General features: G+C 38.2%; 1 protein-coding gene and 1 long non-coding RNA gene across 3 annotated transcripts; both read right to left on the minus strand.

Annotated features, from left to right (window-relative positions):
- Positions 1–25,409: 25,409 nt before the first annotated feature.
- Positions 25,410–28,286, minus strand: LOC147503238 (uncharacterized). Its single transcript, XR_015220156.1, has 4 exons — positions 28,176–28,286; positions 26,731–28,089; positions 26,147–26,642; positions 25,410–26,075 (listed from the first exon to the last, which is right to left on the minus strand). It is a non-coding gene; the product is annotated as an uncharacterized LOC147503238 (long non-coding RNA).
- A 4,125-nt stretch (positions 28,287–32,411) lies between these two features.
- Positions 32,412–38,017, minus strand: LOC147503239 (PHD finger-like protein). Of its 2 annotated transcripts, none has more exons than XM_086607998.1 (3): positions 37,866–38,017; positions 36,288–37,430; positions 32,412–32,930 (listed from the first exon to the last, which is right to left on the minus strand). In XM_086607998.1, exon 2 carries the CDS (start codon positions 37,420–37,422, stop codon positions 36,289–36,291), a length of 1,134 nt encoding a protein of 377 aa, XP_086464124.1. In that variant the 5' UTR covers positions 37,423–37,430; positions 37,866–38,017; the 3' UTR covers positions 32,412–32,930; position 36,288. The 2 variants fall into 2 exon arrangements, with proteins under 2 accessions (XP_086464124.1, XP_086464123.1); XM_086607997.1 differs by having other exon boundaries at positions 36,288–37,529; positions 37,866–38,016.
- Positions 38,018–72,089: the final 34,072 nt, after the last annotated feature.

A 72,089-nucleotide genomic window follows, 5' to 3' on the forward strand; every position in this document is an offset into this window, starting at 1 on the left:
CATCTTGTCTAGACCTATTTGTCTATACAAATAAAATGGGAGTAAGTTAACACTAGCCCCAGTCTAATAGCGCGGTCGTCGTATAGGAATCTCTAAGGTGCATTGTCTGATGGGGCGACCGGGGTCCTTGTACTTAACAATTCCATTATTTTTCGGATAAGGTTGGGAATTGTTACATTAAAAAGCGTCTTTTGGTATATTTGTCTTACGCCTAGTAGTACCACGATTCCTTAAGAAACTTAGCATGATGTGGTAGCTTTTTAATAGCGAGGAAGGGAAGGTTTATAGTTAGATTCTTAAAAGCGTCCCTAATCTCCTCGTAATTTGTATCCCTAGTTAACATGGCTAATTTTTTGTGGAAGCGGTGGTTTACGTCTATATTTAGCAATGGTATCACTGGATGTTTAACCGTGGCTTTTCTGTTTCTTAGGTTTGTGTTATGGCTGGTACCTCTCTACGGTGGTAGGCTCTTGGTTTCTATTTGGTATCTAGTAAAATAGTAGGTGTAGGGGACTCTTGGTGGGGTAACTATAGGCATAGTTACCTTGTTATCAACCACTCTGCCCGAGCGGAGAGTGGTGATGGCATTTATCTCACCTACATTTTCATATTCATTACTAGTATTATCGGTTACCTCAAAGTGTGTGTTTGTTGTTTTAAGATTAGGTATTGCGTGACTGGCAACACACCTTTGGTTTGGGCTTTATCTTGAGCCAACTGTTGGGTTAAATTATTAGCAGTTGTAGAAATTTGTTGGTTAGATTGAGCCATGGTTTGGAAAAGTTTTTGGCTCACTTGTATGAAGGTGTCAAAGGCGATCGGTTGTGTGGGTGTAATAGTCCGCGGGTGGTGTATTTGGAACTATTTCCGTGAATTATTTATTGGTGGATTTTGATAATTATTATTTACGGAGCGATACCTCTATTAGCATTATAATTATTATAATTACCTTGACCTTGTGCTTGACCTTGTCGAGGTTGCACTTGGTTGTTATAATTATTAAAATTACCACGACCACAATCCTTGTCGTAGTGGAGCTTGGTTAAAAGTGTCGTTGGCCTAACATATTGATTATTGTACCGCTTGAGGTGGGACTTGTTGGTTATTTCTCCAACCGGAGTTGGGATTTTGTCTCAGGGGCGTTAGGTTCACTATTAATGGAACAAGCATGTTCATAGGCTATAGGGACGATTAAAGTCGGGATGCTTTCGGGGACTCAATGAAACTACATGGGTTTGAATTTACATTCATGGCGAGGGGATAGGCTTTTTGTTGTACTGAAATGGCCTCTACCTTTTAGTGAGTGATTCGATTAGAGTTTTAAGCTCGAATCGTGTTTAATTTCAAACATACCGCGGCCTTAAGCATTGAAGAAGAACTAGCGGAGCGGGAGTAATCGTCACTACCCCCAATTATTATTTAAAGCTTAGTTTGGTCCTCTAAAAATTTATAAGCCTCAGAGGCTCCTTTGCTTAAGAAACTACCCCATTCATTATGTCAAGGACTTCTTTATGGTGGTGTAGAAGTCCTTTGAAAAGGCTCGAACTAACGTGTCTTAAGCTAAGTTATGGTGTGGACACTCTATAAGCAGATCGGTGAAGCGATTCCAAGCCTCTGAAAATGATTCATGAGGATTTTGTCGAAAGAAATGAATCTTGGAAAGCATCTCATCCGTCTTTAGGGGTGGGTAAAATGTTCCATAAACAATTTGAACAAGTTTAGCCCACGAGTCCACAGAATTAAGCGCTTTGGGCAGTTAACCAAGGAGCCGCCTTATCGGCTAAGGTGAAAGGGAATACCCCTTAATTTAATTTGTTCCGTACCAACCGTAGGATGGTGGAATGTTGTTAGGACTTGTTCAATCTACGCATGTCTTTGATAAGGTTTTCATGGTCTAAACCATGAAAAGCGGGTAACAAATTAAAATATTTGGAGGGATTAGAAATCCCATTTGGGTCTGCTAGAGCGATGCAAGATTTGGGGCTATCGCTCAAGGCTTTGTAGAAGTCGAGAGAGAGTCTCTCTTTCTTCCCCATTATATCGGTGTGGTGTGTGTGAAATAGTAGTTAGAGGTGTAGTGGGTGGTATACTAGATAGATTTGCTTGTTGATGTTGTTGTGTATTTCGTTAGGTGTTTTGTTGGTCGGACCTTAATCTCATGCAAGACTAAGTCGAACTTAACTAAACATGCAACACTCCAAACAATTCGATATACTAGTATAAACCTCTAACGAGGAGATGCGAGGTGTGGAAGAAAGGAATGCGATTGCGTCCTTGCTTTCGCTTATGAATAGCGTCTTGTTTACGCTTGTTCGGTGTATAGAGCAGGTTAGAACACTGAAAAATATGAAAGATCAAAGTTGAATCAAAGCTGGCCGAAATCCAAAAATTTTTAACCGCATTTCAAGGCTCGAAAGTAATTTTCAGATTACGGTGTTTTTAAGAATGGTCGCGCTCCAAATGGGGCGGTCGTTTCGATTAATAGTCGAGGTCCGGTGTTTGGAGCTGGTCGGCGCTTGGTATGGCGGGCGCTGGTAGACGAAATTCCAAGTAACTTAGCTGGTCGCGCTCAAGGAGAAGAAGCCGGTGATTTTTGGCCCCGAATTTTTTTCAACTCTGAAATGGACAACCACAGTATGAAACAAACAAGGGTGGGTGGGTTTAATGGGACTTAAAAATGACTACTTCTACAAGGAAAACAATGCTAAAGTGTAACTAAGATGGCGGCAGCGATTAAACCCATTTGATAAAAGTAAAATGAATAGTCTACCTACTAAAATGAGCGATGAATTCAAAGCGTAAGTAAACTAAAACTAATCTTTTACACTCTAATATCAAAGCTTCTACTCTGAAATTAATTGCACTAAGTGGAGTAAAGAAGTTCGTTCCACTCTAGTTCCCCTAAGCATGGATTGTTTTCTAAGTCTAAGAAATCGGTCTTAAAGTCAATGAGAGCTTTAAGAAGGGGAATTAGACTACGATGCAACTACCTTACCTAAATGCAACTAGTTCTTCGACTAATTATCCGACATTTCTAAAGGGAATAATTACCATTGATTGATGTTAAGGAGTTAGAGGGGATTGATTCCACCTTTAATCAACTTAATCCACTAGCTTTTCGAATCCCTAATTGGTCCTAGGTTGATCTTGGAATCTTGGAACTTTAAAACTTAGTTTTAAGTAATCCGAAATTTACTCAATTAACCAAGATAATGAAATCTAAATTAATGACTAAAATGAAATAAGGACGGAAAGGAAGAAATTAATCTAGAATTGGAAATCGAAATTGTTCTTCCTAATCCCTAATAAGTTCTAACATGGCATTTCTACCAATTAATAATTAGCATGTGGGCTTGGTGCCAGCGATTAAACCCATTCTCATGGTTCCTAAACGACCTTTCTACCGTGTGAGTCCAAAGATATGGCATTGCAAAGGCCGAAAGGCATTCGCCTATATGTAAATGTACCAAATGGACACATGAGCGTGGTATTTTCTTGAATAATTCTATGTCGGAGACCAAGTGGAAGATGAAGGGAATCGCGATATACGATATCAACTGAAAATAATTTTACTATGGTAAACTCGCAAAAAAATAGGATCAACCTTTGTTTTGCATGACTATGACTAGCTGAAAATAACCTGAATAACCATCAAGAAATGAAACTTATAATATGCATGACCGCTAAAGCGTTTGCTTCATTAAGCATTTGATCGATGAATGGAAGTGGAAAGTGATCCTTACGAGTGAGGGCATTAAGTTTGCGATAGTCAATGTATATTTGCCATTTCACTGGGATACGAGCGGAAATGCATTCATCTTTATCATTTCACACAACTGTAATGCCGATTTCTTGGGAACAACGTGTATTGACTCACCCAAACACTATCGAGATAGGGTAAAATAATACCCGATCGTAAGTAATTTTAAAACTTCCTCTCGTACCATATCTTTCATGGTAGGGTTTAGTCGGTTTTTAAGGGTTCACGCGACATCTTAGCATTTTCTTCAAGGTGTATGCGATGGGTGCACACAGTAGGTTCAATGCCTTTAATGTCATCGAGGGACCATCCAATAGCAGAACAATGTTGTTGAATGACATTAATTAAACGAGCTTCCTGATCGTCAGTCAATGTTGAAGAAATGATAACTGGGTGGCGACCATTTGGATCAAGCTGTACGTATTTTAATTCCGAAGGAAGAGGTTTTAAATCAGGGGTGGGCAGAGTGGGTATTAAAGATTCTAGAGGAAAGTCATCATCCATGCAGTAAACAAATTGATATTCATCCAAGTTACTGGACATCACAGTCGTAGGGTCAAATAATGGTATTGACTCTAATAACTCATTTACTTCCTGTGTATAATCATCGTCCTCAAACTCGGATTCGCTAAAGGAAAGAAATTGGTACACTTCATCTTCCTCGGAAAAGAGATTGTTAAATACTCTTGCGTAATCTTTGTCAACCCATTGACCTCACCATCAATGTCAGGCTCTGGGATTTGTTTCATCAACTTGAACACATTCACCTCGATCGATAGATTTCCGAAGGACATGGTCATTGAACCATCCCTACAGTTAATAAGAGCATTAGCAGTTGCTAGGAACGGACATCCTAAGATGATAGGAATGGAATCACATGCAACTTCTGTATCCAAAATAACAAAGTCTACAGGATAGAAAAAGTCTTAGACTTTTACGAGGACGTTTTCCACAATTCCTTTTGGATACTTTATGGAACGATCGGCTAACTGTAGAGTCATGGTGGTAGGTTTGAGCTCATGAAGACCTAGTTGTTTAAATAAGTAATATGGAAGTAAGTTCACACTAGCTCCTAGGTCTAGAAGCGCAGTAGCCGTATATTTGTCACCTAAGGTACATGGAATTGTTGGTCTACCAGGGTCCTTGTATTTGACTATACCATTGTGTTCGGTGATGGATGGAAACTATTCAGTGAGAAACACTTGTTGAGAAACATTAGTTCTCCTTTTTGTGGTGCACATATCTTTCAGAAATTTTGCATGTTTTGGTAATAGTTTAAAGGCATCGAGAAAAGGTAAGTTGATTGTCAAATTTTTAAAAGTCTCTCGAATTTTAGCAAAATTCTCATTAGGTTTATTCTTTGCCAAGCGTGCAGGAAACGGTGCCTTAGGGCTGAATTTGGCAAAGGGGTCTACTTGCTTGTTTCCTACATTCGGAGTTGTTGACTTTGTTGGATCTGGGGAATCCTCCGTAGGTTCATTATTAGAAATAGATTCATTGGAACCTTCGGATTCCTTTGGTTGATTATCCGCATCGTGATTTGATTGTCTACCGTTTTTCCAGATCGTAGAGTAGTGATTGCATGCACCTCACCTTGGTTGGGGGTGCTTGTACCAGGTGCATTGGTGAGTTCAAAGGCCATGTTTGCTGGTTTAGGGTTTGGAACTGCTTGTTCAGGAAACACACCTTTCTGACTCTTTTCTTGCGCCAATTGTTGAAGTGATTGTTGGATAGATGTTAAAATTTGAGACTGTTGGTTCATGTAAGCCAAGAAAGTCTCGTTTGTCCTATCCATAACGGGTGGCGCAGGTTGTGCAATAGGTAGTAGTTCTCGACTATTGCTTAGAAGTTGCTGATTATAGTTGGTATCTGGATTAGCTGGAACAAGGCTGCAGTTGGTTTGATAATTAGCATTGGAATTATTTTGAAATTGACCTTGTTGATATTGTTGATTATTTCCTTGGCGGTATGGAATAAAATTGTTGGTAGGTCGAACAGGTGGATTAGCGAAACCTGGAGGAGCCCCCATTTGTTGGTTATTTTTGCAAAGTTTAAATTCGGATGTTGTCTCCACGGTGCATTGGGAATGTTGAATGCACATGCCTCTTCGATTGTTGAGAAGGGGAGGCATATAACAAAGGACAATAAACATCGGGATGGTCGATCGAGACAAAGAACACATGGGGATGTGTCAACGTTCATGACCCGTTTTTGGAAGTTGATCGTTTACTTGAACTGCAAGGGCATCTACTTTTTAGTTAGGATTCTATCAAATTTTTAATTCGGGATCGGGTTTTACCTCAAAAATAGATGTAGCCTTTGTAACAGTGTCCTTTGATGACCTAGACGACTCAGTGTTACCCCAGTGTGTACCTTTTTCACTTGTTTTTCAAGAAAAGTATAAGCTTCAGTAGCTCCTTTGTCCATGAAGCAACCTCCGTTCATTATATCAAGAGTTTCTTTTTGATGATCAGACAGACCATTAAAGAATGAATGAACAAGGACAGCTTTGTCTTGTTGGTGGTGAGGACATTCTAACAGAAGATCAGTGAAACGACTCCATGCTTCCGTAAAGGATTCATGAGGATTTTGACGAAAGAATTGAATTTTTTGAAGCATTTCAGTTGTTTTCTTCTGAGTGTAAAATTGAAGCATGAAAGCTTGAACTAATTTATTCCATGTGTCTATGGATTGTGGCTGTTGTCCTGCTAGCCAAATTGACACTTTCACCGCTAAAGTGAATGGAAAGAACCGAAGCAAGAGTTGTTCCTTAGAGACTGCTGGATGGTGAAATATTGTGGCCACTTGTTGCAGCCTACGAAGATGATTGTAAGGTTTTTCGTGATCCAAACCATGATATATAGGTAACAAACTAAAAATGTTTGGCGGGATACAAAAATCACCGACAATGTCCTCAAGTTTGATGCAGGAAGAAGGTCCTTCCTGTAATGCAGTATAGAAGTCCAACAGGGGCTTCTCAACTGGTGGAGGATCGTCGGCCATAACGACAGAAGTTAATGGCGACGAAGGATTGTGATGAAGGTAATTAACAGAAGAAGAACAATTTTTAGGTGAGAACTTACGTAATTGCTTATCATATTTTTTTCGACGATAGGTATGTTCAATTTCTTTAGTGGAACCAGACCTTAATCTCATGCAAGCATAAAATTAGATCTAATTTACAGAAGGAATTTAGTAGTACTCGAATTTTATTATTATCTTTAAGCATTAGAGTTGAATCAACGTAGGCCTAAGCTGCTGCTAACATAGCAGTGAAGCTAGGAATACGTGTGCATAAACCAACAGCCAGGTCACAAGAGAGATATGAGGGAGGTTTTCCATGCAAGCACGGTTCTAATTAAGTAACTTCAATCTTTCAAGTTTCCTAGACACCGTTGGAATATGATTAAGATTTATGGAATTAAAATTTATGCAAAGTCGGTATTAATTTTATTTTTTTTTTATTTTTTTTTTTTTTATTTTTTTTTTAAGATTTATGCAAGGGTGAAAATACAAACATGCAAATACGATCTACTCATACAATACTAGGTGCAGTAGCATGTGAAGATACTCTACTCATACGTATAGCTATACGAATAGGCAAGCTTGTGTTATCGATAAATACTTCCATACGTACAGGCAAATATACATCAGTAATACGTATATATACACTAATTTGTAAATCGATATTACGTAAACGTATATCAACAGTAACAAGCAAATTTGAATCACTCATACGTATCTAAATACATTAGCATGCGAATATAGTATACGTACGCAGATAAATACGACAAAACTAAAATACGACTCTTGTATTGCATAATAATTCGATTTCGACAATACTCATTGAGATTGCGAGTGTCCTATAGAGAGCAGCTTTACCCCGTAGGGTTTAGAAACAACTTATCCAACTCAGATTTTAACCCTCATTGGAATGTTCTCCTCTTTCTTGACAAAATCGACTTATTAGACAATACCGTGTACGTATACGTAGAGCAATACTAAACATGCAATAATAGACACTTATACATATAAGTATAGATAACCATGCAAAATAGTACCATTGTTATGTACATATACATTAATATGCAATTCATACCCACTTAATCGCATATAAATATTTACGGGCGTATTAACATGATTCATGCATATTTCTAGCCTAAGACGTAAATAATAATCCATAAACTAATTTATAATAACTACGTACATGGCATTCATGCAACAAAATAAATAAAAAAAACAGTAAAACTTTGGAACCTGTAGCTTCCCGCTAGTCCGCCAAAAAAAATGAAACAGACGTTTCAAATCGTCGACGTGATTAATCCCAATAGAATAGTCGAATTTTCAGTTACAGGTCCAGAGAGTGAGGCCTGGATATGGATCAAGATAGATCAGGGGATGCTGGAGGTAAATTATGAGCACCAACAAAACAAATACACCCGGACGGTTAAAACTCGATGGCGTGTGTCAATACCCGCACGTGTCAATGATGTCACAATGAGTTCAACTTTTCACAGCACCCTTAGAATTGCCAGAAGTGTACTTTCCCAGTCCTAACTTTCGGTACCTGGAAGTACAGAAAAATAAATTTTTAGACAGGTCAGTTCGTTTGGTTTTCGACGACGAAGAAATAAGAAAAAAAAAATGGAAAAATAGGAAAAACAAGGGAGGATGAGAGGGGTGTTTCCCCTTGGAGTAAAGTCCAATCCGTAGCACTCGTCCTATGCCTTTAGAACAGCAGCGGCGCCATTTTGATATCCACTTTTACTATGTTAGAGATTGTCTCTTCTAATTTTGACAAAAGTGCAATTTCAAAGTTTCCTTATTCACAAAATTTCGTGTTCATATAGTTGGAGTAAAGATTCAATCTAACCTAAAGTCTAGGACAACTACAACTTGGTTTTTACTCTTAGGGAACTAGTGAGTAAGTTTAAATACTAATACTAGGTTTCTTTTCTACACAAACATAAAAAAATTAAGTTTCAAGTGAATGCAACTAAACACAATACGATTTACTAAAAGAAAATATGGAGAGTTAATCCTCCTCATGTGAAGTTAACTTTTGTTGTTGATTTTAATAAGTTTATTTTATTCTTCCTAGAACTCATAGACAAGTCTAATAGAAGAAAACTTGATCCCTAACATGTATGGCTCATCTCTAAGCTCATACATGCTAGCAAGTGGAATCAAAGCAATGACTTATCTCTAAGCTCATCACTTTGATCCCTAACTAGACACTACATCAACTATCATTTTGGGATAGGGTGTAGGTCTAGTTGTTCTTCCTAAACAACCCACCAAACCAACAACAAAGATTTTTCCCTCACATGAGTTTGATTAACTCCCCAAAGGGAAGTTAGCTCATGATCCCTGGGATGAAGGATTACAAGTTAGAAAGTATAAAAAGAGAGAGAAAAAAAGGAAAAAGAAGACTAATTATCTAACTCACTTGCTTTTGATTTATTTTCAACTAGAAGAAAACCAAAGTTTCCTCCATTAAAACTATACAAGCTTTTCTTATCAAAACAAAACTAAATAATAAAAATGGCTAAGGAACTAAACAAGGAAAAGAAGTCAAGTGAGTAAATGGAGTGTCCCCCCCCCCCCCCTTGTTTTGTTTTCTTCTCCATATGAAAGACATCTCATTTCCTCCCATGTGAAACATCAAACCACATTTACTTCATTTTTATCCACCACATTAAAACAAAGTGACACTTTGCCTTTTTTTTCACTATTAACACCTAATCTAATTAATTACATGCAAGGTGTCAACTTTGCACCAATAATTTGTCATTTTTGTCTTGACATGCTCTATGATGGATGACTCATCCAATCTTGTGGGCCCGCATAGTGGGTCCTATGTGTAGTCCATGCGAGTCCTGGGTCTTTGGGCAATTTTACAACTTCCCACCTATCGTGTAGAGTTCATGCCATACGATTATGCAGCGAAAGCAGCTCACTTGTCGATTTGAATCTGGTTCAAGAGGTAGGAGCTCTGGAAGTTTGATGCTTCTGTGCGGATTTGGAAGAATTCATATATATGTCGTTCCTCGTGCTTTATCGCAGGTTTAAACCATATTTCCATGTTTACTGCAAATACCTACAAAAGTATGAAAACATATTTATTTCATGATTATTAAATACATAGTTAACCAAATTTATATGTCTCAACGGGGTTTCATAATACTCTTTTGGGTGCTTATCACATATCCCACTTCTAGCTTTCCTCTCTTTGATAGAATTAAAGAAGTAAGATGTACATTTTTCTCCACCTAACATCCACTCATCAGTGCATTGTTGTTTCATGTCATATTCCTCATCCTTAGCAATTTCTGTATGCTTAGCAAGTGCCACTCTCTCCTTCTCACACAAAAAAGGGTCATGAAGATTACTTTGAAGTTGCACTTGAGCATCAAGTAGCACTTGTTTAGCAATCTCAACTTGCACATGTAAATCTGAGAAATTAGCCCGAGCCCACGGCTTGATCTTTTTCTTCAAAAGTTTCAGTTTTTCTATCAACACATACATAGGATTAGAGTAGATGTTGGTATTCCAGGTTTGATAGAGCATAGACTAGAACTCAGGTTTATCTACCCAAAAATTCTTGAATCTAAATGGAGAAGGCTTCTTGGAATAATTAGTCCACCACAAGAGCATGGGAGAGTGGTCAGATACTCCACGTGGAAGAAACTCTACCTGTGAGGTAGTGTAGGACCCAACCCACAAGCTATTGACAAGACACCTATCAATTTTAGTCATCACCTTGTTCTTGCCATTAGCTTTATTACTCCATGTATATTGAAACCCAGAGTACTTGAGATCATCTAACCCAGCTTGTTGTAAACAATCAACAAAATCAACCACTTCATTAAGATGCATGGGGACTCTTCCTACCCTCTCGTGAGCAAATCGGATATTATTGAAGTCAGCAGCAACACACCAAGGTAAGTGGGATGAGTTAGCAATAGAGATAATATCTCTCCAAAGGTTTATTCTTTCGCTCCTAGCATTACTTGCATAGACAGTGGTTAGGAGAAAAAAATCCGTGCCAGGTAGAAAGGAAACCTTGCAATGGATCAGTTGATCAATAGCTTTGAGTAATTGCGTACTTATCAAATTTGGATCCCAACATAACCATATACACCCTGAAGGATCCTTATTGTAATTATCATAAAACTCCTAGTTTGGGCAACACAAGCTTCTAATACTATGGAATTTGTGTTGTCGCACCTTCGTTTCTAAAAATACAAATCTTCTTTTCAATTCTCAACTTATTGATTTCCTTTGCTCGACAGATGTCATTAGTTCCCCTGACATTCCAAATACTGATTGGAGCTATCATCATTAATATAGTTTTTTGTTTTTTGACCCTTTAGGTCTACCTCTCTTCTTCTTCCTAGACTGTCCATCAATGTTATCCCCTTTCCGCATAGTCTTGTTACCTTATGGAGAAGCTTGTTCAACACTGTTCAGTAGGACAAGTAACCTAGCATTTGGGACTTGAAACTCCACCATCTTATGTAGGACAACTTGATCATGAAAATACTCAGTTTCCTGTATAGAGATCTCATCTTCAGAAGTTACCTTATCAGTAACATGCTCTCGTTCATCAAAAGTGGCAATATTATGTGACAGAAGAGCCACCTGAATAGGATCCACTAGCGTAGGTTGTTCCTAAAACAACACAATTTCATTCTTGCTCTCCAGTAAATCCAGTTCATTAAGAATCTCAAATCTTGACCCAGTGGTTTCTAAAGCATTATTTCTACTGTAGACAACCACTTGGTGGTCATCATTTTGCTCTTCATCTTCAATGTCTAGTTATACATCATCTGTATATGTTCCTTCACTGTGCTCATTCTCATTTGTTTGTTTAGAAATAGCTATATTGTCTAGAATAGGCACACCATTGACATCTCTGACACTACTTGTTCCAGCACCTTCAGTTGACTGTGTGTTAGCTATGTGTGTTTTCTGGACCCAAATTCTCCTTGTAGTGTCTTCACCAATAATCATAGGTGACTGTATTGTTTCCTCTATCAACTCCAAATTCTCTTCGAGTGACTGCATTTATCCTCTGTTGAACTATACTAGCTTCAGCTCCATTTATAGTTACAGGCACTATGGTTGTCCTTTGTACAGAATGTTGTTGTAGGTTACTCGAGCACCTCTCCATTGAATGCTCAAAAATGTTATAGGTTGCACACATTTTGGGTAACCATGGATATTCAAAAGAAATTCTTCTGACATCCCCCGGACTCAATTTGACGTCAAAGAAGTCAGGCACTTTCTCCCTAGCCTTGATATGGACACATACTCTGGCATAATCAAGACGTTTCCTTTCTTATGTTTCACGATCTTGCCTAACAGGTTCTCCAACCTTAATTACTTGCCAGAAATCCAAGTCTTTCGTCCATCCATAACACTTTTGGCACATTGATAAGTTTCACCCAAATTGGTATGGAGCTCAAAGATTTCTTCTGTATCTCCACTCATTGAGTCCATGGACCAATTATAAAACATCTACCTCTAATGAAAGTAGAACCCTCATTAAGAACTGCTTGCCTGTCCTCTTCATTATCGAATTTGAAGTAGAATAGCTCACGATCAGCTATCATCTCAAAGGGACCTTTATTTTTCCATTTTTGTTTCAACACAGATTCCACATAATGATATGAAAGTCTATGTTCAATGAAAAACCCAACAAAATATTCTCTCCAAACAGTCTCACCTCTCATAATAAGGTCTAACGGCACCTTAGTTACACCTTCCACTTCATGGTGAGTGAACTATCGCAAAGAAAAACTAACAAAGGAATCTCGTTTCTGAAAGAATGGAGAATTCCATGAATTTTGTTCAGACACCAAAGGAGCAAAAGGTAGGGTGCCTTCTGGAGGGAGAGGGGTGGAAGTTGAGCATGAATTGCTCGAGTTGCAAGCTAGAGCACTTGGGACAGAAGCCATAAATGGTGAAGTCTAGAAAATTAAGATGGAAGCATTACCTAAACAGGAAAGAAAGGGAGGGAAGAAGCGGATAAGAGGCTCTTACCTACCGAAAATTGCCAAACATAGTAATATATTGGCACACCAGAACGATAGTCAAGATAAGGTTAAGTCACACCTGGTCGCCCTATAAGAGTCCCCATGCATAGGTTGGTTTGTCCATCTTCATGAAATCAAATATGAGCATACGACATAAGACCTGTGTTATTGAGTATTAATTTGCACAATTGTTTACTTCATATATATTTTGCGCATCTTCTACAATCTTATAATATGCATATTGCATCCTTTTAATGATTGTGAAATTTTATAACACACATTGCTTCGTTTATGGAAGTTTAATATTTAGTGTTATATATAGTTGTTCCTTATCAATTAAGACCACATACATGAAAATGTATACCTACTGTTGTATGCACTAAAAAATATCTGACCTTGAACAGGGGTGTCTTAGTATTAGTTAAAGCCACCAGATAAAGTTGTGATTGTTCAACTTGAAAAACAAAACACAAAGACACAAGTCACTAACTATAACTCGATGAAAAAAAAAAAGCGAAGGAAAGGAAAAAAAATCACTATATCTTGATCTACACTTTTTACCTTCATAGACTTGAATGAAAATGCATAAATCTGTCCATGATAATCTTTAGTAGTAGGAATGCTTATCTATCCAACCAATCATAGACATTGTCAAAGGTATATCTGTTATTTTTCTTCTTTTTTCCCCTTAAATCTATTATTTCAATGCATTTGTTTTCATGTTGCATTTTGAAAAAGTTAGATCAAACAAAAGTATATCAACTGAGTGTCAGAACTAAAAGAGGGTTTTAGTTAAACATCATGTAGAGCTATTAACTCGGACTCGCCCTTCTACTCCTTGATACTCTGATTTTCTACGCAACAACACCTCAATATATTTGCTGAGATTCCCATAAATGATCATTATAGAAATTCTCTTAAAATGATAAATTAAGTTGGTAAGGGAATACAAGTATTTGCTTAAATTAATTTGTTAATATTTTCAAAAAAGATAATTAAAAAATCCTTTTAAAATGATATATCAAGTCAGTGAGGGTGTACAAGTAGTATTTTCTTAAAGTAATTGCTACCCTATATCTATTGCTTAATTATAGATACTTTCTTAATGGTTGTTTTCTTTTTTTTTGCAATTTTCTCAAACTTATAGACACATGCAAGTGTTCGGGGGTTTCATAATTTTATGGCTTACTTCAGAATTGATAGGTGTTTGAGTTCTAAATTTTGGCATTCAATAAGTGTAGACTGTGTATGACAACAGCTTAGTTTTGTTGAATTTCTAGAATAGATAATTGACCAACTCTGAGTCATAGAAAACATAGAAGACCATGAACAATTCCAAGTTGGCTCTTTAATGAATGGATGGTACAATGTTGACCAACACTCAAAGAGTACTCTAAGATCAACTTTAAGGTTTTTGTTATCTCAAAATCATTTGTTTGCTTGATTGTTTTCTTTTTGTTGAATATTTGCTCAAATGGTGTTTTCTGATGTCAATATTTTGTTGATGTTTAGATTGGGGGTATATATATTGATTTTCATAAACGTTGACTAGCTAAAGGATCAAAGCTGCCAATTGCTTAATGATAAGGTAATTATTGATTTTTTTTTTTATCCCACCAATTGTATGTGGTTTTAGGTGCATTTGTGTTTAGTTTTTTTGAGCATTAGTGTATTTCTTTTTCGGTGTTATTTATCAGTTTGACTGCTATACGATGTACCAGTGGGCACTCCCCATAGTTTTTAGCAATTCTTAAGATCCTCTACCCTATTTTTTTAGGGGTTTAATGACTCTCAATTAAGGGTCTTTCTATTCGTATCCAAATCTCAAAATAACTCTGTGCATCGCCATCTTTACATTTCTATTAGGCACATATAACTTTTACAGTGGGTTGGCAATAAACATATATGGATTATAATTCCTCCATTTTATGTAAATTTCGATCTTCTGCAACTTCAATTTGTAGGAAAGTAATACAAAGACTGGACGAAGAAATCATTTTAAGAGCCGGTATATATTGAGAAAAACCACCATGGTACGTTTCGCAAAATCTTATTGTTAACATTTGAATAGGTCAAGATTCATATGTTTATTTGATTTTGATTTAATTCGTGGTGTTGTTTTTGCAGTTGGATTTAAGAATAGGGGAATTAAATTTTGATGAATTACCGCTTCCAGCGTTGTTAAAAATATATACCATGGCATCTAATTCCACTTTCGATAAGGTAGTGACATTGTATTATTTTATTATTTTGTTAGTTTTTTATTTTTTTAGGATTTGGGGTCTAGCTTAAATTTTAGGGATTGTGTTTTGTAGGAAATGTTGAAAATTGGTGTGGATATGATAAATAAACTTGGGTTGTTTTCTGCTAATGAGACTCAGAAGAAATTGCTACCACTCATCTCAAGTATATCATGGTAATTAATAATTTATTTAGTACTCTTCAGTTTGCAAGAGTGTGGTTTTGTTTGTAATATTCATTTATATGTAGAGTTGAATGAAATACTCAAGTTCGATTGTTTTGCATAATTTTAGTGTAATTATATAGAAATTTTAGTAACATTTTTTCAACTGATGAAACCCAATTTAGAAATGATGAGGTCAAAGGCATGGGTTATAGAACATTTAATGTTACTCTAATTTCTATTTGGTCCTCTACGGCTACTCCGTTAATTCACTTGAAGTGTTACCTGGGACTTTTACCAATTTAGAGGAATTTCAATACCTGTTTCATACAGTCCCTACTAGAAGTTGGATTTATGGTGAGTTGGAAGAAATTTATGTACGAGCAAATAGTCGTTTATAGCACTATCGTAGCCAAATAAAATACAATTTTTTGAGGTTGTAGGTTGCACTCTTCAAGTTGTTTATAATGTCTTCTTTAGGCACAATTATCATGTCCCACTATGATGAAAGAGATGTTCCAGCATCTCGAGTTGGACCCTGGAGTGGCCTTGCTTGGGAATAATAATGGGGATAGCCTTAATGAGATGGAAACTCCCAAAACTTTTTCATGGGAAAAACCCACGAAAAATCCTTTGTTAAGTTCACCTCCATTCTATACAACCATCTTTTGATGATATTGAATATCTTTGTCTTTATTATTCTCATATGCTGGCTTTGAACACTCGAGACATACACAATAGTTCTCTTTTTTATTTTATTTTTTAAATAAGGGAAAAATGAACTCTTCAATTACCCAGCCTAGATTAAAACCGATTGCGGCTTCTCATTTGTGAAAATATCATTTTAATGTCGAATCTGAGTATAAGTGGAAGCAAAAAATAGGTATAATTAATTGCTTTCTTTATTGGGTTTTCTTTCCATGTCTTTGTTTAATCAATTTTGATGCATAAGCTCTACTAGCTACATATAAGATTTCAACAAAATTTTGTTTTGTGCTTAATTTTATTTGACGATATGAGTATTCTGAGGTTAAATACTAAAAAATGAGTATTCTAAGGTTGTTTCTCTTTTGTAGTTTTTTGGAATAAGGGAAAAACAAACTTAGATTGAATCCTTAAATTAAAACCAATTGTGGCTTCTCATATATGAAAATCTCATTTTAATATGTCGTTTACAAGTATAAGTGGAAGCAAAGAGGTATAATTAATTGTTTTCTTTAGTGGGTCCAAACATTGCAGTTATTGGGGTTAGAAGCAGCAAGTGTTACAAGGAAATGTCAGTGGAGCTCTTTCGTGTCAGTCTACATTGATGACCAACAACGCAAATTTTTACTTTTTAATGGATTTTGCTCAGCGCTCTATGTTTGTAACTTTGTTTAATAGTCATAACAAATTATTGGCATTGTGAACTTTGATCAATTAATTTACTGTATGAGTTTCAATATAGTTTGGAAGTAAGATTTTTGATACATAATAATAAAATGAAAAAAAATTATATAAAAATTGTTCCCATTCGTTGAACGGGTCCAAAAATCTAGTAAGTATATATACACAATCTTAGGAAAAACAACCTAATAAATAATAACTTATCACCCTGCCAGGCTACCACATGGTAATGACTTTAGTGACATAATTGATCACCGACTTCTTACATTATGGTAATTGATATAATGTACCACATTCTTTTTTCTAAGATAATGTACCCTATTGTATTCTCTTAATTTTGTATTATTTGAAAGATATATTATACTTTCTACATGCAGTCGTGCCTAGGGCTATCAATATGTCGGTTTGGGTCGACTTCTGAAAAATCCAAATTTGAACCGATAAGAAAAATGAGAATCCAAAACCGAACCGAACCGATAATATTATATTTCATCCGAAACTTAACCAAACCAACCCTAACCGAAAACTATAAAATCAATTAAATCCTAAATTAAATCGATTATTTTTAGCCATACAATTGATAAACATATACAAAATTAATCATAAATATTACTAAAATATCATCTTATCGGTTCAGTAGAAGGCAAACCCGAAACCAAACCAATATCTTATTAGTTCGGTTCGGTTTCAGATTGGTAGAGGGCAAATAAAATTATCAAAACCCAAACAATTTTTTATCAGTTTAGTTCGGATCAGTTATCGGGTTATCGAAATCCATTGACAGCCCTAGTCGTGCCCTTGGACTAGTATATACCCAAAAACAAATAGCTACAAATATGATAAAATTTTGGGGTCGCGAGAAATTGATCCTCATATCTCGCAATGGGGCCTAGGACATTGCGGTATATCTTCGAGTTCAAATCCCTTTCAATTGATATAAAGAAGTTATGAGCTACATTCCCATGTTCGCAAATTAAATACTACTAGTTTTGAGCACCCACGTGTCCATACCACAATTCATTGTCAAACAAAACCAAAAAGCGGAGCGAAAGAGTAAGTAGAGTTTGACTTTAACAAAAAAAACTAAAAAATATATATATTTTTGTTGTTTTGTGCGTGCGAACGGTATTTTCCACGGCTCACTCGCCTACGCCTTATTACAATGATGAAGAATAGATAGTTTGTCAAACAAAACCAAAAAATGAAGCGAGAGAGTACGTAGAGTTTGACTTTAACAAAATAATCTAAAATAAAAAATATTTTTGTCGTTTTGTGCGTGCGAACGGTATTTTCCACCGCCCATTCGGCTCACTCGCCTACGCCTCATTGTAAGGGAGTAATATTCTCATTGAGGAATATTAAGCACGCGTTAGGCATAAGCAGAGATCGTAACGAACTCATGTCATCGACCTCCAAGATCGATTCGTGAGCAGCTCGCTTCATGTAGGTAGTGCACTTCAGCTCGCTCAAAGATACCTCAAAGCGAATGAACAACCTAAAGCAAAACGCTTCCAATAAGGACACCGTCCCTTATCCAGATGTAATCATTACCAGAGCCTTACCTGTACTTCCAATCACCGTGATATATGAACCACTACACCCACTCCCAATCATCACACAATTCCTACCAAAACCAACCTAGCACACACTCATAATCTCTACCCTACATATGTACATGTCAGTGCACGTGTCTCATGGATCAACACCTCTTTATGCCTATAAATGCCACCTACATGAACTACGTGAGACCTGATTCTTCTCTCCCCCCAGAATCAAGAGAAGATCGTGAGGCGGTTAAACGACTTCAAAGAACGAACTTCGGTCTAAACCCTTTCCCACATCCAATTCCAATTCCATTCTCCTTCCTCCCTCGTATGTGAAGGAAACTAAAACGCTCCTTTACATTGGCACCATCTGTGGTCTCGATTACTTGAGAAACCACTTTCACACAAATCAAAAATCAAAAACCAAAAACCAAAAACCAAAAATCTCAAGCCCACGAAGCATGGCAAGCCTCGAAGCTAAAGTTCAAAGCCTCGCAAACCAGCTAAGTTTAACGAATGAGAGCATTTCCTTGCTCAGGCAGGAAAATGCTGCTCTACGTGCACAAGTAGACGCATAACAACAACCAGTTGGGAACGTCGCTGAGAATGGCATCAATGAAGTTAATCAACAGATTAACGAACTGTCGCAAAGGATCGGCCAGAGTGCAGTAAGAAAAGACGTAACCCAGATCGTTCATAAAATACTCAAGACGTACCGTGCATCCCCGTTCACTACTGAGATACTCAGTAAACCCTCTCCTCAAGATTTCATTCAACCTCGTTTTCCGATGTATGATGGTAGCATGTGTCCTGGTAAACACGTGGCTCGCTATATTCAAAGCCTGACACTATATAGTGCACCAAAGTTCGATCACCTCCACTGTCGTTTGTTTCCCGCCAATCTCAAAGATGGCGCACTTGATTGGTTTTTCTCATTCGAGCCAGATTCGATAAAGACCTTCGAGAAACTCACCGATTCATTTGCTAGTCAGTACGTCCATAAAAAGTGTAAGAAAGCTGATTTTGATTCGCTGTTCCAGCTCTCACTTGGCGAAGACGAAACAATTTGTGAATTTCTAGGTCGGTTCAAAGCCGAACTACTGTGCATGGGAACAGGTCTAAAAGAGTCTTTCGCCACCCTGGCATTCTCCAATGCCTGTCGTGTGCGCAACACGGCACTCGCCAGATCGCTGATGAAAGAACTCCCCGAGACTTTATCTGAGCTATACGCTCAAGTCGACAAGTATATTAAGCTGTAGGAAGGCCTGAAGCGCCAAGGCCTACCATAAGAAGAAGAGGTCGCAGCAATATCCGACGACCCCCCAGCTTCTAAAAAGTGACCCCGACAGCAAGAACGGAAGTCGGGAAATAGAATGAACAATGACCGTGGGTTCGCTGTTCTCACACGATCTCCCAGTTACATACTGGAGAAGATCAAGAAAGCTACCTATTACCGACCTACTGTATGACAACCAGAAGATTGATCTGGCAGGCCTTATTATGCCTTTCACCGAGCCAAATGTCATGAGACCGATGCGTGCTGGGGGCTAAAGCATTACCTTCAGGACCTCATCGAAGCAAGACATATCAAGCAGTACACTAACATTGCTAATGGCGATCTGCGCCATAAGCTCATGGCTCGCAGAGTGCGCAGTCGATCTCCACCTCGCCATGAACGTCACAATGTCCAAACTCGCTCCCGTAGCAGGAGATGATCAAGCGATCGCTCCCGCCACGAGCGTCGTCGGCATTCGTCAGACCGAGACAATGATAGAACCATTCACATGATAACGTTTCCAGATGATTCAGTAACATCGTCTAGAGAGAAAAGATGACGTGTTGGCGCCCTTCAAGAAGTTTACCATTTTTCTTCCCAGGCCGCACCTGCCCCACGCAGTTCCGGTCGTAGTTCAGGTGATATCACTTTTACGGAGGCCGACCTCAACAAGGTTTGCCTCCCACACAATGACGCACTTGTAGTCCACATCAAAATCAGCAACTGGATAGTCAAGCGCGTCTTGATAGATCTCGGTAGTTCATGTGACATTTTGTTCTACCATACTATTCAAGAGATGAATTTGCCCAAGTCGGTCCTCATAGACCCCATCGCTCCTCTCTACGGGTTCAACGGCTCCAGAGCCGACCCAATCGGTGACATCATACTCCCAGTTTTGGTGGGATCTAGAGAGGACAAAGTCAACTTCAATACGCGCTTCAGCGTCCTTGACATCAAGTCGTCCTACAATGCTATTCTAGGACGGCGTTGGATTCATCAAATGCAAGCTATACCATCAATGTTGCATCAAGTTCTCCACTTCCCAGGCCCAAGGGGCATGATGGAGCTTCGAAGCAATCAGCTCGAGGCTTATCATTGTAATCAAATCCTCTCAGCGAACAAGACCGCCGACCTACCTACCCATACAAGGAACGAGCCTACCAGCTACACAATGGCCAAAGACCTGGTCGCTGAGGTCAGAGCCAAAGCACCAACGCAAAACACTGGGGGCTCCAGCAAGAAGGTATATTCGTCTGTTCAAACCCCAGAAGTCACTCAAGCTGTTGTTGCTCCACCAGTCAAGACCTCAGAAATAACTCCCGTAGTTGTTGCTCTACCAGCCACAACCCCAGAAGTCACTCCGTCATTTGTTGCTCCGCTCATCAAAACTCCAAAGGTCGCACCATCATGGGTCACACAACCAAAACTGATTCCAGAGATCACTCCAGCCCCTGTTGTCATGACCACAGAGGCCACATCAGCCCATGTTGTCGTCGCCACAGAGGTTGCTCCAGCTCCTGCTGCCAATTCCACTCTCCCTCAGGTCGACAAAGCATCTCCAAAGATCAGTCCACTTGAGGATGCATCAACGTCAAAGGCAGCATCTTAACATGCAAACAGAGAGCGAGTGAACCTAGGAACAGAAGATGACCCTAAGTTCGTATACGTAGGGGCTAACTTATACCCTACACTCAAGGCTCAACTTGTAAACTTTTAGCAATGAATAAAGATGCTTTCGCTTGGTCATACATCGATGTACCGGGTATAGATCTTAATGTTGCATGTCATAGACTAAATCTAAATCCTAATGCTAAGCCAGCTCGTCAGCGACCTAGAAGGTTATCTCTGAGGTTTCAGAAAGCAATCAATGATGAGGTCGACAAACTCAAGCAAGTCAGTTTCATCAGGAAAGTCGATTATCCAGACTAGATCGCTAACATAGTAACAGTTCCAAAAACGAATGGCACAGTTCGTCTTTGCGTCGACTTTACCAATGTTAGCCAAGAAACACCTAAAGATAGCTTCCCTTTGCCTAGAATTGACCGACTCGTGGACCAGACCTATGGCCATGAGCTCCTGTCCTTTATGGATGCATACAGTGGATACAATCAAATCCCACTCACTGAAGAAGACCAGGAGAAAACATCATTTATCACTGAACAAGGAATTTACTGCTACAGCGTCCTCCCGTTCGGCCTCAAGAACGCTAAAGCGACTTATCAACGGCGGGTCACTGACATGTTCCAAGACATGTTAGGGGATACCATGGAAGTCTATATCGACTACATGGTCGTCAAAAGCAAGAAAGTAGGTGACCACCTCACTCACCTTGAGCAAGCGTTCTCCAGGTTACGCCGAACTCGAATGAAGCTGAATCTGAAAAAGTGCCTTTTTGGATCGTCCACCGGGAAGTTCCTAGGGTACCAAGTATCACAGCGTGGGATCGAGGCTAACCCAGATCAAATCCGAGCATTCTTGGACATGCCCGACCCTCAAACAAAGAAGCAAATACAAAAGTTATCAAGAATGGTGGCAGCACTAAACCGATTTATATCTAGGGCGTCAAACAAATGCCTACCATTCTTGCAACTTCTTAAAAACGGTGAGCAGTTCTCGTGGAACGATCAATGCCACCAAGCGTTCTCCACCCTCATAGAGTACCTGACTACACCTCCCATCCTGGCAAAACCAATAGATGGCGAAACGTTGGGGCTATATCTAGCAATATCAGACTTTGACATCAACTCGGTTCTCTTCAAAGAGGAAAACAACTCAGAGAAGCCGATCTATTTTACAAGTAAGACGCTCACGCCAGCTGAAAAGAATTACTCTTACATCGAAAGAGCAGTACTAGCATTGTTATATTCCGCACGAAAGTTTAGACCTTACTTTCAAGCTCATCCAATCAAAGTACTCACCGACCTCCTATTGAAGAAAATCCTTCACAAGGAGAACAAGACAACTCGCAAGGCAGTATGGGCCGAAGAGCTCGGGGAGCACCACATCGAGTTCGTCCCACGTACCTCACAGAAAGGACAAGTCGTTACAGATTTTCTAGCAGATTTCCCTGTCGACGACCTAAATTGGGAACCAGAAACTGATATTCCACCCACAAAGAGGAATGACAAGACCGTCTAGTCTCTCTTTGTAGATGGATTATTCAATCCTGGAAGAAGTGGAATCAGAGTTGTCCTCGTATCGCCAAATGGAACAATGATGGAGAAATCAGTTCCCATCGACTTCATGACCTCCAACAACGAAGCGGAGTACGAGGCGTTAATTATGGGGCTCCGCATGGCACTGCAACTCGGTGTACAAGAACTCCAAGTCTTTAGTGACTCGCAACTGGTCGTTCGCTAGGTTGCTAAAGAGTACACTACCCACGAAGGTAACCTTTCTAAGTACCTTCAAGTTGTTTATCAGTTGCTTCCGACTTTCAAGAAAGCCACCATACATCACTTTTTGCGTGACGAGAACCGTCACGCAGACAGTTTTGCGTACTTGGCTACTCAAACACTGAGTTGTGCCCCTCGACAATTACTCATCGAGGTAGTTGACAGACCTGTTTACCAAGTGGAACACGTCTTAGAAATCAGCGACCGATGCCCACTCTCTGAAAATCAGATGAGTCAAACTTGGATGCAGCCCATTACAGAGTACATCCAACACGGTACGCTCCTAGAAGAGTGTACCAAATCCCCACAAATCCCATATCAAGCGCGCTGTTACTGCTTAGTCAATAACAAGTTGTTTAGAAAATCCGCTTGCAGCCCTCACTTGAGGTGCATAAGCCCAAAACAAGGTCAATTGATTTTTACTGAGATTCATGAGGGAGAATGTGGAAACCATGCGGGAGGTCGCTCTTTGGCTCACAAAGCGAACTCCCAGGGATACTTTTGGCCTCGAATGCAGATCGACACCAAAACATATGTACTCAAATACGTCAAATGTTAGACCTTCGGCCACAACATCATACAACCAGCTCGTGAATTGATTAACATTGCGAGCCCTTGGCCATTTCACATGTGGGGCATAGACATCATGGGACCATTCAATCCCACAAAAGAGTACCGGTTTTTGCTTTGTCTTAGTCGCAACTGATTACTTCACTAAGTGGATCGAAGCAATTCCTTTAGCTGATGTCAAAGAATCACACATCAGAAACTTCATCTGGACTCATATCATTACCAGATTCGGCTTGCCACATACATTGGTGATGGATAATGGTTCCCAATTCAAGGGAAAAACAGTCAAAGAGTTTCTGGCCAAGTAAAAGATCGTTCATGCATTCTCCACTCCTCAGTACGCTCAAAGCAATGGCCAAACAGAGGCTAACAACAAAGCAATCTTAGAAAATCTGAAGAAAAAGATTGAAAAGAACAAAAGCCAATGGCCAAATCAATTAGAAAACATATTGTGGGCTCAACGCACCACAGCTCGCTCCAGCATAGGCGAATCACCATTCTCCCTATGCTATGGCACAGAAGCCATTATCCCCACCAAGCTGACAGTCACTACGACTCGATCAGAACTCGTTGAGTCTGGATACAATGACTCCGTCCTAGCACGAGAGGTCGATTTGCTAGAAGAACGGCGCGACTTAGCCGCCTTCAGAGTGGCATCTTATCAACAAACTCCAAAGAAGTCCTACAACAAGCGAGTACACCCTTGATCTTTTCAACCCGGTGATCTAGTTCTAAAAAAGACTCAAGATGACTCCAAACTAGCACCAACATGGGAAGGATCGTACATAGTGGAACGAGCCATCGGCAATGGAGCATACTGGATCAAGACCCAAGAAGGAAAATTATTGCCACGCCCTTAGAACACTTACTTGTTAAAGAAGTTTTATCAATAAAACCACATTGTTGTATATTCCATGTTTTCATTTACTGTAAATTCAAGTTTAGTTTACTTATGTTTTGTTATTACAATCTACTTCATCGCCAAGTCACGCAATTCACACCGCAAGCACCACCAGTACACATGCACTGTCGACACTTTCTAAGGTTTCAACGTTCTCAGGGAGCAATACGCATTCATAAGCTAACACGCTCTCCGTGAAGAAGCACGCTCTCTTGAGCTAACAGGCTCCAACGCCTCTCCAATTCTCACTAGTTGAGGACCTATACTTCTAGGATCAACTCAGTGAGAATGCTCTCAGGGAGCAATACGCTTTCATAAGCTAACACGCTCTCCGTGAGCAGCACGCTCTCTCGAGCTAACAGGCTCCTGAGCCTCTCCAATTCTCACTAGTTGAGGACCTATACTTCTAGGATCAACTCGGTGAGAACGCTCTCAGTGAGCAGTATGCTTTCATAAGCTAACACGCTCTCCGTGAGCAGCACGCTCTCTTGAGCTAACAGGCTCCCGAGCCTCTCCAATTCTCACTAGTTGAGGACCTATATACTTCTAGGATCAACTCGGTGAGAACGCTCTCAGGGAGAAATACGCTTTTATAAGCTAACATGCTCTCCGTGAGCAGCACGCTCTCTTGAGCTAACAGGTTCCCGAGCCTCTCTAATTCTCACTAGTTGAGGACCTATACTTCTAGGATCAACTCAGTGAGTAGTACGCTTTCATAAGCTAACACGCTCTCTGTGAGCCGCACGCTCTCTTGAGCTAACAGGCTCCCGAGCCTCTCCAATTCTTACAAGTTGAGGACCTATACTTCTAGGATCAACTCAGTAAGAACGCTCTCTTGAGCTAACAGGCTCCAGTGCCTCTCCAATTCTAACTAGTTGAGGGCCTATACTTCTAGGATCAACTCAACAAGAACGCTCTCAGCGAGCCTTACTCCATAGTAAGCTAGCACGTTCACCTAAATTACCAGGGTTCACAGCCTATACGATTCTTACACGTGGGCAACTTACATATAAACACTTTAGCCACAAGCAATCAAAAATCAAGCAAAAACATGTATTCCATACACATTCATCAATAGTACTGCCCGGCCAACGCCAGGAAACCAGTTCATGAATCCACCGATCTGCTCATGAATTCATCAATGGGTCTACCCAGGAAATCCATATCGGTATTAGTACAAGTTAGCAAAATATCGAACTGCCACTTTCATAGAAAGCAGTTCACTGTGTCTCAGTACCAAAAAGGCGAACTGATCAGGCAAGCTTGAGAACTCAGCTCTATTGTTTAACTCTCATACAGAGAGGAGAACAGACAAAATACTCACAAAATTTCAACATTTACAAAGACAAGTCCAGAAATAACCATCAAGGAGCAGTAACAACATGTTTATCCTTGGGGCAGCACTGGTCGAGGGAGTGTGCCTTGCAGCTCTCAGCACCACGCGCATACCCATACCCTGATCCCCACCATCACACGCCTTTTTCAACTGGAAATACTTCTCATCTAGTTCGGCATATTGGATACAGGCCACGTCGTAAGCATTTTGCGCCTTGTGCGCAACCCCCTGACATTGTTTGGCATACTCCGTAACTTCAGCCAGCTTCCCCTGCAGATCTTTCATTGCGTTCACCAATACAAAATTCTCATCAACAGCATCTTGGTACCTTTTGGTCATTACCTCCAGTTTCTTCTTGTCAACACCCCATGCAGCTCGCATTATTCCTAACTAGCCTTGAGCGTTGACATCAGTGCCAGAACGTTGCACAGCGTTCTTCAGTCTGTCGTACCCCACAAGAAACTGCAAGTACAATACCAAAATTAGAGTCGCCCAGGAAACAAAAAGAAAAACATAACAGATGAAAAGTTCACCAAAAAGTAGCCATGTCCATGGTCCCCAGCAGCGTCTCCATATCTTCGTCTTCAAGCTCAGCCTTATCACCATCCAACACGATCCATTTCAGAAGACTGGTTGTTATAGGTGCTGAGTGGAAGCTGTAGTTAGAACGTTTCACAGCACGCTTCTTCCCCGTCTTCCCCACATAGAAGAATTCGCTTCCCACATCCCCAAGACGGTGGGGCGAACTCTCACTAGCGACGTGGTGGCCTTGACTCTAGTCACTACGCTCCTCAGCAGCCAGATCGGCCTCATCCATCTGCCGAGGAGACCTGAATACAATGCCACCAGTCGAGTAACCTGAACTCCTGGGTCGCTTATTGCCCTTAGCTTCTGAAGCAACAGCTTTTCTCTTGCCACGATCACCATTCTGATGAGGGTGGAACTCCATTTCTTCCATTATAAGGGGGGAGGTTTCCCTCAAGCTCCCTTCACCCTTAGTATATTTTTGGCACCTGGCCATAATGAAATCTACAAGCAAGGCTAACATTAAGCAAGTTAGCAACCAAGACACAGGTTTCTATTCAAAAGGTATAGCCAAATATGGAAACAAACATACCTGAGTAAGTAGCAAAGAAAATGACGCACAACGGTTTGGAGAAGAGGAAATGCTGCAAGAAGAATAACAAATGCCTTTGGTCTTCTAGGAACAGTTCTACTTATTCTCAAATAACGTATCTTCCCTAGGCACGCCATAATTGCATCGAGACACCTAACAGCCATCATTTCATATTTCTAACTGTCCATATTCCTACACGTGTCACGCACGTGCAGAAATACATCAACTCTCCAGAATAAAGACCACGGCATACGTCCTACTATATCCGTAGTTCGTATAAAGTCAATAACTCTCGTTACATGCGACCTACAACGCTAAGGACAAATTAAGGATAGGACGCTCACTCAAGACCACAGGTTACTTAAACTCATCTACTTTTACAAGGAATCGTCTACGCAACCACACCGATATAGCAATATCGTCACTCATACATTCAACCATGCAAGAGGTAAACAAAACAAAGAAGCAAACAGCAAAAATAGCATATAAGCAAAAAGATGAACTGGTCGGGCAAACCCATATCACAGTTCGCATATTAGTCGAGCTGCTGAGTCTACTCAGGAAATCCAACTCGGCTAACCACCATTCATCATCATATTGGCACCCCAGACCAATACGGGGTACCAGATCGTTCAGTAGGTTAACAAACAGAAACAAGAAAAACGAACTGCCCAAGTTACCCTGGGAAACCAGCTCTATTATATCACAAATTACAAACATCAACATCAGCAATATACTTTCACGACTCGCCAGCCCCAAGTAGAACAGCCAAATTTACAGCCGCCAACGAGTCCTCAACTTCGGCATCCCTCCCCTCAATCACAACTGACACACCATCCACATCTAAGTTCACAAATACATCTAACATAACAGCATCAGTTCGAGGTTCAGCAACCTCTTGAGCAATGACCGAAGAAGTAAGAGCATCACTTGCATCTCCCTGTACCTGTACCACTGAGGTACGGAGAGCCCCGCATTCATACTCCTCTTTTAAAGCTTTATAATCGGCTTCCAGCTTAACAAAATCAGCATCCAAAATGTCATAAGCTTTAGTAGTGTCCTGAGCAACGCCCTTGCAATGTATGGCGTAGTCATTCAACCTACCAATTTCTATAGTAGCAGCATTAACGTTCTCTTCAGCCGCCTGTAGTTTCAGCTTCAGTTCGTCCACCTCAGTGTCCTTCAACAGCTTCGCCAACTTAAGCTCTTGGTACTCCTTCTTCACCACTTCAAGTTCACGGCGATCTATGCCATACGCATCCTAAACCCCCTTCAGCTCGTCTTTCAACTTCACCACAGTCTCTCTATCTGACTCAGCGAACTGGAAAATCCCTTCAGCTTCTGAAATCCACTCACAAGCTGCCATCGCACACATACAACAGCAATCAGTTCGCAGTAGTTCTCATAAACGAACAAGCAAGCCAAATCTGTACAGTTTAACTTACCAGACGTTGCGCAATTTCCATCCGCTTCAGGTTATCAGTTAGCCCCTTGGCATCCAGCTCCTTACGGTTGCCATCCAGAGCTATATGTTCAAGCAAGCAGGCCGATACCTTTTCGACTGGAAGGCGACATCGATTCGTTTCACGATCCATTTGCACCCACCCGGTCGTCCAAGTACACCATTGTCGACTCCAAGTCATCAGCAGTAATAGTCGACTTCCCACTAGCCTTACTTGGACCCTTCGCCTTCGCTAGCGAGGTATGCTCTCGTAACACAGGAGACGAGCTCGGTCTAGCTCCAAAGGTGGCCAAGTTCATAACCTGTTCCGGTCTCAACTGAGCACTAGCTGCGAGTGGCTTTACCGTCAGCTCGACCACCACCAGAACTGCCCCCCGTACTGGAACTCTCCCCAATCGCATGCTTCGCAGCTTTGGCAGCCTTTGCAGCATCCTGCTCCGACGTGTCTTCTTTCCTCTTTGCCGAACTGCTCCACGCGCGAGGGTTGAAGACCACCCTCTCCAGCTCCACAGTCGCGTCAATCGACCCCCTTCAGGTCGCCAGCCCGACCCACCAGCTCCCGCACCTCCGGAGGGTCGTCTAGAACCACTGCGACCCGGTTCCTATCTTCCCTGGTGACCAAATCGCTTGTTTGTTTCTCCATCACCCCTTCACTAGCTTGACCCCGAGCCCTTTTCTTTTGAGCTCTTCTTTTCTCCCTGATCGCTAGACCTCCTTTTTCTACAAAAAAATGAGCTACTTTCGGCAATTTCGCTTGTTTCTGAACTCGAGTTAACCGTGCGAACCTCTCTATCTCCTGCCGATTAGGTCGTGTGTTTTTACAGCGAACTCTGCAAGCAGAACAAAAACACAGATCACTAATATAACAATAACTCACCCATTAAAACAACATGAGAATGACACTCCCATCCACCGGAGATATTGCAAATCCTAGTTTGCAACCTACATCCGTTAGCACAGTAGTTGCCAATTAGCAGCAACGGCCTCTTTGTCCAGGCCTCGTTGCTCACACCGTCCATCACACTGGAACGCGTCATCATAGTTTGCAAGCTAAAATTGAAATTACCAGATCGCCTTACGACGAAGTGCTTAGTAATATCAGATACCCTTATGTGGTATCACCACTCGTATTCAGTAGATCGAACACCTTGAATAGCCGCCAAGTGTTACCAACAAACTGACAAGGGGATTTCCAACAATGAGCTACAAAGTCACAAATCAGCTTCGAGAACAGTATTTGGATATGCACTCTCAGCTGACCCTCACAGATTATTACCCCACCGTTCAGCCGGGTTATATTTCTCACTCCACACATTTTCACTCGAGCCTGGTTCGTATATCTCCAGGTCGGGTATATCTATCCCATAAGGTGCCCTCAATTCGGGAACGCACTCGCTGCAAGCCGATCCATCGGCCCTGGGGGCAACCAGGCGAGGGCGCCCCCTCATCACGACTGACGTGCTAGCCCAAACACCACCGAGCCGGATCGTTATACCACCCCTCATCTTCCTAACTTCAACCTCACCATACTCAGAACGACTTTCAAGACTCACCGACTTTTCGATATCCTCCTCATATTCACCACAACTTAAAGATACTTCCTGAACCTCTTCCGATCGTGTATCGTCAAAGTCAGACATTTTTGCGTTTTCTTCTTATCAAATACCCAAACCTAAGCAACAAAACCTGACACCGACCTACTTATTAGACACACAACACTTGCCCAAGCAGAAAGAAAACTAAAAATGGAAAAGCAGCGGTAGCGAAAGCACTCACCTGAGAAACCCTAGCCTGCGGTTTTGCTGAAAAAGAAAACATAAAATAGCTTTTCAGTACCCCCAAATTTAATTTTGTGCAACCACCCGTTCAGTTCCCAAGAAGTTATGATTACAACCTACGCCCTAACCCGCACACGTGTCTCAAGGACTTGTCTTTTCAAGATTCCAGAAAATGTGGCAACACGTTTCCCTGCCAACTGCCATGATTCTGTCACGTGCCAACCACGTGCCAACCTCCACCTCACATCAAGTCGTTATACAACACGACTTGACCTTTACGGTGCGGCAGTCAGTTCCGTTCACACCAGCCCGCTCTTCCACTCATGCTTAACACGTACTGTCGTTTTCTCTCAGCAGATCGCTTCAATGTACAACACAATCTACTGAGAGGGGGCTATGTAAGGGAGTAATATTCTCATTGAGGAATATTAAGCACGCGTTAAGCATAAGCAGAGATCGTAGCGAACTCATGTCATCGACCTCCAAGATCGATTCGTGAGCAGCTCGCTTCATGTAGGTGGTGCACTTCAGCTCGCTCAAAGATACCTCAAAGTGAATGAACGACCTAAATCAGAACGCTTCGAATAAGGACACCGTCCCTTATCTAGATGTAATCATTACCAGAGTCTTACCTGTACTTCCAACCACCGTGATATATGAACCACTAAACCCACTCCCAATCATCACACAATTCCTACCAAAACCAACCTAACACACACTTATAATCTCCACCCTACATATGTACATGTCAGTGCATGTGTCTCATGGATCAACACCTTTTTATGCCTATAAATACCACCTACATGAACTACGTGAGACCTGATTCTTCTCTCCCCCCAGAATCAAGAGAAGATACGTAGACAGTTCGCTCAGCAATGAACTCAGTCTAAACCCTTTCCCACATCCAATTCCAATTCCATTCTCTTTTCTCCCTCGTATGTGAAGGAAACTAAAACGCTCCTTTACACTCATTACAATGTTTTCCAAACTTTTAACCCCGGGCCCATATTGGCGCCCCGCGTACATACTTCATGAGCTCGGACTGTCCACTTCAAGAACTGGGAAGTTGAAAAACTAAACGAGCCAGCTGAGGATCCAAGTCCAACGCGTATACTTTGCATTTATAGTTGGCCTTGCTCTGGGCTGGCCCTTGCAAAGAGCAAGAATCAGTTTGAAACAGTTGAGCGTGATGATCTCAAGCTCGTACTAAAACATAATATGCCATGTACTTTTGAGAAATTTTAAAAATAAATTGTCATAGCTTTACAAAAAACAGAAAATTACATTGTTTTTTTTTTTTGCTGGGTAAACGATAGAAGATTGGGCTTTTCAAAAATGGGGTGAGAAAATCACATTGTTGGTACTTAGTAGTACTTGGTAGCAAATGAAGAGCTAATGGAGTAATGGAGGACAGAGCACATTAAGTGTGTTGTCGTGTTGAGATGCATCATGTTCTCTAGGAAGCTCGAAGTATTCAATCTGAAGAATGTTTTTGTAAAGGATGTCAATCGTTAGATTGCTGCCTGATCTGGTAATGATCTTGAGAAGAACGTTGCGTCCAGTACTCCGTTCCATGGTGGTGACTTCTTCGAGTGTTCTTTTTGGCTTTTTTGCAATGCTTTTGCTGTGAGCCTGCGACAGACGTGTGAGGCAGTTTATGTGGAAGTCATCAAGAGTGTTCAGAAGAAGGATCGTAGTTTAGGCAAGAATGCAAGATCACTAAGTACGTGGTCTATTTCTATCTCAAAATGATTGTCTTATTTTTTTATAGTATTCCGCTATTGCCTGCTCAGCAGCTCAAAGTAAATCTCTCCTCTCACTGATTCACGCAAGTCTACCCCCTGCAGCCTCCACATCAAAGACTTCTTTCTGATCTATCGCTGCTTTTGCACCACTAAACTTTCTACAACTTCAAAAGGTCCCAACAAGTTCCTTACAGAAGCGAAAACATAAACAACATTTTCTACAATGGAAGTAATCTAGACGTTCAAATTGTTGGAAGATTGTAGCCAATACAGCTCAGTAAGAACAGTTTTGGATCCTCCTGCATTTAGCAAGATTGTGTGGGCTTCACTAATATAAAAGATGGGCAAATACCTGGCTGTCGAACTGAACAGATTGGCTTGTAATGGGCTGGGAACCTGGTTGTCTGATAGTTAATCAGGACACTGGGTGGCCTCATTACCATCTCACATGTCCTTTCAAGGTGGATCTAAGAGCTTTTTGTCTGCGTTGTGCCGTTGTACCAAACATGTCCAAAAATTGTTGAATAAGGCTAAATGGCAGAACTATCGAATGTCTTAGAGAAGAAAATCTACTGCGTCCAATACCCAACTAAAATTTAAGCAATCAGCTGTCAACACACACACAAGCGCATATGAGTTAACTAATTTCTCAATAACATGAAATCAGTAATAATGTCATAAAGAAGAAATGCCATCAAACTTAAACACCATTGTGCATCTCTATAACAGTATAAGCTATCACTGTAATGTCAAAAACAATCAAATTAAGATTACTATTTATAAAAGCTTATGATTTCAAAAATAAGCATACGGTTTTTATGTCCTTTGGATGAGACAACTCATTTATTTAATGCAATACATCTAACCTTTACAGGGTAAGGAACTATAACTTGTATCTTTCACCAATAAAAATGGTGCCTCAGACTGCAAATGGCAGATAATGAGATAACTGCAAGATCCGCTCCCATATGCCTGTCCTGATTGGAGAAAATCACTGCGGTGACCATGATACAGGCACTTGAATCTTAGAAGACAAGCACTCTTCTCATCTCACTGCCGTCTGCTCGTAATCAGATGGTGGTGAAGCTCAAACATAGTTAACATTCAACAGGGAGAAGCAAACACTTGGTACAAAGTGTACAGTCCAACAATTTTACACAAAGAACTGGACTTGCCCGATTGCCAGCCAAGGTATTTCCTACTTTGGCACTGAGACTGCGGATTCCAGCAAAGAAAATATGTAAGCAAGGGAATATAACATTTTAAACCAATAATGATAATAATAGCAACAATCCTGCTGATATGATGATAGTGAGCAAGCCAACTGTTTACAACAAATATATTAATGAAATATTTAATCTGCTGGAAAATAGCAGTGAATGACATTCTCAACACAGGTGTTGTTCCAACTGATTATAGCAGCTTTGAAAAGAAAAAATACACGTCAAATTAAATGTGAGAATATCTGTTCGAACAAAGTTTTTGGGGATTGAAAGGAGTGTCTGAAAGAGTAAGAGATGAAGGTCAAATACGGTGGAAGGATCTCAAACAGAAAAGGCCATCCATGATTCATATCTTGATAACAAATAAAGAGTTCAATGATATAAACTTGTTGGCCTAGTCGTTCTTAGTTTGCTAATACAGAAGAGAACTATTAGTGTAGAGTAATTCGGCATTCAAACTTTTGTAATAGGAATTCAACTGCGCAAGGGAAAGAAACACATAACGCCACGAACATTTCACAAGTATAATATGAAATTCCACTTGATCATGGAAACAAATACTTTCTTCAAGATAACAATGACTGTATATCTTTCTTTTTCCCTTTTAAAGTACTTTCATAACAAACTCTTTCAGGCGAATTATTCAGTTCAAGCAAAGTCTGTTTGATGATTGGGTACTTTACTTCAAATGGACTACAGGACTACATGTTTGCTACATCCAATGAAGAATAAGTTTTAATGTGATCCTTAAGATGAACAATTTATTTCCATATGTAGGGCATTTCCTATTATGATGAAATTATGCATTTCATAAATGTTCCATAAATTTAGGCAATGGAAATAATGAGCAGTAAAGAGCTAACTAATGAGGACTTTGGAGATCAAAGAGGTTTTGCGCAAGATATAAAACATGATACACAATAAACTCGGCTTTGCCCAAAATCCAGAGCGTGCATGCGTATAAATGTATTGATATCCTTTTATATCAGTGAATTGTTACTTCTTTTGTTCATAGTGCTTAGTACACATAACTTATTTGAAGTGTTTCATTATTGATATACAACTATTGCGACTTTTTTTACCTATAACCGATAACCAGATCCCTTTGTAATTATATCACACTGGTTCCTGTTTTATTTGTAGCAAATTGATTTGAAACCATTTTAATCTCTCCAAAATTAAAGATAAAAGCTGTTCCCATTTATCTATTTAGTTTAATTGATTCGACAAGCTCTCGACATAAATCAGGACCGGATAGGTGATCATCCATAGATTACCCCAAAAGAATGGACGATCCATCAGAAATTCAACTAAAGGATACGACACACTGCATTTTTTTTATTCATCTAGATGGTTGCACATAGAACTCCAAATTAGTAGATGAATTATAAGCTTCCTTTCTGGGAGTAGTATGGTCACCTCACTCAAAAACTAGCTACTCCAATCCATATATTGCTCTCAGGGATTAACAACAAACATTCTAACTAAACAACGTCCTCATCTAGATCATAGCAGTCCACTACCTTAGTGTCCCAAAATCAGCATGTATCGAACATTGCAACCAAACGTTATCCCATAGCAATAATCCTATAAAAAGTTTCGTTCTTATAACTCAATCATCTATTCCTAAACTTGAGAATTATAACTAAAAACAAATATGGAAGAATTCATTCTTAGTGAAAGTTTTATCCAGTGAAACTATATTGAATCCGCAGTCACTATCAGCCTCATTCAGTGGATCCTAGGACAAACTCCACATATTCAGTAGTGTTTCTTGGATTGGAAAGTTCCACACCACTTATACATCTTGAATGCCAAATCTAATGGACACCCATCTAATAGAATTTCTAAGGGGTTTCTTTTGACCCTACCATAGTACTTTATTTCACCCTTCCTTGGTACTACTTCGTTTTCAATAACCTTTTGTTTTTGAATGCTAACATAATACTGGACCCTTCAAATAAAGTTTCCCCAGATAGGCAACTTTCATCATTACCTAAGCCAATACGAGGCAGACTTGCTTCTTGCATGATTTTTTTATGTGGAGTTGTGTTATGAAATGATATGTAACTGGAATGATACCCAACCTAGCTTGACACATTCTGCTCGTTTGAGTTTCAATTAGATATAACCACTTCCAAAAGCTAAATCTACGTTGGAACAGCATATCATGTCTAGAATAGACATCATCTGGGACCGCAGTTTGTTGCACGCTTGTCCTAATTATTTGTAAAACTCGTTATCATTATCAATAAAATTTTCACTTGTTTAAAAAAAAAAAAAAAAAAAAAAAAAAAAAAAAAACAACGAAAAAAAGAGTGTCGACACTTCCAGCCCACTTTCTTCTTTCAGGTCAAACAAACTCAACTACCACGAAAAATCTGCATACTTTCTTCTTATTCTTTTTTTTTTTCTTTTGTTATGTTTTTTTTGCTCAGTAATGTGAAGATAAATCTCGCAATTAAAATGTAAAATACATTTTCCACTATTCCTTAACAAAATTATCAACTGATTATACATTAATTAAAACTCAGTAATCATCATCATCAGTTGTACATATTGCAACTCAGAATATACCAAAAAAATCAAGTATAGAACCAACCAGGCTACAATAGTAATGATGGTTTGTTCCATATCCATATCTAGACAATTCTACAACCGGCTTGCTTAAACACCTTCTATTCTTTTGTCCAAAACTTCCATTTCAATGTAACACAAAACTTTATGGACAATTATTTGGAGGCGTCATATTGTGTGTTATTTATAGGCTTAAATCTGTTCTGACTGCTGTTCTACAATAAGATGAATGCCTTCAATCTGATATCAATGGTATCATCCATATCGGTTTTGGTCTTCCTATTGCTCTTTTTTCCTAACTTATACAGAATAATAACAAACCATATCCAGTAACAACCTATTAGGGCTTTCTAAAAGTGCATTAACGTCTAAGTTGTCTGGTTCCTACTTACTGGCCTTGGAAATTAGACTACATACAATCGTACATGCATGATCTTACATCATTCCAATAACAAGGGAGCTACCACAAAGCATTCAGTAAAGAAGATAACAAAGAAGATGTAAAACATTTCTTTGTACAACAACAACCGAGGGATAAAATTGCATTGCTGAATGTATACATATGTAAATACAACCATCAATAGCACATATTCCATGAATGTAGATAATACAAAGCATCATGACTGAATCCGGTGCACAGAGTACAGTGATTAAGAGAAGTGATTAAAGTATGCACCATCCTAATTTGGTTAATTCACGATAATCTATTCTTCAATAACAGTAAGGCAAAAGAGAATTATTATATTTAAAGACGTGAAGTGGAAAGTCTTACCTCACTTGTCAACTTCCACCATAGCAGACCCAGAAGTTACTGTAGGATTTGAACATAACGAGTGCAAGATATTACTTCCAGCATAGCATTTAGGTGAACTGAACTCTTTGCACTGCCTTGCTGATACAGCCTCCTGTGACAATTCACCTTCAATGGAGGGTTCCAAAGTTAACAAGGAACTATCTGTAGTATTGGATTTACCCTTAGGCTCTTTCACGGATTTAAGTCCTCCAGATTTTGGTTTGTCTTTGGAACATTCACGATCTCTGACAGTGCATAAACTCAACGACAACTTTTTTTGCTTAATTCTTCCTCTTTTTCTGGCAGTTGATATACTGTCCTCTAAGACTTGTTCCGTTGAGTGATTATTAGCTTCTGCCTCCACATTAGCATATAAAGAATCCTTCTCTAAACAGTCAGTTTTAGTACCCTTTGAAGCTTTTTCATCCAGTTCAGTCCTGTTTTCACCCCTGCCCTTCTTGCCTGCATTACCATTTCTATCACATGAAGAAGCCACCTTTCCTTCCAATGGAACTTCTCCATTAGAAGCCACAGTGCTATCAAAAATAAGCCGCTTCCTACGTTTCCTATGACTGCGAACCTTTGAATCAGGACTTGTACCAACTTTTGAAATTCTAGGGGAGCTATTCATAACACGGTGCAATCTACGTGCCAATTCTTCGTCCGTTTCACTTTTCTCAACCCGTTTGCGCTTTTTGTACAACACCTCAACAGGGACATGTTTCTTTGTTTTGTTTTTCCCCAAACTTCTCTGCTTTCGAGATTTCTTTCCAGAATAAGCAGCAACTAATTCCAAAGCACTCTTGGCAGCAGCCACAGCCTTGGCAGCAACTGCTGCCTTTTCTTCTGCTGCAACCCTAGCTGCAGCTGCAACTTTAACTGCATCTAGAGCTGCTGATCTAGAAGCTTCCACAATCTCCTCTGTCAATAGGTTTGAGCCATTACAATTACTGCTCATTAACTCACGAAGTCGGATACCAATTTCACTCGAAACTGAAGAAAGTGGTGATGCAGAAGGCGAAGGAGAATCGCCATTCTGCTTTTTCAAACCAGCAAGAAGCCGTTTTCTAGGAGGTAAACGAGCATCAGCATCCAAATTATTAACCTCCTCCATTTCAAACCCTAACGACACTAAAAACCAATCAAAAACTTGCAATCCAAATCATAAATCCACTCCTCTTTTATACCAATTCACAAATCCAAACTCCAAATTCTCAAAATCTACACCACACAGAAAAAAAAAAAAACAAAATTTCACAAAACAACAACAACTAAAAACCAAAATCCAATCTTTCAAAACCCTAAACCAACAAATCCATCATTCCAATTCAAAAACCACGTAATTCAAACACAACAACATTGAAAAACAACAAAATAAACTCAATTTCAATTACCCAATCTCAAATTTTAACATTTCCAATAGACTACATCGTTAATTACACAAACCCAACAAAATTCCCAGTTCAATTGTCATAAAAACTCATAAATCTGATTGATCCAGCTGAAAAAACTCAACTTTATTAGTGTAATACAGATTGAAAAAGGAATTGAAATTACCTGACCTATTTAATTGAAATTGAGATCGAATTAGGTCGAGCTCAAAATTAGGGTTTTGAAAGAGAGAAGAAGAAAAAAGAGGATTGGTTTGTTTTTGGTTTGTTTTGAACACCGGTTGGAAATGAGAAAATGAGTTTGTGTGCGTAATGTGTGTTGTTGTTAACTTGTTATTACGTTACTTGTTTTCACTTTTATTTTTATTTTTATTTTTATTTTTATTTTTATTTATTATGTCATAAAAATTAGAGAATTTGATTGGTTCTGATTCTGAACAATAACTAACACACGCAGTGATGCGAATCTTTACTATAGTCAGTAAGTATTGGGGTAAAAACCACAGAAGACGAGTGAGTGATGACAGTACATCTAGAGGGGCATATGGAAGTCATAATCTTTCGCAACCAAACTATATGTCTATATCAAAACGTGAAGCACGAACAAAATGAATAAAATGAGAGACATTTCACAATGGGCAGATTCAGGATTTTCAATCAAGCTGGGATGCCAGTACTGTTTTTAAGGAGCCAGCTATTGCCAAGGCCTAAAACATAATGTGAGCAAATTACCCTCAAAGGCTACCTTAGCACCACTGTCTCCTTCCTCAAATAAACCTCTTACTTGTTCCTCTTGCATGCCATCACTGTCCAAAAATACGAGATATGGATGCGGAGTGCCACGTGTTAATCATGATGGCAAAGTCCAAAGTTTCAAGTTACATACCGTTGTAAGTAGGAGTGTAAAAAAAAACCGTTGACCCATCATCCGGTAGGGTACCCGGTCTTCACCCGCCATCCAAACCCGCACCGACCCAAAAACAGATCTGCCCCGCCACCGTTTTTATGCAGTCGGGCTATGGGTGTAGGTTCTATACTCAAACCCGACCCGTCAAACCGCCCGACCTGCACCGTGTCAAAAGCCGTTGACCCAATCCCATTGACCCGTATAATTTCAAAACTCTAACTCTAATATTTTTGTATTTTGTTTATATTTTCTTTTAACTTTTGTAGAAATTTGGGAGATATGAACACAAACTTATGAGTTCAACATCAATTTCAAATATTCAAATTTGAACATTGGGCAAATATCAAAAGTTCAAATTCAACTTTCGAATTTTGGAGAAGATGAATCATTCATCCTTGTATTAATTTCGAATTATTTTAGTTTATATTTTATTGTTTTATACCATAGATCCTCGCTCTCATTTTCATTTTATCATGCTATGGAAAATAATCAATTTACAAATAAATCATGATAAAGAAGTTTCAAATTTGCAGATATGGTTTTGGATCCAAGTTCAAGTTTTTTTTATTTTTGTTTATTTTTTTCTCTATATTATGAATTGGAAATATATTACTTGCAGAATTAGAAAGTTTTTTTTAGGTGAAATTGGGATAAAATGATAATTTCCATCCGACCCGAATGACCCGCCCAAAACCCGCCCCATAAGCTGACCCAACAGGGCGGGTGATAGTACTAAGACATGACACTTCAACCCGCCCCGTCGGAGACCACTGGATTTGTATCCCCTAGACCCGCCCCGCCCCACCCCATTACTATTTGACCCGTGGTTGATCCGACCCTCCCCGTATTACACCCCTAGTTGTAAGTAAAGCACAGGTAGAAGTTTAATGAACATCAAGAGCTTCATTATATTCTGATTGTCTGATTATCTAATGGTAGATTATGATTAACTGGCATTATTATTTTGAACATGGCCCATCCAAGAAGTGTTTCATGAATTATGGTCGGTGATTGGCTAAAGTTATAATCATGCAAGACCTGTCCTCTTTTAGGAAACACTTATCCCAACCAACTTACTAACCCATGAGCTATACTACCATTAGCCAAAAACAACCTGATAAAGTACCCAAAACTGTGGTTTAAGTCATTTAACAATATTTTATATAGGCCAATTATGTAATTAATAATGTTGAATAATAATTGTTTTTATGTTTTACAGGTTTCCGCATTTAAATGGTAAAATTTCAACAAAACCAATATTTTAGTATAGAAATGTGTTGCTTGGAGATGAAGCTCTCTCACTTGGTCCAAAAGAAGCCTAATAAAAGTTAGAAGTCAAAGAGAAGCCCACAAGCCCATTAGGGTTTTGGCCCAAAAAGGATTCTTTAACTCTACACATATATGAGTGTAGAGATTCTCCACTAACATTATAATGCATCTCTTATGTTTTAGTTTCTAGGGCTAGCCTCCATGGCTAGCAGCAAACATTAATGAAATTATAAATTTTCTCTTTTACTTTTATTATTCTTTTTAGTTTATCTCATGTTAATATTCCAATGAACACAGGCTAAATCACTCCATTGGTGGAGTGATGATGAAACCTAAGTGAGGAAAGTTTGTTGTTTTATCATATTCTTCATTCAAAAAGGTTTAACAATTTTAACTTTAAGTGTTGTTATAGAGATATAAAACACTAGAATTAAGCTAGGAGTTAGTATATATGCTTAATTGGAGATGATTAACTGTAGTTTATTTCTCCTGCTAGTTAGACTTATCATAGAGATATGTAAGACTAACTAGAGATCAATTAAAATCAATGAAAACTTGAATTTAACACAAACCCAAATCACTAGGTGGATTATCACTCCCCATTCTTTTCTCATTTACTTTTTAGTTTTGGTTCAATAGTATAAGTTAGTATAGAAAAACCATCAAAACAATATCTTCTCTTCTCCCCCTCAATTTCTTCTTTCTTCCCCAAATTCTCTTCTCTCCTCTTGTTTTGATAAAACTTTCAACTTGTTTTAAAGTGACGACAGCCCAAACCTACTAAACACATCAATTACAACATTCTCCTCATTTTAAGTTGGAAGAATTAGAAGATACATTCCACATTTTAAGGTTGGAAGAATTAGAAGGTACATTCCACATTTTAAGTTGGAAGAATTAGAAGATACATTCCATATTTTAAGTTGGAAGAATTAGAAGGTACATTACTTTGAGGAATTATAAGTAAATAACACTAAATAGTCCTGCTCTGAGAGGTTCATACACTTATAAATAAGCCATCAATTTGCTGTAAAAACTACGCATTTCCCACATTACTTACAAGGTAGTAACACTATGAAACTTTATGGTTTTGATTTATCTAAAATATCGTTTTATTTCGACACGTGCTAAAATTTCACCCGCATGCATATAGAGATCTTGAACTTCATTCAATTGGATAAGGTGGTGATCGGTTCTGACTTACAAGACACCTTCCTCGCTGCACCGAGGCGGTTATACCAGCAACATATGAATCCCAGAGGAGCAAAGAATCGAGCTAGCTGAGGAATAGATATGATAGACAAGGCAATAGGTTGGATCCCTAGAAGGTGGAGTAGGCTCAAGGCAGTGAAATGGAAAGATTCTCTCTCATTTCATCAATTTTCCACCAAAAAAAAAAAAAAAAAAAAAAAAGATGAGTGATATAAGCTTGGAGAACACTACTTAGAGTTTTGAACTCTCTAAATTAATGTAAAAGCAATCAAGATTCCTTGCTCACGATCTTCGTTTCGTAGAGTTTGAATAAGGATTGAACTAACCTAAAGCTTAGAACAACTAAAAATTAGATGTTACAATAAAGGGAAATTAAGGAGTAAGGATATAATATAAATGTTAGATTTTTCCTTCCTATACAAACATTAATAATGAAAACATTAACAATGAAAACATGCACTTAATAACGAAATGGAAATTTGAAAGAGAAATTGGAGAGTTAATCCTCCTCATGTGAAACTATCATTAGTGTTAATTTGAAATAGGTTTTGATTCTTCCTAGACTCATAGACAAGTCCCTAACGGAAAAATAGATTTGATCCCTAGCATGCATGGCTCACTAAAAGAGCTCATACATGCTAGTAGCAAGTGAAACCAAACAATGACTTATCTCTAAGCTCATTGCTTGATTTCTAACTAAACTCTACACCAACTACCATTTTGGGGTAGGATGTAGAGTTAGTTGTTCTTCCTAAACCTACCAAACCAACAATTGGTTTACCCTCACATGAGTTAGACTAACTCCCCAAAAGGGAAGTTAGCTCATGATCATTGGGACAAAGACTTATGAACTAATAAAAACACCAAAGAGAAAGAGAGAGAGAGAGAAGAAATATCCACAACCAAACTCACTTCTATATTTTCTAGAAGAACAAGTGTTCCTCCATTAAAACTATTACAAGCTTTTTAATAAAAACCAAAACTAACTTCTCATTTTCACTAAGGAACTAAAATAATGTCATGTGAGGAAAATAAGTCAAGGGAGTAAATGGAGTGTCCCCACATTTGTCTAATTTCTTCTCCATTTGAGAGAAATCTCATTTCCTCCCACGTGAATTATCAAACCACATTGATTCATTTTTATCTACCACATTAAAACAAAATGACACCTTGCCTTTTTTTTCACTATTAACACCTAATCTAATTTATTACATGCAAGGTGTCAACTTTGCACCAATAATTTGTTATCTTTGTCTTGACATGCTCCATGATTGATGACTCATCCAATCTTGTGACCCAAGATAGTGGGTCCATGTGCGATCGAGTTGGCGATCCGTATTTTGGGCGCTTTTTACAACTTCCCGCTTATCGTAGAGTTCATCATACGATTGTCCGAGCAGCTCTCTTGTCGATTCGAGTCCCGGTTCGAGAGGTAGGAGCTTTGGAAGTTTGATGCTTCTACGTGGATTTGGAAGAATTCATATATACTGGTTCCTCGTGCTTTTATTGCGAGGTTTAACCAATATTTCCATGTTTCTTGCAAATACCTGCAAAAGTATGAAAACATATTTATTTCATGATTATTAAACACATAATGAACCAAATTTATATGTCTCAATGGGGTTTCATAATACACTTTTGGGTGCTTATCAATGAGCCAGCGATTCTATCCATCATTATATGGAAGGGTGGCACTATGATAATTCCCACAAATGCTCCGAATGTCTAAATGCTTGGGGTAGTCTATCAAGACTTGACGCCCACTTCTAGTACCCTACGCTCTTAACCAATCACTACAAACCACGTGTCCAATATCATATTAATCATATCAAAAGTCTAGTATACGATCTAGAGCTACTCCAAGAGGGATAGATCGAGCACACGACCTAAACATATGAAGACATACTCACAGACCTATGGGTATCTACCCTAGTTCAACCATAATTAAATGCTCATTAATGGCATAAGGAACCGAACCAATCTCAACTGACAGACAGCTCAAAGGCCAAGCTTATCAAATGACAATAATCATTAAAGGAAAGTAGAGCAAGAGTTCAATAGGTCATTACTTTGTAGCGACTTCATACAGAAAATGAAGAGACAATCCTACAACTATAAAGGGGAAGTAGGAACTACGATTGGTTTGATTCGAGCCTGGCAAAAAGGACTCGATACGTAGGCAACTCTTCTCCAAAGGAAGAGTGCAGCCACTTTCTCATTATCACGACCTAAATTTATATGTAAAGTTTTACTCCTCTACATTAGCGCCGTCTGCCAGTTTGATTTCTTGAAGAATCAGAACTTTCCAACTTAATTATTCAAGTCCACGAAGCATGGTGGTTGTCACTTGCAACAACCAAAAAAGTCGCACAGAATGGAACTATCGTATTTCTATGTGGAGCTTACTATCGTATTTCCATGTGGAGCTTTCATTGGGCTCATTATCTATTACCAAGATAAGTATTTTCAATTTTGTTTGCTTTACTTTGAAGTGGTCTACTAATCTGTAGCATTAACTCATGAAGAACTAGAAAACAAACCACCTACAACATAGTCAAAATTATAATAATGTTAGATATCCTCTGTTAAGTTTATGATGGTAACTCTTAGGTTGTTACACCCTCTTATTCTGATTCACATGTTCTTTTATTATGAATTAATAAAAGATCTATTACTCTAGCAGGATAGTTACCATTAAGATTATATGGGAGTCCCCTCATATAGTCAATTATATAGATTTAATAGATAGAGTAATAACTCTTGGGCTCATATTTCAGCTGTTTCAAAGTTGCATGTGTTAAGCATAGTATTTAATTTCTTTCTGTTGATGACTCAAAGTCTGCAACCTTATCAGCTCATAAGGTGGATCTTAAGCGACCTGATCAGCTACATTTTGTACATGACGCCAAAGACAATATGAGTATAACTAATACATTTGCATTAATCGTCTGATGCATGTGCTACAATAATTCTCTTTACTCTATAAATTCATTGTGTTATATTGATCATTGGAGATATTCCACTTATTATTGGACCAAGTTTCAATTCACAGCTTGAGTCTTAATCGACCTCACAAACCGGTCATGCTTTATTTGCTACACTTGATCGACATCATCAAAATAGACCTCACCCTGATCTGCGAACTACAACAATCAGTGAACCCCTTTTCAAAAAAATCTTATCATATGTTCATCGACAATGACATTACATTTTCCTATGCCTTTGCAGGCGCTCAATATCTTTATGCAAATTCTATTACCACGATGTTTCAATACTCAGAATGCCATAATAATATCTAGATACTAATGATCTTTTTTTTGGCACCGATCGATCTATTACAGAAGCTAACAAACGTTTCTTTAGAGCTTGACATTCCTGAAAAAGTTTAGTTAAGACATGTACATGACAAAGCCAGCCGCCAATTAGTGACTACTATTGCTTTTACATGGTGTAGCTAAACTGTTACAGGTCGATTACAATCCAATTTGGGTGCTACATCACTTCTGAGGACCATGCATTCAATATTTAGGTAAGGTTTTTAGTGACCTATTCAACAACATGCCAAATCCCGATTCTTGAGTTTCGAATGAAATGACCAAGAGACCAGACAACTATGTCCTGTCTTGATAAATTAGCTACTATCAATGTCATCCAAGTTCAGGGAGAGACCTTTGAAGTAATTACAACGTTCTCCACTCAAAGTTGAATTGATCGACTTAGTTTATTACCAGTCCTTTATGATTCCTTTCACAATTACGGTGACTCGACACGAGCTTAAATGTGATACAAATCAAATCTTGGCGACTTGACAAATACCTGCAGACTAAATTTGTGATGTCTATCCAACACCAACGATATGAAATTTGTTTAAATTCAACGTTAAGATGACATGGCATCTAAATAACATAATAGGACGCATCACTCAGGCGCACATAGATAACATAACCAGTTGCCTCAACTCAATACTCTATAAGTTGACCTTAGTGTTAAATTCTTTTTGTGCATTACACGCCATTACAGACGTACTATTTTCCACAGACCAAGACGTAACAGAGGTTGTTTCCACTACAAACTGGAGCTAGCTACAACATCTCTGAACAGGGGATAACTAAAGCCATCTAGCCATGTCCAGTCCAGATCAATACAACATACATCTCCAAAATTATTACAATTGATATTGACGTGTAATAACTAGTTGGTACTAACTCCTTGGTGCTAGCTCATTTTTTTACAGGTCAATCAAGATCCAAAACTGGGGTTAGATATAGTCACTCCAATTCAAGGCTAATAACAATAGTGACTCCCCCAAAAGGCTAGCTATCAACCATAGTGATGCCCCCAAAAGGCTAGCTATCAACCAATCAGCTTGATGCCTTGCTAAAGATTAAGTTTGATCTATGAACTGCGATGTCAGATTGCAATCAAGGATGCTCGATTGGAATCAACCATAGTGATGCCCCCAAAAGGCTAGCTATCAACAATAACACCCCCAAAAGACGTACAAATTGACTTAACGCCTATGGAAGAGTTAAGTCCGATTCAACTAAAATTGCCACTCAAAGGCTAATTATCAATCAAATTCAATCAAAGGTGCCCCCAAAAGGCCCACAAATCAACTTAGCGCCTATACAAGGGTAAGTTCGATTTAATTATAATTACTACTCAAAGACTAATTATCAATCAAATCCAATCTACGTACTACGATCTAGGAGCACTGACGTTAGCACTTTTATGTTTTTTTTATGAAATTGGCCTTTCACAACCTACTACGTACTAAAACTTACAATTTCCTTACTCACGTGTACTCGTCTGTATGTTTAGAGTAAGGGTTTCGTTCCAACCTTAAGACAAGAATGATATCACAATTGAAATCATATCACCTTAGAGAACTACGTGAGAAGGATTTTTAATTAGGTATTTTGAAGATTTCTTTTTCCTAACGATTATTTACTACACAAGTTATCTAAAATTTGCAAGTTGCTTCTTAAATAAGTAGAGAGAGAAAGATAAGGAGAGGGTTAACCTACTCATGCAAAGATTAGCTATATAAGATTTTAGGGAGTAAAATCACCCCATCTCTAATCAGTCTCGGGTTCATAGACAAACCCGAAACTGATTCGAGTATCGATCCCTAGTAAGATGCACTCATCTCTAAGTCCATCTTGCTAGCATGAGGAGTTGTCGAGATATTTCATCTCTGAAATGTCTCTTCAACTCTTGGTTTCATTTCACGCCACCTGGAAAAAGATAAAAATCTGGATTCTCTAGGACCCGCACGCGCGATTGATCCCAGTGTCAATGGGTCGCGTGCACTAGCTTTTCTAAAGCTCCAGGCTCAAAAATTTGTCGGTCTCAGTCATTTTGTAACTAGGTGTCAAAGAAAACCTAAGCCTCTAAGTAGTGATTCTAGATCCCTAAAACGTGCACTGATCCTCACATGAGCATTATTAACCCTCCCCTTGGGAGGGTTTTAGCTCATGATCCTAGGAAAGATATGTTGGATGTATGTTGAATTAAAGAAGAAGAAGAAGAATAATGCAAAAAGATGAATTTTTAAGCTAGAAAGTAAGAAATTTTATTTAGAAAACTAAAGTGGCTACCATTAGCACTATTACACTAAACTAAAACTTACTTAGAAAAATAATAACATGCATCCAAAATGGAATGAATGGAGTCCAAAAATCAATACAAATTAGCCCATTTCAAGAGCTTTCTTTCCTTTCACCCACGTGAATCAATTCCCACCATTAATCACATTAAATTCTATCTTATCTCCTAATCAAAACAAATTGACACATTGCATTTTTTTTACACAATTAGCACCTAAAATCTAGTCAACTTAATAAATGTCATGCAAGGTGTTCCGGCCCCCACAAATGTGACCCAATAAAAGCCCGATTCAATACAAATTCACACTCAGAGCCCACGCTTAGAGCCCATACTCAGAGCTTATCTATAATAAAGCCCATGTTTAGAGCCCAAAAAGCTCACGCTCAGACCCCATGCTCAGAGCTTATCTATAATAAAGCCCATGCTCAAAGCCCAAAAAGCCCACGCTCAGAGCCCATGCTCAAAGCTTATCTATAATAAATCCCATGCTCATGCTCATAGCCCATACTCAGAGCCCATGCTCAAAGCCTACATACCTACACGTAAAATTAATATCAATTGCCCACATGTTTTGTGAGTCAAATAACTTCCACAACTTCGTCCACAATCAAGATACACTACCATCAACTTCATATCGTGCGACAATTCTCCCATGTTTTGCGAGTCAAACAACTTCCACAACTTTGTCCACATTCAAGATTCACTTCCATCAACTTCATATCATGTTACAGTTCTCCCGCCAGTTCTCCAACTTCGTCCCACAATTGGAATATTGGAGAACGAGAAAGTAACTATCACCAATCCTACCTATAAAATCCAACCTTCGTCATTCTCTAGAACTATGCAATCGAGACTTGATCCCAAGCAATATCTTTGGGTATGTAGGCAACTTCAAAATCGAAGTCCAATCTCCACTCTCCCCAACAACCATCTCCTTCGCAATCTCCTCCGAAAAAGATCACTTCCAACCTAACTGGTGTGCTTAGGCAAATCTTATCGAAACATATTTGGCGATGTCTGTGCTCCTACCCTCAACCACAAAACAAAAGTTACGTCAATGGCTTCTCGAAAAATAAACAACGGTGAAAGTTTCCCTCTTACCGCACAAGTTCAGCACTCACCTTCTGCTGGGAATTCACTTTCCAAGTCCGATGGTCCTCTGCCATCTACAACTGAGAGAGTGGGTATTCATGTATTTGATCCATCAACTCAGGTCGACCATCATCTCTGACAATTGGAGAGCAAGAATAAACATCTGAAGAAACAGCTGCGTCAACTTCTCGAAGATGATTCAGGGTCCACGACAAAAAGTGTTTAGGATCATTTGAACTCTGAAGCATCTCTGTTAAAGACTCCAAGTACAAACTCCCGCACCAAGAGAAACCGTGCGAGTCGCTTACAAAAGGCTTCGCGTAAAGAAATTGTGCAACGCCGAAAGCCAACACTTTCCAGTGTAATTGTAAACGAATTCACAAACTCCTCTGCCGACCTTGATGCCGACCACCATGTGAGGGATCGCCAACTCACAAAAGATCTCATGAAGAAAATAGGTTTAGCCGATTCGAACCATACTAAAGGAGATCGGCAAAATATCCATATAGGTCAGCAAGCTAGACTACCCAACCAATGAAAAACCAATAAAGTTCCTACCCCAAACTCTAGGATGGGTAGGCAAGCCACTGCAAGTCCTCGTCGCAATAGCAGTATGCACCGATCTCGACAGCAGCACTATTCACCAAGCAGTTTCAGTTCATAACCTAATCGTTTAAGTTGTAGTCCCAATCCAAGAGCTCATTGTCGGCCAAAGTATGTTGACAATGGTAGCCATGGAGATGGAGACTCACTTGCAACAGGTCAAGAAAATGGTTGTGATAGTCCAACACTCCGTCTGTATTCTCCCAATGTTCACCATAGGAGACGAAGGAACCGATCTCCACTACTGGCTTAGTCACCTTCACCTGCATGGACGGGTCGACGAGAACTCACTCCACTTCCTCCAAAAAAATCTTGGCCAAAACATTTATAGTTCGGTCGTGACCACCGTCGAGAGAATGTTCCATTTTCTGAACGACATCTCCATAAGATGATACTGAAGGCTGTTAATGATAAGGAGTCACGAGAAAACAATATTCGAAATCTCGCTATAGAAAGTGGTATTGATTCTCCCTTCTCTCTCCGAATCCAAACAACCATTCATCACAAGGACTTCAAGTAGCCAAAATTCGAGAAGTATGATGAGATTGATGGAGATCCTTTGATGCATCTTGTTAATTACAAAAACAAAATGATCTTATGGACTTTCGATGATGCTCTTCTTTGTAAGTTATTCCCATCCACACTCATTGGAATTGAGTCGATGAGATGGTTTAACATGCTTTCACAAATATCCATCCATAATTTTACTGATCTTGCTTACAAGTTTGCCGAGCATTTTCATCACAACTGGAAAGAACAAAAAAATATTGATTATCTATTTAGTATTAAACAACAAAAAAATGAAAAACTCAGTAAGTTTGTTGTGAGATTTCGGAAAGCGGCTGTTGAAATTCCAAATGCATATGATATTCTTGTCATTTATGCTTTCAAGGAAGGCATTAATTATGATAGGGACAGCGTTGACAACTCTATAGTAAAAGACGTCCCAACAACTCGTTATGAACTTTTTGCTCGAACTCAACAGTTTATTCGAGTTGAAGATGATGCATCGGCATGACTTCACAGAGATAGGGATCGAATAAGCAAGCCGCAGGAACAGAGTCAAAAACTGAAGTTTCAACAAACAATCGATCAAAAGTCCAAGAGTGAAGTAGGCCACAACAATGGAATGTCAAAGAACAAAAGAAACTTCCCGAGTTAAAGCTTACCACCCTCAACGAGAAGTATGCTATTATCTATGAGAAGATTAAGGGAAAGAATATCTTATCTCTACCTTTTCCTCTTTTCGAAGATACCAAGGCTACACGTGACAAATCACTGTGGTGCAAATTCCACGATGATTTTGGTCATGAAACTGAACAATGCCAACCTCTAAGGGGTAGAATCCAAGGTTTGATCGAGAAGGGTATGCTCTAGGATTACGTGCTGGGTAAAATGAAACAAGCTTTAGTCATGACCGCACACAATGTAATCAAAGTCGGTCATGCCAGAGTTGATTCAATGTGTAACACCCAGCGCAAGAATTTCAATCACTCTAAGATCACTGATCTCAGTCACCACTATGTTTATAGTGGATATTATTTTCTCCACGGTATGGGTACTGAGAATTATGAGGAAGAACCTCTCTGTTGGATTGACAATGATCTGATAGGAGTGCACCATCCTTATTATGATGTTGTTGTAATACATGATCGATACAGGTAGTTCGGCAAGTGTGATCTATAAGCGTTGTTACAAAGAACTCAATCTCCCCGAGAAAATGATAGTTTTCGATCCAAACCCTATAATTAGCTTCGATGGGACAGCAGCAAAATCAATTGGTAAATGCTCTATTTCGGTGACATTAATGAACAAGGAAGTTATAATTGATTTTCTTCTCTTGGATTGTAACTCCTCCTACAATGTCATTCTGGGAAGAGATTGGATCCACTCAATGGGAGCTGTCGTTTCTACATTCCATCAGGCTATCAAGTTCTGGTGTGATGGTATGGTATGCAAAGTTTGAAGTGATCAGATAGCAGCTTTGAAGTGCCATGAGTCTGTACTCGAAGATTATAAAGATTCGGAAGTCAAGGGCAACACTATCCTAAATGTCGATGGGATAAAATAGCAATTACAGAATTCCATTGGCCGGGTAAACGCTTATGGAGCAGATTTAGGTGCCCCGACCATCGACGGGCTCCTCAAAGTACATATCGGGAATAAGGAAGAAGAAACCACTTTTATTTCTGCGGAAATTCCAAAGAAGGAACAAGATGAACTCATTGAGCTTTTGAAGAAAAATTGTATAATGTTTGTGTGGGCGGTTGAACAAATACCTGGAATTGATCCTTCACTTGCATGTCACAAGCTAGATATCGACAAAACACAAAAGCCAGTGTGTCAGAAGCCTCGCCGAATGGCTCCCGATCGAAAGCTCAAAGTGAAAGAAGAGATCGACAAACTTCTAAATGTTAATTTTATTAGGCCTGTACTATATCCGAAATGGATATCCAATGTAGTAGCAGTCCCTAAGAAAAATGGGAAACTTAGAATCTGTGTTGATTTTACTGATGTCAATAAAAAATGTCCTATTCACCCGTACCCCTTGCCTCGTATTTCTGAAATGGTTTATGCCACTTTAGGGTTTAAACGAATTTCTTTTATGGATGCTTCAATGGGATTTTATCAAATTGCATTAGCCAAAGATGAACAAGAACTTACAACTTTCATAACAGACCAAGGCTTATTTTGCTATAAGGTAATGTTTTTCGGTCTAAAAAATGCAACGACAACATATCAGAAATTCATAAATACATAATTTTCAGACTTCTTAGGCAAGTTTATGGAAGCTTATATTGATGATATGGTCATCAAGTTGCATGAAGAATTTTCACACCTTCATCACTTGCAAAAAAAAATTGATCGGCTAGTGCATTTTCAAATGTGTCTAAATCCATCAAAATGCGCATTTGGGTTAGCATCGGGTGAATTTCTTGGATATCTTATGACCAAACGAGGCATTGAAGCTAATCCTGATCAAATCTATGTAATTACCGAAATGCCCTTGCCATAAACCAAGAAGCAAATCCAACAACTTACGGGTAGGATAGCCATTTTGGGTAGATTTATCTCAAAATGTTCAGGTCGGCTCCACCCCTTTTTTCAAGTCATTAAGGGATCCCCACAATGGACAGATGAGTGTGATGTAGCTTTTTAGAAAATGAAAGAATACCTAGTACAGCCACCAATTCTTACTAGTCCGACCACCGGACAAATAATTGGCATCTATTTGGCAGCATCATAAATTGTTATGAGTGTCGTCTTATTCATTGATGATGAAAATGAACAACCAATTTTCTTCATAAGTAAGACCTTTACAGCTCCAGAAACAAGGTATTCACAGATTGAGAAAATAGCTCTCTCACTTGTCCATAGTGCACGAAGATTGAAGCTTTATTTCTAAGGGCGTATCATCAATGTCTACACTGAATACCCCTTGAGAAAAGTTCTTCGAAATGCTGATTCGAGCCGATTAGCAAAATGGGAAACATATTTAAGTGCCTACAAAATTATCTACAAAGCCTGATCATCTGAGAAAGGCCACGCAATGGCATCACTTATGGCCGATTTTCCTGTCGATGACATACCGACCATGGAAGAGCAGTTTGAGGAACCTCCTCCTAATCCACAAGGATCGGGCGATCCATCCACAAGTGTGCACCCTTCTTTATGGATTCTACACACGGACAGTTCCAAGAACAAATCAGGTTCAGGCCTTGGTTGTGTTTTGATCCGACCTGATGGTAAGAAAATTGAAAAATCTGTTTACCTTGGATTTTGTGCATCAAACAATGAAGCTGAATATGAAGCGGTTCTTTATGCAATGAGAACAACACTTGACCTGGGGGCGACAAAGATCGAGTTATTCACTGACTCAAAGCTTCTTGCAAATCAATTTGGCGGATCTTTTGTTGCTCGAAATGATAGGATGGCTGCATATGTCCAAAAAATGCATGAGTTATCCATTCATTTCAAATCCATTGCAGTTCACCAGCGCTCTCACAATGATAATCGTTACGCTGATGCCTTAGCCTATCTCTCTGAAAAAAAAATCTATATTGATTTCCAACCTTTTCCAAGCATAAATGTTATAGAAGAACATGTTCAAAACTTATATATTGTTTATCTATGCTATTTCCAAACAACATCTCGAAATTTCGAATTCAGGCAAGTAAAAGCCGTAACAACAAGGAAAAGAAAGATAGAAGAGCTAGCTCAATCGGCCGGCACAAGTTCAGAATCTCACTCAGAGAAAGCAGCTCAAGAAGATTTAGCCGACCATCAAGATTTAGCCGATTATCATTTTGAGAGTGATTCTCCACTCACACATGATGCCGACCAAAGCAATGTTGATATGGAAGATGAGTCCCACGAAGCAGATAATTCTCTAGAAGTACCACATTTGGATCTCCAATCTATCGATGGTGATTCTTCACCAGATGATTGGAGACCTATTTATTTAGAATTTCTGCAACATGGAACTCTACCTGAGGATACGTCACTTTCCTACAAAATTAAGAGAGATGCCTAGAAATTTTTCATAATTCCAAATTCTAAAGGCAAGCTCCTACTTTATAGGAAGGCAAACAATTTCAGTCCTCTTCTTAGATGTCTTTCCAAATATCAAGGTCATCTAGTTCTCGAAGAGATACACTCTGGATTTTGTGGAAACCATTTTGGGGGACGTAGTCTTGCACATAAAGCCATGACTCAAGGATACTGGTGGCCTAGCATGCAAAGACACTCAACGGAATTTGCCCAAAAATGCAAACCATGTCAAAAACATGCAAATATGGGCAAACTTCCAGCAACGGAACTCCACCCAATTCTAAGCCCTTGGCTTTTTGCGAAATGGGGATTGGATATTATAGGACCCCTACCAAAGGCTCCTGGAAGTGTACGATTCTTATTGGTTGCGACTGATTATTTCACTAAATAGGTAGAAGCTCAACCGCTTGTCAACATCTCAGCAACAGATGTACGGCATTTCTTATGGAAAGACATTGTTTGTCGCTTTGGAATTCCATCTAACATCGTCTATGATAATGGTAAACAATTTGATGCGGAAGAAATTCACAAATTTTGCGCCTCACTAAAAATTCAGCATAATTTCTCCGCACCATATTATCCACAAGCAAATGGACAAGTAGAAGCAACCAATAAGATGATTCTCTCGACTTTGAATAAGAAGCTTCATGAAGCAAAAGGAAATTGGGTTAAAGAGTTTCCAGCAGTGCTTTGGGCTTATCACACCACTCCAAAGCATTCTACCAATCTTTCCCCTTTCAACCTAGCTTATGGCATGGATGTTGTCCTCCCGACAAAATTAATTGCACCAACTACAAGGACAGAAGCAGTACAAACTGGAAACAATGATGCTGCTCTAACTTTGGTGGTAGACTCGATTGATAAAACTCGAGAAGAAGCTTTACAATGTCTAATAAAATATCAAGCAGACATGAAACACAAGTATGATAGAAAGCTTTGCCTCAAGAATTTTGAACCAGAAGATTGGGTACTTAGCCGAAAACAGAAGCTCATTGAATTAGGGAAGTTGTCAGAGAATTGGGAAGGACCATTCATCATTGATAGGCCAGCATCTAAAGCGTCTTATTTCCTTCGTCAAATCACTGGTGAAAAATTTGCCAAACCATGGAATGCTTTTCATTTGAAAAAGTTTTATCGTTGAATATTTGTTTTTCATTCTTTGTAATCATTTCATAATTCAATAAAATTTGATCCATCTTTCATTTTAACTAGAGATCAGATATCCCAAATTTTATTATCATTACACTACGGGTACGGCGTTACCTCAACTTTCAATATATAATAATTACAATATGGGGGCGTCACCTCAACTTTCATTATCATTACACTACGGGGGCGGCGACACCCCAAATTTCATTATGTTATATTTACACTATGGGGGCGGCGACACCCTAAATTTCATTATGTTATTTTTACACTATGGGGGCAGTGTCACCCCAACTTTCATTATATTATCTTTACATTATGGGGGCAGCGTCACCCCAACTTTCAATATATAATCATTATAATTTGGGGGCATCACCTCAACGTTCATTATCATTACACTATGGGGGCAGCGACACTCCAAATTTCATTATGTTATCATTACACTATGGGGGCAGCGTCACCCCAACTTTTAATATATAATCGTTACAATTTGGGGGCATCACCTCAACTTTCATTATCATTACACTATGGGAGCACCGTCACCCCAACTTTCAATATATAATCGTTACTGATAAGTGCCCAAATATGTTTATTTTTATATATTATTACAAGGCCTTATCAATCTTCTTTTATGCATAATTTCCAATTTTCACGTAAAATCATGCATTTTTATTATTTCATTGCAAAGTACTCATTTTCATGAGTCCAATGATATATTTGCATGTTTTGTGTGCAATTTATTATGCCACTCTAATGTGACATTGGTATATATATATTTGATTAAGTTAATTTGCAATTGCAGGCCCAAGCCCAAACATTAGAATAGACGACCCAAACTATTAAGTGACTTAATGAGGTAGCGGTTAAGAATTGATTAAGAATATTGGATCAGATATTGTTCGGGAATATTCTCGGTATCTTTAATTTACACCAATTCCTATTCATAAGATCATATCTTTATATTATTTCCCAAGTCAACTTTCCTTGTTTCCATTTTCTACTCATCCAAATCATTTCCAAGCCATTATATTTCCACCAAATATTTTTTCCTTCCTTTTTCATACGAAAATCTTCCTACCTAAATATTTTTTTTATATATTTCCCTTCCATTATCATTAATTCTCAATATTTCCCATTCCATAAACACCATGATATCATTGGAAAGAATACAAATTGAAGATCAATGACAAGCCCGAATTGGAAAGCTTCTGCAAGAGTTTATGCAAGAGAATATTTTGCTTGGTGTCTAAATATTTTGCTACCATTTTCAATTGTTTTGAGAAGAAAAGTTTCCTATTGTTAGCACATTGTGAGCCTATAAATAAAGGCCTTTGGGGAGGATTCAAAACATTCACCATTCTCCATTCTCTCCACTTTTCATTCACTCCTTAGTTCAATTCATTTTTAGATTTATTAGTAGAGATAGAAGTTTTTAGAAGAATTCATTGTAGAAGAAGAAGTTCACATAAGTTATTTCATTATGAATAGAATTTATATAGCTTCTTTATTCTACATGTCTCTAGCTTAATTTCTTTTCTAAGATTTCAAGATGTAGTCAATATAATGATTGTTCATTTTTCTTAACCTCATTCATTATTGTTTTGCATGTCAAATAATTTTATTTCCAATTACGAGAGTACACCTTTAGTTTTAAATGCTTAATTAATATCTTTCATTACGTGTACTTAATTTGACACATTATACTTAGGTTGAGTCATTTGATAGTGTGTACTTATTTTTGCCATGCAATAGTTAGATTTAATTTATTGAAGGTTCAAAAGGTGAGAAATTAAAGTTTATATATATTACGTTAATATTGATGTCTAAAGATAGATTCTCCGAATTAAATGCATCTAACCATGGTTTAATTTGAGTTATATAAAATGAATGAAATTGTGAAAGTTGTACATGAATTATATAGATGAAACCTTGAAATCCTAGTCTTTAATCATAATCGTTTAAGTACAAATTATTTTTCTCGTTTTATTTTCATTAGTTAGAAATTTCACTTAAAAAGAAATATTAAATTATTATTGTTCTAGTTGGTAAGTCATTTTTAAATAGAGTATAAATTAAATTAGTCTCTGTGGATACGACCCTACTTAGCGCTATACTATTCATTGAATATTAAGTAAGAAATTAATCTGTTGATTTCAAGTGCGATTTACGACAACATTGGGATTAACCAATCATTTGCACTCGATCAGTTACAATTTGGGGGTGTCACTTCAACTTTCATTATCATTACACTATGGGGCCGCGACACCCCAAATTTCATTATGTTATCATTACACTTTGGGGGCGACGACATCCCAAATTTCATTATGTTATCATTACACTTTGGGGGCGGCGACACCCCAAATTTCATTATGTTATCATTACACTTTGGGGGCAACGACACCCCAAAATTCATTACGTTATCATTATATTTTAGGGGCAGCGACACCCCAGATTTAATTACATTATCAATACATTATGGGGGCAACGACACCCTAATTACATTATCCTTAATTCTTATATCTATTTTTCCGACCTACCTTAAGGCCAAATTTCCCAACTCTTATATATTTTTGACCGACCCTTTATATTTCGATCTATTCTGATTACCAATATAATAAAAAAAACAAATAAAATCCAAATGTCATGAGACCGTGCAAAAATAAACATAATCGAGAAAGAAAAAATTGTAACCTAACCTCACATCATCCTAACAATAAAAAACAAAAACTTTACTCAAGAAGTTGTAGCATAATACTATCCTCCACTGGAACTGGAACACCTTTTAGATCCGACGGTGATACATCTTCCAACTTCCTATAACACATAGTATAATAATCTAACAGCTATTGTAATTTTACCCGTTTCTCAGAATATCTCGATTTCCAAAGTCCAACACTTGCCAATGTTTCACGCAACAATGCCCCAGATTTCTTAGTTTCAACTGCATGCTTCTCAATCATATCATCCTTCTCTTCACACTCAACCCTAAAATATTCCACCTTTTCATGATATTCATCTAACTCCTTCTTCAAAAATGCATTCTCTTCCAATAGTACCTTGTAGTCTCCTCTAATCCCCTCAACAACGCAAACTCGTTTAGCTAATTTCAATTTCTCACATTTTATTATCTCAACTTCATCACTTAAAACTTTCTGCTCTCTAAGAACAACAATTTCTTGATTCTGTTTAGACAATTCAGCTTTCATGATATTCATTTTCATCTCATAGTCGTGCAAAACTACTTCATTTCTCATAAGTACCTCTCATATGTTATTCTCCTGAAAGATTAGCTCTCTCTCTTTCCAAATATTTCTCAATCTCGTATATTCACTAGTTTTAATCTTATAATTTTCTTTTGCTTCTAAGATTTCTTTAACACAATCCCTAAGCTTCGACGCCTAAGAAAATAAAAAATAATGTGTTACTATAATTTTTTAGCAACCAAATAAATGAAATTCAAAACACACACACACACACACACACACTTACCTCTGCAAGCTTTGAATTCAACATATTAACGGCTTTTACAAAATCTACACTTCGTTAATAATCCAAACACAATAACTCTGGATCTGAAATATTAGACAAAATAATTTAAAATAATAATATATAATAATAACTAAATACAACAAAAAATAAATATTCAGCATCTAACCTTCAATTGTCAAGCCTTGCACGTCTGGAGTGATGAGCACAGGCGTTGCAGAACTGCCGCTCATCCCTGGCTGCAATGAGCCAACAATGGTGTTGGTGCTGACCACAATTAACAGTTCTGTCGACACACCAACATTGGTGCCATCAGCAAAAGTCGACTCTTCAGCATTGGTGCCAACAATAGTAGACACTTCAGAATTTGTACCAGCAATCGTTGACACTTCTGTTGACACACCTACATCAGTGTTAACAGTAGAAGTCGGCAATCCAGCATTAGTGCAAACAACAGTTGACACACAACTTGACACAACAGCAATGGTGCCATCGGCAGAAGTTGTTACACCGGCATTGGTGTCAACAACAGGTATTGGAACTCTGAAACTACTTCCACTAAAAGGAGTTGGCACTCCAAAATTGATCCTGACAACAGAAGTTGAACCCATTGTATCTCCACCATAGTCAACTTTTTCCATCTACATTAACAAAATAACCATTAAACAATCAATAACGAACATAAATCTAAATCACGAAAACAAGATCAACACTCACATCAAGTTCAGATATACTGTTAGTCATCGCTTCCCTACTGATATCATCGTCATCATCAATATCATGCATATCAGTAGTTTTTTCTGCAGGAAGACAAAAAACCTGTCATAATGAAATGTCATTCCAAAACATATTAAAGTTATTACATATATGATATTTTAAAATAAATATTATATACATACCATTTCTCAATCCTCAATCCCTTCCTTAATTTTACTTGAGTTATCCCCAATTTTCTTTTTCCTCTTTTTTGGACGTACGCTTCTTTTCTTCTTTCTAATATTTTCTTGTCTACTATCCTCAGAGTCATCTCCTTCTACTTCTTCGTCATCTTCACTACTATCATCTACAATAAGATTTTTTCTCTTCTTTGAGCCACAATAAGGTGCTAATTCCCTAGGCTCATTAAGCAGTCCAGTTTCTATATCATGAAAATAATCTACAATATCGTCTGGAAACGATAAATCATAGACATCTGCATTATGACTAAACAAACTAACAATATTTTTTTTAATTTTCTCACTGCTAAAGATTATATATTTGGAAACTTCAGAATATCCCCTATAAAAAAGAACAAGATAATCAAAATATCATGCTAATTAATTGAAATAATATTTATAAGAATATTGAGGTAACATCCTTACCTGATATATTGTTAGGATAATCAATATTTTCGAACCTCCAATTACCTTTGATCTTAAAACCATATAATTTCGCATTCTTGTAGTTCGAAGGCATCCCATAAAACCGATAATTCTGGTTGTAATGGTTATGATATCCCAACACATAACTTTTAAAAGAAGCCTTGTTTTGCCGCATAGGCTTCATTAACTCAAACAAAAGGTATGACGACATACTCCTTTGATAAACCTTACAAATTCTCGCTACATGGGTAAAGATAGCCCAATAGCCAGGAGATAATTGTAAATGATGTAATCTCCATCGAGCTAATAACTCGGAAACTGATTTCCAAAATGGAACACTACAACCAAGCCAAAAATATGTGAAAACAATAAAATTATTTCATCCTTTTCACAATTTTGGTTGATATCGCTACCAACATACTCAATAGATACATCATCACCAATATCATACTTTGCTCTCAAACTATCTACTTCAATACCCTTCGCCACCCTATTCATATTAAAATCTCCTTTATCACCCCATCTCCTATTCAAGTTATAATTCCTCTCCACTAAACAAATATTTTCAATACTGTCAAAAACTAAACAAAATAAAAATCTAACCTTTTCACAAACCTCGATTCAATTGATCAAACTCGCAAGCACGTAATCACCTTGTTAAGCACTAGAATCTCCAATGTACTAATCTTTTTTCTTAGAAAGACAATAAAACACAAATAAGACTGATAAGAAACAAATCTCTTTTTGTACTGGTTTATATAGTTTCGCTTCGTCAAAGTGTTTTACAAAAGATAAAACTCTTATAAAGCAACTTGACAAAAATATCAAATTTTCACCGCTATATCAGATTACTGTATCTACACAACTATATCATATTTTTGGAATCGGATTTTCGTTGTCGTCAGATTTTGGATTGCTATCTACACTGCTTTATTGAAGGCTGGGTTGCATCTTACTTGATATGAGAATATATATGTTAGCTTGGTGAATTCATATGGGTCGACAGTTTCTCTTCCTACTACAGTTCAGGCAGCTGTTCTTCTAGCAATTGGGAATTGTTTTCCCCCCATTGACAAGGTTGAAATAGTTGGCGCGAACCATAACTGGTCCTCATGCAAAAAATCTTAGCCTAAATCACACTATCTTATTTGGTATAGTCAAGCAGGTGCGGCTCTCTTCTGATATGCAACACTCCCTTAATAGTAGGTCACCTAGTCCAGCTCATCTACCTCATCCAAGTCACCGATTGATAGAAAATAGGTTAGTCAATCAATTTATAGCAGCTCGAAGAAGTGTCAATCAAGTTGATAGGTAGAAACCTTTTGGTTTTTGCCGATCCTGTGAGGTTGCTGATCCTTTGAGATTGCCGCTGAATGAGTTGCTAGTCCTGTTAATTGCCGATGTATGCCACTGAATGAGTTGCCAATCCTTCAAATTGTCGCACTTGCCGATAATCCTTTGATTGCCGATCCTATGAATTGCAATTGTTCATTCGTTGAACTGCCGATGCCGCTCCTTTGATTTGCCGGTCATTTTAATTGTCGATCCATAAGCCATATCATCATTCTCAAATTAAACGTAGTTTATTGAAGAAGAAGACATTTTATCAGCAAGAGTATGGAATGAATCAAAGAACTTATCATATTTGTCGTCCGCCACATAATAACTTACATATTTATTATGTTTATGAAATGAGCGGGCTATAACTTTTGAGGAAGGATCTTAGTTTATTAGCAACTAAGATAGCCGTCTGCCATATTCAATGTTGAGCTTATCATATTTGTCGAATTGAATTGCCGCTGGCCCGTTTTGAGGGATGTGCACTTGTATCCACCGCTACACAACCATCTAAACCAGTGGGACATATGATTGCCTCTCAAAAGTTTCAATTTGGTCAAGTTTTCCGTCGTCCAGTTTGCTCACATCCTGTAAGGTATGATCAACAACAAATTTCGAATGTTGTGGTTCCAAAGAATATAATACCAGACCCCCACCAGAGCCAAATATTGAATGCACTTCAAATGGACAGAAATGCATGTGGAATTCCACAAAATATGCAACCACATCAGTTGATGCAGCATAAGTAAATCAAGGTCTCAGATGCATGTCAAGTACATTAAAATTGATTACCCAATGCAAGGTATTGCAACCCATGGTATTATAAGTTCATTACCACTTGATGCATGCCCAGTGTTATGATCCACTTTCAATTCAAATATTTGTGGCTGGTGTGGCTTCTGCCTACCCAGAGCAAGAACACTAGTTGTTTGGAGAGCAGCGGTCTTTGTTGGTGGAGGAAATTACTGGTATGGTAAACAAGAAGGGGTTCATTTGATGCTGAAGTTAGCTATTTGGGATCTGATGCTGTAGAACCAAATTACTGTGATTAACTGAACATGGACTACATCGTCCAATTTTCTGTCTTCAATTCTGAAATCATTTTTGTACAGGACGTACTACAAGTACAATGTGATCAATTAGACTGACCTACCTCAATTTAACAAAACACTATCCGTTTACTATTTTACCAATCAATATAACAGTTTACAAACCTCCAAAAAAAATTTACTTCTTTGCCACATAAGCTTTGCCCATGTAACAAAGAGAGGGCGATATTCCGGCCCCCACAAATGTCGCCCATTAAAAGCCCAATTCAATACAAACTCACACTCAGAGCCCACGCTCAGAGCCCATGCTCAGAGCCTAAAAAGCCTACGCTCAGAGCCCATGCTCAGAGCTTATCTATAATAAAGCCTATTCTCATAGCCCAAAAATTCCACACTTAGAGCCCATGCTCAAAGCCTATATACCTACACGTAAAATCAATATCAATTGCCCACATATTTTGCGAGTTAAATAACTTCCACAACTTCGTCCACAACTTCCACAACTTCGTCTACAATCAAGATTCACTCCCATCAACTTCATATCGTGTGACAGTTCTCCCATATTTTGCGAGTCAAACAACTTCCACAACTTCATCCATAACTTCGTCATAACTTCGTCCATAACTTCATCCACATTCATGATTCACTTTCATCAACTTCATATCGTTTGACAGTTCTCCCGCCAGTTCTCCAACTTTATCCCACGATTGGAATATTGGAGAACGAGGAAGTAACTACCACCAATGCTACCTATAAAATCCAACCTTCATCATTCTCTAGAACTATGCAATCGAGACTTGATCCCAAGCAATATCTTTGGGTACGTAGGCAACTTCAAAATAGAAGTCTAGTCTCAACTCTCCCCAATAACCATCTCCTTTACAATCTCCTCTGAAAAAGATCACTTCCGACCCAACTGGTGTGTTTAGGCAAATCTTGTCAAAACACAAGGTGTCAATTTGTGCCAATAATTTGCATATTTTGTCTTGACTTGCTTAATAACTCATCCAATCTTGTGGGCCCCCATAGTGGGTCCATGTGCTGCGTCCAGTGGCGGGTCGGTCTTTTGGTATTTTTACAACTTCCTGCTTTTGTGAAGAGTTTGTTGCACTGATCGTCTGAGCAACTCACTCGCTGAAATTGGAGTCCCGGTTCAAGAGATATAAGATTCGGAAGTTTGATGCTTCTATGCACGTAATCCCTTTATAACTTGGAATCATTCTGTTGGAGTTCCTGGGCTTTAGGCGGGTTTTGTTGAGCTTTGCATGAGCTAACTTAAAAAGCTTTACGTAGATACACTATTTCATGCTTAAATACTGGCTTTATCCTCATTTTTATGTTAGTTGCGCAAACCTACAAAAGCTCGAAAATACGATTATTTCATGATTATTAAGCACACAATTAACCGAAATATTATGTCTCTACGGGGTTTTATAATACAGTTTTGGGTGCTTATTACACTACCCCAAATAGCACTTTGTTTGTCCTCAAGCAAAGAAGAGACATTTAACAGATAAGTGGCCAAAAATGTGTAGTCCTAAGCTAGTTCTCATTTCGCAGAGTGCGGTTGCATTGACCGTATGCAACAAGGCCTTAAACCACTAGGAATTTCCTAGTGGATGAGTTATAGCGTCGTGAGAGTTTTTCAGAGAAGATACACACAAACTTCATCTATACTACAACGACTCAGTAATAAAAACTTGTTTCCTAAATTAATCTCAAATATATATACATCTCCTTAGTGGGGAATGAGGATTAATTCCTTTGAAACTCAAGTTAATATGCATACAATAATTAAAACATCTACATATGAACATGCGTACAGTGAACTTTACATTGAAATGTACAAGCAGGGCCGTTTCTGGATCCTTTGGAGAGCGTCCCTAAATAGGTTCTTAAAGGTATGTGTCGAAACACAAGTTCACTCTTAATTTTTCCACTTAGGTTTCGCTAACTCCAGTGTGCAGTGGCACATATTTCCTCACATCTCAATGACAAACAGAGGAGCCAAGGTCGATCAATCACATCTACTACTTATTATCACACCATCCTACTCCAAATTGAGCTAGATGTCTTTATTATGTATTGTGGGGCTTAGGTGGTGATGTAGGACAAAATGGAAATGGAAAATAAAAAATGACAAGTATGAGAGAATAAGGTCTTCAAGATATTTACACTAGAGAAATCCTTGTTTTCTTTTCCTACTTCTACATGAGTTTCCATACTTTGCTCTTAAGCTTTTGGAGTTCTAATTAACTTTTTATTTTTTTATTTTTTTTTAATTTTTTTTTTACAAAAGCTTAAGAAAAAATAATTCTATCTTTCTTTTCTTTTTCTTTCCTGAGGCAAGTAACTGATTTGGGATAAGTCTTTCTCTTTATTTTTCTACATTTCATCCTATTTCTCACACTCATCATTTATGTAGGTTTATTTTATTTGGGGTTAATAGATGGGTAAGAAATTTTTGGTGAAAGTGAAAGGTTTGATGAAAGGTTCAGTGGGGTGACTAGCGATAAAATTTGTAACAGGTATGAATTTTTGGCTATGTCGATCCAAAGACAGCCTAAATTATTGCCTAGTGTTCGGATGGTGATCAAGTAAATAGACGCGTGATTTTCAATATTCGTAAAAGCTACTCCTTTGTGTCATTACTCATATATCACACATATCGAGGCTTTTTGGTTAGATTCTCACAGGATTGATAATTTAAGTAGACTAACCGTGAGTTTGAGAAATTTACTGCTATGTACAATCGATGATACTTAATGTATGAATACTCATGAAAAGATGTAAAAACTATTGCGTACGTATCATCTTAAGTTTCTTAAGAACAAATCCTAATTCGAATGCTAATGCGAGATTTTTAGACAATTTTCATCATAGAAAAGGAAACACGATTTTTGTCACTAAGTACATTCATTAAAAAAAACTAGAAACTATATACAACCTACAAGTTGCCTAATTTTTGCTAAAGGTTTAAAACACCCCCAAACAGAAAGATGCTTAGTCCTCGAAGTATTAATAGATAAAGAAAGAAATTACCTGAAAACCGTTAGAAAAATTAGGGTTGGATCGCTGTAGCAAACAATTATTATAACATAATATATTATACATAAATAACAAAGAAAAACAATAACATACTAAACACAACTACATACAGTTAGATATATATGCACAGTGGCCTCTTCAAATTTACCATCCAGTAGGTCTTGATGTTCTCGCGTCATCTCGAGTGAAATGCATTTCCTTAGCATTGTGCCAAAATATAATGGTTTGCCAAATGGTGCTCCATTGGTGTTCCCCTGATTCGTTCAAATGTGGCAACATATCCTCGTCGTCCGGGTAGCAACGAACGTTCATTAAGTACCGTGAAGGACGTGCACGCCATTGTCGAAACCTTAATGAACAAATTATTCTATTCGCCGGGCACATAGAATCTATTTTAACCCAGTCGTGAAAAGTAGCCGAGAACTGTGGGAAATGTGTCCTCATAATTCGGCAAGCGGTTACCGGTAAAAGTAGATACTGATGCCAAACAGTGCAAGCTCTTTTTAGATTGGAGATGACACAATTTATGATATCAAAGAATGTATAACCTTGAGCAAACGCATTGAATACTACACAGGCAGCATCATTGGTAGTAGAAAAATGTCAATCTCCCATGATGTTCAGAAGGATAAACAACATTGCATTTTCCACGTTCATGGTCATGCTTGCTAAGAGAATGGTGATGTATGGCCATCTACCAGGTGCAACTCCTTCTTCTTTAATTGCAAGACCATCACCGTATGTTGCACGAAAAGCAAGCCATGAAAAGGAACGAGTAGAGATGGCCATGTTGTTGTTGGCTCGTGATAGGGAAGATCCAAAGTTAGGGCAAGCGTTGGCTCAGAAAAGATATGTTGTGTGCTACCAACTTGGATTGTGAACCCGTCTAAAAAGAAGTTGTGTGCATGGTTGAATGTTGGTGTGTCTTCCATATTAGCATAAAAGTATGCAGCCAAACTTGGAGAATAAGTTTGGTCAGGTCAAAGAACTAGGGAAGACCACTCGATGTTGGTGATGTAGTCATGGAAGTGAAGGCCATAAGCATTAAAATCCATCATAGCTTGGAAGGATTGCTCAGGAATGATTTTCAGAGTTTCCATGCTTGATGAAGATGACCTTTGATGGAGTAGAGAGAGATGTGATTTATAACAGGGAATCCTGACAGACTATCAACTAGTGTGGTGAGAAGTCAAAAGTAAATAGTTGTCTTGCGTGAAACAACGATACGGGTCCACCGCAAGGTAATCAAAATGTTCTCCATGCCTGCTGATAAAGTTGAATAAAGTCTGTTGCGATGGATGGAAGAGTATGGAAGAAGATAAGACCCTCCTACAAACAAATTTAAAACAACAGTTTAATATTTGTCGGGAAATGATGGTTTATTGGTAACAACAAGAATTATTACAACCTAATGTCACATTATCCGTAACCACTACATAACAACACCAACAAGGCAAAAGAGGTGGACTAAAAGATAAACTTAACTAAAAACCTAATTTATAAAGGTGGAACCAAATCCAGGGCTTTCTTGATGACGAGGATGGTAAAGTGGAAGCAGATCATTTACAACACTATTGAGTTCATCAATTTGTTGGCTGAGCTGAAGCTGAATGTCCCTATGGTTGGCAGAGAGCGTAGTTTGATTCTCCATTAGGAGAGCGTGATTTTCCAAGGACTGAGAGTGATTTTCCAAGATTTCCTCCTATTCAATGTCGGGCATTGCTTGACATTCTTGGAATTCCAGAAGACTTTTGATGATGATTTCCTGGTGTGCGTGCAGTTCTCGCATGCCTTGGTGAAGAAAATGAATGGCTTCCATAGGATTAAAAATGTTATGCATGGGGCATTGTCATCAAAGAAATGTTCAGAGTATGAGCTTTGGTTTTCTTGTTCATCTGTTAGAGTATATGGAGTCCAAAAACCAGTAGCGCACTCTGTGTGAATTACAGCAAGGCCAGCTATTTGAAGAGGTATTTCTGGATAAACATCCAGATAACCCCCCAAAGTAACATAATTTTCGTGACTAGAGTAGGCAGAGGTGCTAACTATTTTTTAGGCTTGGTGATCGAGTTCCAGAGATATTGGATTATACAAAAGTTATCTCTTTGATTTTGCATAATCCAAAGTAGGTGGAGTTGAGGTTTTGTCACTTCAGATGTTTCTGATGTACCTGCCATATTGTGTCATAACCAGTGGAGCACGGTTCGTTGATTTTGTTTCAAAGAGCGTTGAAGAACAATGTGATTTCTGTTTCCGATTTTGTCACGAGATACAGTGGCCTTTAGTATTTGTTTGATGGTATCAAATGGTGACTCTTAAATATGGAACTTTGGGTTATTCAATTCATTAGAATTTGAAAGATGTCGGAGATGATTTCCCTACTCAATTCAAATCGTTGTCCATAGGCATGGAAATAGAATTTACCATGGTCAGGTCCGCTAAATTAGTATAACATCAAAACCAATTCTCTGGAATAAGCATCTTCCGAATGATATGGAAGAGGCATCCATCCTCGATGTACAATTTCTGTGTCAAAATATGGAGATAACAGGCCTTCATAAAAAAAATTCAAATAATTTTTCTTGGTTGATCCATTTGAAAGTATAGGTGAGGGAAGAATAGTGAAGAATGAGTGAAATGAAGATGGCTAAAAGGAAGAGATTTATAGGCAATATATGAATCGTTATGTATAAAGATGGCAAGTATAGTTAGATCCAGAATTAATATGTGGAAAACACAAGTGAAACATGTGTTGTTGTTACACATAATTATGTAACAATACATAACAAGTATGGGTATCCATAGTAGGTCTTTTCATGTCAAATTCCTAAAACAATTAATGAGGTGTTCACAATGTTAGAAAATATGGATGAAGGTTTCACATGACAGTTAAACTAATGATAAGTGCCCAAAAAGTGCATTTTAACCCTCGATTATACCTCTTGTTTAACCATCTTAGTGGACTAATAGTGCTTGTAAGTCATGTTTTATGATTCTACAGGTGAAAAAGAGAGTTTTGTAGAATATTAGAGAAAAAGGGGTAAAACGGAACAATTCGGAGCATTAAGGGTCACATGGGAAGCCCGTGGACAATCATGGAGAAAGCCAAGGAATTGAAGCTATTAAAGATGCAACTTTGACCTATTTTAAAGCCTATTTGGAAGCCCAAGGCAAAATGATTCATTGCTTGAACCAAAGCCCGCAAAAAAGAAAAGAATGATGGAGCAAAAGAGGAAAAATAGACTTTCGCATCTGAGATGCAAGGACCTTGCGTCTAGGCACATTAACCAACACTATAACCACTTCTTTCACAGTTTTGGAAACGAAGTTGGACTCTCAAAGAAGTTGATTTGTATTAGGAAACAAACCACGATTTGGGATGCTTCTAGAACTCATTGTAACCCCTATAAATAGAGGATCTAAGTGTCTCATGAAACTGGCCAATTCACTTACATTCTTGTCTCTAGAACTTAAGGCAGAGAGATTAATAATAAAAAATTCGGTTTTAACTAATCGAGTCTTGATAAATTAGTCTTTCTAGTCTTATGTTCTTTGACTCTTCTTCTTCTCATTCTTCGTGTTCTTCCTTCTTTATGGAAGGCTAATCTTCTCCTTCAAGGGAGAAGATAAAGCCGGTACGTAGGGTTCGTTGATTCTTCTGGTTCATAGTATTCTCCAATCAGGTTAGTTCTTTATGTTTTTAGTTATTAGTTCCATTGCTCAGACCAGGGGATGGAAGTATAGATTACGGTTTTTATTTATTGCAATTAAATATCATACTAGTTTAGGGTTTTATTTATTGTAATTGAATATTTGCTAGTGACATGCTTTTATTTATTACAATTGAATATAATACTAGAATAGGGTTTTATTTATTGTAATTGAATATTATACTATTATTATCTACTTTTCTTCTAGTTGTGTAGTGTTTTAGAGTTAGGGAAGTATTCCTTGTGTTTGCCTTAGATGGTGATTCATTGAATAGCTATCCAAGCTCACATAAAAGGAAAGAAGATATTAATAGCATAAACATAGGAACAACCTTAAGTAGAGTTATTCGTTAACGATGTTTTGTCCAAGAGGGCATCGACACTCGCTCGATTGCCTAATTGTAGTCTACTTGTGAGAACAACCATGAAGCAAAAGGTCACAAATCAAAGGTATCGGTGGATTCTAATCTCTTGAATTCCTTCTCTTATAAATTCTCAATAGTTTATTTAGTTTAGTTTAGTTTAGTTTAGCATTAGAATCTACAATATCTATAATCATAGTTTTTAATCCCTTAAACCCCTTTTCCAATCCTGTCCTTCACATAACATACACTTAAAAGTGGAACAATATCCTACTCATTCTTTACTCACTGAAGGATAATTAGGTTTTGATACGCTTCTGTTTTGTTCAACAACCATCATCCATATACCATCTCTTACACACAAAAGGAGCGCGTGTCAACCAACACATATTTTCTATCTTAAGTTGTCAAATAGGGTATTAAAAATCACGTCCCTAAGACTGTTACTGAGGTATGCAAAGAGATAGAATGTACAGAGAAGAAGTAGCCACAATATAGTTAGACCTACAGGTAAATTTTGAATTGATGTAGCAAACCTGAATAATGGAAGATGGATAGAATTTATAGAAATGCGTGCACGACAGTTGTTAGGCTTACCGAAATAGCGTGTCCAACTTGCTATAAGCAGAATGATTGAGATTGATTTATTTTTGTGAGTTATTGATTTTGTTTATTTGTTATGGTTTTTATGATTTTTTTATGTTTATGATAAGGTAAAAATACAACTAATACACACAAATATTAAATAGAGAACTTCTCCATTTAATACGCAAACCGTACAAATATTTGAGAATTATTTAACACACCACACTAATATACAAAGCGACAAGGAAAAGAGAGAGGTCGGTTACATAGATCTAGATATTCTGGAGGATGTTATGCATAATTAATAGTATTACAACGATAAATACTATTATCAGGAAAACTTGGAATGTAGCATCACGTTGCTGCTATTTGAATTTCTCGATCGGATCCATTATGATGAAGAAGATGAGAGTTTGTGAAGATTAAGTTGTGGAGAGTGAGGGAATGGGATGAGTGAAGTATGGTGAGGAGGGTCGAATTTTATAGCTGAAAATCTGACCGTTTTGTGGAGTAGCGTGCATAATCAAGCCGTTGAGCCTAGTGGGGTATCTGACCTTTGAGCCTACTTTCGATAAATCCGATGAACTTACTATTTGAATCAGTCCGTTGAACTTAAGGATTAGGCCCAATGCATAAAGCAACAAACTAATATATATTTATTGTAAGAAGACAATAATCTTATAACATAAATAATTTCTCATTTAATTCGTCTGGAGATACAAAATTATGAGAAATTAATCAACATACCGTTTTACAACCATAGAAAAAAAATGCAATATGTAAGGGAAACAAATGATAGAAGTCATTTTCAAACTAAAAGAAGGAAAACTGCTATTGTAAATCTTCAGGGTTAGCTGAAGATGACCCAGGGTTACGACGACAACGACGACGGTCACTGTGAACTCCTAAGTTAGCTAACTAGTCATGTATGTTGCCTAAAGACTGAACCATTTGTTCCTGAAACTGATGCTGGTTAGCCATCATCATACTCTAGAAACGGCTATGAGGATTACGTATCTCTTGCTGAAAATCACCCATGGAAGTTAGCATCTATTGCTGAAAAGCAACCATGGAAGTTTCCATGCGCTCCTGGTGAGTAAACATTTTGCGCATGCCAGTGTTCATCAAGCGTAATGCTTCCATGGGATGACGAGTTTCTTACATGTCATCCTCATTAAAGTAATGTGATGGAGATTGAGGAGGGGTAGGCCCGTTAGGGAGCTCTGTCGTTATGCGCTCTTGCGGGTCCTAGTGATTCAGGACACAAGTCTCAAAAATGCCAAAATTTTCAAATGGCTTTCTGTCAATAAAAGGAGTAGCAGACTGGAAACCCCAATGTAGCATAATTTGAGTGACAAGTACAGCAAGAGGTGCTGACCTGGATTTGGCATTCGTAAGGATAGTGCAGAGGAATTCAACCATACAGAAATTTACCTTGTGAAGTTGTAGATTGTAGAAAGTATACTTCAAATATTTGTAAGAAGTTGAGGTTCATCCTAGATTATTTAGAGTTGAGAGATTGGGAGTTTAGGGAAGAAGGTAGACTCTTAGTTTAGGACTTTGCTAGTTTAGTTATGAATGAAAACATTGAAAAGCATGTGGTTGAAGATTGAAATGACTCAAAACATTGAAATCAAATGATTGAATGAAAGATTAAAACAAGAAGAACAAGGAAATATTGATTGATTGAAATAAACAAGATAAAATAACAAGATTGAAATACAAGAAAATGAAGAACAATAAAGTAAAACTTGAATTGAAAAACAAGACTAGAAAAGTAAAGCAAACCAAATGGTTTGGATCGTAATACAATGGATGAGTTCTCTCTCCTTTGCTTTTTGATTATATACCCCTACTTTTGTCATTTATAGATTTTCCATCATTCATTCTAAACTAGACACCTCACACCTTTCACTTTTTCTTTTGCTTTTGCTTTTTGGTGCCTTCTTTACCAAGATAGGTTTAGGGATAAGTCTTCATAATTTGAAATAAGGTCCTCCATCTTTGATCTACTGATTTGAGTCCTTTGACTGTTGACTTTGACTGTTGACTTTGATCGGTTGACTTTACATTTTCAGTACTTTTCTATAGCAGCTACTGGTCTTCATAATAAGCGTGATTAATGCTCCTTTTGGTGCTAAGATGCAGCTTTTATGATAAGTGGTCTGAAATACTCCTTAACCTTAAAAAGGTAGTAAAAGCTATGAGTTGTCTTTTCGTTAAGCATAAGAGGGACTGTAATGCAGCAATATATGGGTAATAAAACGCACATTTGGGAGATGATCACCACCCCCAAATAGCATCTTTCTAGTCCTTAAGCAAGGATGAGAGAAAAAAACTAAGATCACAAATGAGTGATTTATTATACGTTACACTAATCTCGTTTCGCAGAGTGTGATTGCATTGACCATATGCAACAAGGCTTTAAACCACTAGGACTTCCCTAATAGACAAGCTTTAAGCCTCGTGAGAGTTTTCCAGTGAAGGTACTCACAAACTTCTTCTATTTAGTACAAAGGGCCTTGTTTCCTTATTTATTCTCAGAAATTCATACATCTCATTAGCAATGAATAAGGACACTCCTTTGAACTCAGAATAACATATGTACAGTAATTTAAGCATATAAAGATAATTGTTTAAAACATAAGCAATGAAATGCAAAAGTAGAGTTATTTTCGAGGCTTTTGGAGAGCTTCCTTAAGGTGGGTTCTCATAAGGGTGTGTTACAATCACAACTCCCTGATAGCTTCACTCAAGGTTCATTCTCTCAAGTGCAGTGGGCACTTATATTTCTCGCATACTCAAATGATGTCTAAAGAAACCGAGGTTGATTGATCACACTTGCCACTTACTATCACACAATCCTATTCCTAATCGAGCTAAAGGTCTTTTATTAGGAGTTACGGGGATAGGGTGATAGTTTAGAAAGAAAAAGGAAGGGAAAAACAAAATCTGATAAGATGAGTAACTGAGTCTTTAAGATACTTATAGCCAGAGAAGAACCTCGTTTTGTTCTTTTACTTCTGAATTATGATACATTCTTTTAGCCCTTTGGCTTTGT

Source organism: Coptis chinensis, chromosome 4, assembly GCF_015680905.1.
Source record: "Coptis chinensis isolate HL-2020 chromosome 4, ASM1568090v1, whole genome shotgun sequence".
NCBI lineage: Eukaryota > Viridiplantae > Streptophyta > Magnoliopsida > Ranunculales > Ranunculaceae > Coptis > Coptis chinensis.

Bases quoted from the DNA above. Each gene is read 5' to 3' on its own strand.
- LOC147503239 (XM_086607998.1), bottom strand. From the start codon at position 37,422: ATGGAGGAGGTTAATAATTTGGATGCTGATGCTCGTTTACCTCCTAGA.